The sequence below is a fragment of the Vicia villosa genome, unplaced genomic scaffold (assembly GCF_029867415.1).
Source record: "Vicia villosa cultivar HV-30 ecotype Madison, WI unplaced genomic scaffold, Vvil1.0 ctg.002484F_1_1, whole genome shotgun sequence".
Classification (NCBI taxonomy): Eukaryota; Viridiplantae; Streptophyta; class Magnoliopsida; order Fabales; family Fabaceae; genus Vicia; species Vicia villosa.
Window position 1 is genome coordinate 285,677 of NW_026705941.1, and position 72,089 is coordinate 357,765.

The 72,089-nt window shown below is 33.8% G+C and overlaps 3 protein-coding genes, 1 non-coding gene and 1 pseudogene across 5 annotated transcripts in view; 3 read left to right on the forward strand and 2 right to left on the reverse strand.

Moving 5' to 3' along the window:
- Positions 1-1,663, forward strand: part of LOC131638929 (hydroxyproline O-galactosyltransferase GALT5-like) — a 3,861-nt gene extending 2,198 nt beyond the window's left edge. Inside the window, exons 5-8 of the mRNA XM_058909459.1 lie at positions 1-56; positions 122-188; positions 817-1,038; positions 1,125-1,663. The exon at positions 1-56 is cut by the window's left edge and continues 9 nt beyond it. Coding sequence (XP_058765442.1) covers positions 1-56; positions 122-188; positions 817-1,038; positions 1,125-1,496 — 717 coding nt within the window. The 3' untranslated portion in view covers positions 1,497-1,663. The remainder of the gene's footprint in view (positions 57-121; positions 189-816; positions 1,039-1,124) is intronic.
- A 24,904-nt stretch (positions 1,664-26,567) lies between these two features.
- LOC131638932 (small nucleolar RNA R71) lies at positions 26,568-26,674 on the forward strand. The gene has a single exon (XR_009294809.1). It is a non-coding gene; the product is annotated as a small nucleolar RNA R71 (small nucleolar RNA).
- Positions 26,675-41,015: 14,341 nt separating this feature from the next.
- Positions 41,016-42,141, reverse strand: LOC131638930 (DNA-directed RNA polymerase subunit beta''-like; annotated as a pseudogene).
- Positions 42,142-45,287: 3,146 nt separating this feature from the next.
- Positions 45,288-53,096, forward strand: LOC131638927 (dolichyl-diphosphooligosaccharide--protein glycosyltransferase subunit 2-like). Of its 2 annotated transcripts, none has more exons than XM_058909455.1 (20): positions 45,288-45,446; positions 45,529-45,661; positions 45,931-46,123; positions 46,226-46,315; positions 46,859-46,921; positions 47,134-47,203; positions 47,635-47,699; positions 48,005-48,059; positions 48,726-48,853; positions 48,936-49,051; positions 49,190-49,259; positions 50,109-50,213; positions 50,341-50,430; positions 50,597-50,745; positions 50,957-51,068; positions 51,154-51,237; positions 51,430-51,510; positions 51,602-51,826; positions 52,453-52,575; positions 52,788-53,096. In XM_058909455.1, the coding sequence occupies exons 2-20, from the start codon at positions 45,531-45,533 to the stop codon at positions 52,902-52,904; spliced, it is 2,067 nt and encodes a 688-aa protein (XP_058765438.1). In that variant the 5' UTR covers positions 45,288-45,446; positions 45,529-45,530; the 3' UTR covers positions 52,905-53,096. The 2 variants fall into 2 exon arrangements, with proteins under 2 accessions (XP_058765438.1, XP_058765439.1); XM_058909456.1 differs by having other exon boundaries at positions 46,865-46,921.
- A 15,853-nt stretch (positions 53,097-68,949) lies between these two features.
- The window catches only part of LOC131638909 (probable methyltransferase PMT3), a 3,620-nt gene continuing 480 nt past the window's right edge, over positions 68,950-72,089 (reverse strand). Inside the window, exons 2-7 of the mRNA XM_058909439.1 lie at positions 72,060-72,089; positions 71,765-71,947; positions 71,059-71,653; positions 70,272-70,384; positions 69,763-69,983; positions 68,950-69,545 (exon numbers count right to left, since the gene is read on the reverse strand). The exon at positions 72,060-72,089 is cut by the window's right edge and continues 135 nt beyond it. Of these exons, the coding sequence (XP_058765422.1) occupies positions 69,221-69,545; positions 69,763-69,983; positions 70,272-70,384; positions 71,059-71,653; positions 71,765-71,947; positions 72,060-72,089 (1,467 nt within the window). The 3' untranslated portion in view covers positions 68,950-69,220. The remainder of the gene's footprint in view (positions 69,546-69,762; positions 69,984-70,271; positions 70,385-71,058; positions 71,654-71,764; positions 71,948-72,059) is intronic.

Here is a 72,089-nt window from a genome sequence, read left to right on the forward strand (position 1 = left end):
TCTGATACTGTTATTTACGTTGGCTGTGGAGAACGTGTAGAAATGAAATGGCTGAGGTATGCTTCCTTTTAAGTTATTTCTATGAAATATTTGTACTTGGTGATATTTGAAACAAATGGAGGATAGCAGCAGACCGAATTTCATCAGAGGGATTATGGTTAATTGGGTTAAGAAATTATTGGAGTGAGGTATTCTTCCTTTTAAGTTATTCTAATTTTAAGCTTAGAACTTTTTTTGTTGTTCTCATGGTTTTAGATTAAGTCTGCTTTGCAGTTGCAAGTGAGCGTGCAAGTAGATAAGCTCAAATAATTGATTTCAATGTTTCTCATTTTAAGCTTAGAAATTTTTTGTTGCTTCTGTTGTCATGGTTTTAGATTTAGTTTGCTTTGCGGTTACAAAAAGTGCATAAATTCACTGCAATTGTTGCCACAGTTGTAGTTGTAAGCTTGTGATGTGATTTTGGAAAATGTTGCTTTGCTAAATTGTAGAAAATTATTGCTATTGTGGCTAAGTTAAAGTTGTAATGTGATTGTGGAAACTTAAGAATCATGACATGGTGGTTGTATCTGTTATTTTGAACTTCTGTTTACTACCAGTGCATCTTTTATTTCTAATGGCATTGAACAAAATATAGTTATAAGGGTTTGCATAATATACACAAAGATGCGTTGTGCTCTCATTTGTGAATGTGTAATTGCTTATGAGCGATTTTTCTCTTCAACATGTTACTTCTAAGGAACATCTTCAACATGTTACTTCTAAGGAACGTCGCTCATCTTTTAGTTAAAAATTTTGCTTTGTGAAATTGATGGATAGGTAAAATGTGAAAAGTGGATTCGCGATGAAGATAGTCATTCAGAGGAGTCTAACGCAACATGGTGGTTACCTAGACTGATAGGGCAGGAACACAACATCACTTTAGATTGGACATACCCTTTCGCAGAAGGAAGATTATTTGTTCTCACTTTAACTGCTGGCTTGGAAGGTTACCATGTTATTGTGGACGGAAAGCACGAGACATCTTTTCCCTATCGCACGGTAGGTACAATCGACATTTTTCTACATTTATTTTTCAAATGCAGAAGAAGTCTCTAAATCGTTGTATGTTATATTCATATTCTCAGGGCTTCTCTCTTAAGGATGCTACCGGTCTATCTATTAAAAGGGATATCGATGTGCACTCTATATATGCTGCTTCTTTACCAACATCACATCCAGTTTCTGCACCACAGATGCATCTAGAATTACTTCCTCAATGGAAAGCTCCACCTATTCTCGATAAGAATGTTGAGCCCTTCATTGGAATACTTTCTGCCGGCAACCATTTTGCGGAACGAATGGTAGTAAGAAAATCATGGATGCAACATAAGCTAATCAAATCTTCACATGTTATAGCTCGATTCTTTGTTGCTCTGGTAAGAGAAGTCTTTAAGCATCTGCTGAGTGAAGTCTTTAAGTATCTACTGAGAGAAGTCTTTCCCTACAAAGATCCGTAACAATAAAGATAGTTTATAAAATCTTTCATCTATGATAGAAACTGCATGGATAATATGGGATTTGGAAATGACATCCCAATTTTTTATTGATATATCACATTCAATGCATGTTCTACTAAGATGTAATTGATACTTTTATAATAGAAACATATTTTTTTCAATTTAAAGATTAATTGTACTATCAAAGTTAAATTATCCTACAACTTTTGTATTCAAAAACTCACATCGATATCATTATGTTATGCCACTAACCGACTTATGGTACACTTAATTTTAAGACTTTTTTTGGTACAACTTAAGTTATCAAACTTTAGTCAATATATTTACCACTTTGATGGAATTGGTAAATATAGAATTCAGACATATCAAATAAAAGCCTGCGTAAATTCGCAACTTCAAGATAAAATAAAGCAAGTCAACAGATTTGGTACATCAAATTAACCAATGGATAATACCTTTAATTTAAGTTTTTAATATTGACATATTTGAGTGGATATGATATCAACTTCGTTTTGGATCATAACTCTATAATTAATATTTTAATTTTTTTTCAGCTTCATTTTAGATCTTAACTCTATAATTAATATTTTAATTTTTTTTTCAAGCAATGATATATTAACAGGAGAACTAAGGATTCTCCAACCTGATTACACGAAGAAAATGAGACAAAATCCGACAAAAAATAATTATAGCGCTTTCCGCGAAACCAGTTTCGAGAATTCTACACATTTGTCTAATAGATCCTCAAAATCGATGGTAGAATAGTACTATATATTATGGTTGTAATTGTGTTTTATATTATATTTAACTAAAATTATTATCACACGTTTTAAGTTATCATTAATTTTTATATATTATATTAATTTTTACAAAAAATTAATTCCACTAAATTGAGTATTAATATTTGTTTAAATACTCTATTTGTTTTCTATTTATAAAATTTAAACTTTTAATCGAATAAGTTCATCAATGATCAATATATATATTTATCTATATATAATATAAAATAATTGAAATATTAAAATTAAAATTTTAACGGATCAATTTCATCAAAATACAAAATAATATAGTACAGATACACACGGGTACTTATATGGTACGCGTATATGGTACTGATATTAACACATTTAATTAAATATTGAATAATAACAAGAATAAATTTACTATTGATTTAAATATTTTTATAGATATTAACGAAAACATGAAGTTACTTATCAAAATATTGTATATTAACAGGAACATGAAATTATTCATCAAACTATTAAAAATTAACGCGAACATGGAATTATTAATTAAAATATTAAATATTAACGGGAAGCGATGTTAATATGTTGAAAGTAAATGTGAGTAACTTTATTGCATTGGACAATCGACACTGTGTTGTGTATTCTTTATGCAAGAACATGAAGTTACTGATCAAAATATTAATATTAACGGGAACGTGAAATTACTGATCAAAATATTGAATAACAACGGGAATATGAAGTTACAGATCAAAATATTGAATATTAACGAAAACATGAAGTTACTGATCAAAATATTGAATATTAACGAAAACATATGGGAACATAAAGTTATTGATCAAACTATTAAATATTAACGGGAACATGGAGTTACTAATTAAAATATTCAATATTAACGGGAAGCGATGTTAGTATGTTGAAAGTAAATGTGACTAACTTTATTGCATTGGACAATCGATATTCTGTTGTCCATTCTTTATGCTGGCCACATTTTGTTATACCGTCGGTAAAACAAGTAATAATTTAAGTCGAATATATATTATTCAATCTAAAACAATATAAACTTTATTTTCTTAATTATTTTTTATTTTCAATATTCAATTTTTTTAATATTAGTATTTTTATAATTTTTTTCATTTTAACCAAAATCTAATCTTTTACTAATACCTTTTATTTTTCTCAATCTCAATGCGCGAAAACGACGGGTACCCGTGCGAACGCATGGGTAAGACACTAGTGTGTAATAAAAATTAATTAATAAACGTATTATCATAGTTATAGTTTTTTTAATAAAATTAATAGAATTTAATAGGGTTAAATATATTGATTTCATATTTTAAATCTTAAATGTAATAATGATACACCATCATTAATAAGTTTTTGAATACTAATGCAATAACAACCCTTATACTATATTCTTGGAATGTAAAAAATCGGATAGAGTTAAGTAATGAATAACAATTTCAAATAATAATTAAATTAGCAATGAAAAATATTAATAACAAATAGGTAATTAATAATGTTATTTTTATTATAGGGTTAAATAAGTTTTTGGTCCCTATAAATATTGCAGTTTTCATTTTTAGTCCCTCCTAGCCTTTAGGCAACGGTTTTCACAAAAAAAACGTTGCCAAAACTAGCTAAAACCGTTGCCAAAACCCAGGAGGGACTAAAAATGAAACTGTAATATTTATAGGGACCAAAAATTTACTTAACCCTTTATTATATAACTAATCACATCATAAATATCTACAATATAAGAAAACTCACTCTCCTATTCTAACATCCATCCACGTTGTTATTCCAAAATCATGCCACGTGTTTCTTCATTTCAATTTCTTTTTTCTTTTTTCAAAATCAAATCATTCTACACGGTTTACTGTTTTTGTTCTTCCATCTCCTTCTATAGTATTTTCCATAACCGTTTCTCTTCCGAATTCCATAACTGTTTCTCCGTCATTAATTTACAACCGTTATATCTCTCTTTATCGATTGCTTTGTTCTTCCTCTTCATCTTCCTTTTTCTTCTTCTTCCTTCTTCTGCTTCTTCATTTGAACCAATTTCATTCTACAAATGAAACCGTCAATTGGACTATTGTAAATAGTGTTGTAGATTAATGTCTGCACGATTGGGTAATTTTAATATAGACTTTTTATTAGAGTTTTATTCCTTGGTAGAAAAGGGGTTAATTTATTAGGGTTGTGTTGTGATGTTTGGAGTTTTTTATTTAGATTTGGTGGTCTTTTGCCTTGACAGTGATGTGGATTTGTTTGGTGAAGAGACTGAGGAAGAGAAGAAGGCAGCCGAGGAACAGGCGGCAACCGTCAAGGCATATGGAAAAAAGAAAGAAGGTAAGTTTCTCCTGTATCATATACACACACACACATCATTATTTTAAACCTGGTTGGACGTAAACATATGCTATTGGTTTTCTACTAATCACGTTTTCAGGTGGAAAATCATCTGTATTGTTGGATGTGAAGCCATGGGATGGTGAAACCGACATGAAAAAGCTTCAAGAAGCAGTGGGATCCATTATGTTGGACGGGTTGTTGTGGGGTGCATGTATGTTATTTTTCTTATCACAGTTTATATTTGTACATTTCATTTTTGTTGATTGTTCTCATTCCTATCCATTTCGTATATTAAAAGATAGGCTTAATACCCTTTTTGGTCCCGTACATATGCCTTTGGGTCCATTTTGGTCCTTTTCCTTTTAAAAGTTCCAAATTGGTCCCTTACGTTATTAAAATGGTGCCACGTTTGTCCTGACTGTTAGAAACGTTAATTTTTTACTTAAGACATGGCTGACGTGTTAACTTATTAGTGAGGTGTAATGAAAATCATTGCTTAGGTGTCATTTGAGTTAGCATTTTATTAGTTGGTTAATGTTATTATTTGACATATGCTGAGCCTGAGATAGAAAGCCCTAGCAGACACAATGAGAAGACGAAGAGAGAAGACAAAGAGAGGAGACAGATGATGCTGTGAGGAAGACGAAGACCCAACTTCTTAAAACGGTTAGTTTGCATGTCTCCGATATCTATGAATGTGTGTTAGGAATGTGTGTTTACCTTGTTGCGTTTTTCTGAAATGATTAGGTTTCTAGGTTTTTTGCCCCTTTTGAAATTTGCTATTATGACACGAATACTTGCTTGCATGTAATGTTGTATTTTATTGTTTCTAATGTTAGTTTTCTTGTCTTAGGTAGAAATGGCAGATATTATCACATTGACTTTGCATCATAGTGGTGAATTTGTGGATTATGAGAAAACTAATTATGTGGGGGGGGTAAATGTATTGAGTTAGATGTAGATGTGGACAGGTGGTCATACTTTGAACTGGTTGGTGTTTTGAAAGATTTAGGTTACATTGAGGTAGCCACTATTTATTACAAAGACCCTTCATTTGGGATGTGTGTTATTAAGGATGATAAGGGTATAAATGATGCATTTGACCTCTTTAGGGTACATTTGAAAGTTCACATTTTCGTAGAACATATCTTATCCCAACCAGAATATATTGAAGAACCTTTTAATGTAGAGGAAGAACCCATAGATGTAGAACCTTTAAATGTGGATGAAGAAGGGCTTTTTGATGATTCCATCATTGAAGATCTTTTTGAAGATGTCATAAAGGACTTAAATGTAGGTACTGATGTTGTGAACAATGATGGGAAGAATGATGTGAACAATGCTGATGAAGGGAACAATGTTGTTGTTGAGGGTCTGAATGGTGTGAACAATGCTAGTGTAGATACTACAAGCTTTGATGACAGTGAGGATGAGAGTTACAAGTATGACAGTGCTTTGGAGGTGGCATTTAGTGATTCTGATGTGAGTGAGGATTATTCCGATGAAAACTTACACAATCTTGTTGAATACGATGGAAACCATGAAGGAACAAGTAAAAGTAAGAAAAAGAAATGGGAAGAATACGAGAATGGAAGTTTATATGGTAGTGAGGAGTTAGATAGTGGATGTGATAGTGAGGAGAGTGATGCACCAAGAAAGAAGAAGTATCCCATTTTTAAGTTAATGAAAGATATGTCTCAATATAAATGGGAGTTGGGAACTTATTTTAACTCAAAAGGTGACTTTAAGGAAGCAATTCAAACCTATGCTATTCAATGTGGTAGAGCTCTTAAGTTTTTGAAAAATGACAATTAGAGAGTGAGGGTTGTGTGTAAGTCAACCAACAACTACACAAGCTACTGCAAGTCAGCCAAGGGCACGAGCAACAACTACTCACCAACACATACTCAACCAACACCTACTTAAGCAAGTTAGCCAAGGAGGACTGTTACAAGGCCACAGATGTTGCCTCATAAGAAGCCAAGTCAATCATCTGTTACAATGCCTCCTGCTTCAATGGGACCAACCACAAGATTGAGTGCATCACAAAATGCAGTTGGACCTACAACAAGGAGGACCACTCTAACAAAAAGGAACAACACAAAGAAGCCCTTTTATATTTATGTACTTTCTGTTTTAAGACTATGTTGTTTAGTTTATAATTGTCGTTTTGAACAAGGTTTAGACTTATGTTTTGGTGTCCGTAAGTTTTAAGTGCATCACATAAGTTTTAAGTGTCATTAACAAGTTATGTTTTGGTATGTAACAAATTTGAACAAGGAAATTTCTGTTATGTTAACAATGTTTGTTTCAATCATGTTTATCAAACTTAAACACTAAAACAATGAATACAACTTGGATATTCCATATAATATAGACAAAGAATACAATATTTTGATTACTAAAACAAAATAGAACAACAACTTGAGGTCTCCCACTGTCACAAAATAGAACATAAACTTAAAACAAAATAGAACAACAGCTTGAGGTCTCCCACTGTCATAACAACTTGAGATCTCTTACAACATTTTGATTACTAAGACAAATAACACAAAAAAAAACATAAACTTCCAAATCTTCTTCTAACTAATGGTGTTCTTCAAAGCATCCTCTAATTCCATAGTATTGAGCCTCAAAATTTCAACCTATTTTTTTTGGCTTCTTCCATCTCTTCACTAAGCATTTCAAACTTCCATTGATACTTCATCAAGGTTTGCTCAATTTCACCTTTAGCTTCTTTATAGAACCATTGAAAAAATCCACAACCAGCATTACTGTGTCCCTGTACATGTTGAGAACGAAAATTGGGATGCATTACATAAACATTTCAACAACAATAAACTTATCAGAACTGAAACTAAACCTTACCTTAAAATGTTGACAACCTAAAATAGCTTTCCATAGTTCTTGACAGTTCTTGCCTTACGAAGAACCACATTGTCTCCACAACGATATAGAGGCTTCCATGGAAGATTAGAGGTGTTAAATACCTGTGACTCACTTCGGTTTCTATTTGATGATGACGACCCACGCATAGAGCTCATGATTAGATAACAATTTAGGTCTCAATTTGGGATTTTGGGAACCAATTTCGTCTAGGGTTGATTTTGGGGAAAAACATGAACGAGCTTCAGCAACAATGGAAGAAGAAGACTGTGCTGACTAGACATTCCACTAGGCAACACCTTTATCCACGTCATCAACTTTAACGTTGTTAGCCATTATTAGACAGAAATTACCAACTTGTTTCTATTAAACAACGTAAGGGACCAATTTGGAACTTTTAAAAGAAAGAGGACCAAAATGGACCTAGAGGCATAGGTACGGGAGCAAAAAGGGTATTAAGCCTAAAAGATATCCATGGATGAGTTTCAGTCAGTTGGTTTTCAATAATTTCAAATGTTTGTATATTTATAACATATATGTCGTAATAAGCACCAACAACTTGATTGTGTGATGATAATAATAATTATTAATATGGTGTTTCAGGTGTCGTTGAATTGGTGGAGTTGGATGGATCATACATGAATATTAGCCTGAAGGGTAGATTCTGGCACAAGCTTTCACCCGAAACATATTTTCCAATCTTTCAACCGTCCCAATCATGCCTCTAATATTTATAACCCTCTATACTTTCACTTTCTGTATCATATTCGTCGCTCAAAATCCTTAAAATCCAATTTCTCTTCTTCTACTCATTCCCACATATAAGAAGACATAAACCATCTAATTCATATTCTTATTTGTTTTAATTTCATGTTTTGTGTAGAAACTCTGCAAATGGGAGACTCAGTTGTTGCTAAATGTGGTTTACACAGTCACAGGTTAATGAAAAAGCAGATAAGTTGTCTTCTCTGAAAGTGTTTCATACCCTAATATGTCTGGCAAACTTTAATCATATTCTTTGCCCTTCTGATAAGGAGAAGTGACATTTCCTGATTCGCTACATGAATTTTATGTATTGATCGAGACATGAAGAACAACTTTATCTTTTTGAAATTTGTCTTGAATCTTGTGATAAAACCATTATTATTATTTTTGATAGTTGTAAGATGTAATAATCCATGTGATAATTATCTTTTTAGGGATTGCTTCCATTGCAGTTGCAAAATTACAATTGCAGTTATGGCATTACAAGTATTGTGATTGCGGCATTACAATTGCAATTGTGGTAGTTGTGGTTGTAGTGTTTCTTTCTAAATGAGTAATGTAAAAAAAACTCAGTTGGTTTTGGTTGGTTCGTTCTTAGGTTTCTTTGTCTTGGCATGACTCTGCATTTTTTGTTGCTAACATGGGTATATGAGAACTTGAGAAAGATTTTAAGTTCGGATACTAACATAAATTTATTAGTATGAAGACATGTATATCTTAGTTAGAGCTGGCAAAACGGGCTACCCGGCCCGCAACGAGCTGGCCCATGACAGGCTCGAGCTTTATGCGGACTGAGCTAAAAAGCCCGGTTTACAAACGGGCTACAATTTGATTGACCAAGCCCGGCCCTTTAAGGGCCTTTATTTTTCGGGTCGGGCCGGTTTATATTTACTATTTATTTTTAAATTTAAAAAAGTGATTTTTTATATTATAAAACTTATAAAAAAAGTTAGGATATCACACACCATATTTTTTCACCTAACTGTGATATATGTGCAAAAATCAAACATAAAAATGCCTAAAAAAATCTTTAACAGCAAAAACCAACATGCTGCTGTTAGTGTAACTTGGATTATATCATACAGGCTCACTTTTTATTGTGATTATGTGACTGTAACTTTTTTACTCAATGTATTCTAAGTGTGTATTTTGAATCTAGTATCTAACTTATGATAGATAATTACACACTCAAGTTAATATCTAACTTATGTTAAACAATATGGTTGTAAAATTCTGCATAATTTAAAATTACAATATCACTAATTTGTATTTTCATTCAAAATGCTTGCAAAATTATATCACTAATTCAAAATTCTGCATAGTTCAAAAGTACAGTATGTTCATTTGAAATTCTTGCAATTTATATGGTTGTTTCAAATTTATGATAAATAATTACACCTTTGTATCAACTTCAATAAATTATGTCGTAAATGAATGAATATTAGAGTGGATAATGGATGTATTGATATTTAAGCATTTAATATATAATGTTTTTCTGGAGTTTATTAATTTATTATATGTATTAATTTTTTTAAAAAAACATGGACAACTTAACACATTTGTTTTTATAATTATTTTAAATTAATTTTATAAAATAAACGGGCTACCCGCAACCCGATCGGGCTAGCCCGATTAGAGTTCGGGCTTCAACGGGTCGGGCTAAAAAACCCTGATGTTAAAAGGGCCTTAATTTTCTTGTCCAAGCCCTTTATTTTTTCGGGCTTTTCGGCTCGGCCTGGTAGGCCGGCCCATTTTTCAGCTCTAATCTTAATGGTCTATGCAATTTATCTTGTGATAATTTTCAAATCTGCCTATTTAAATTATGCATTTTACATGAATTACATCTATGGATGTGTATTTTATATGACAGTGTGGTTGTATTTGGATTGATTTGGTCAAATTGCAATGTGAAGTAACATAATTAGAGTTTTTAATATAATTTATGCCACTTTTTTTATATATAGAAGAGCGCAATCAAATTCTCTACTTTATGAACATTGATTAAAAAAATTAATTTAAATATAATTTATGTTACTTTATGACATAACAGTACAAATAAATCCTCAACTTTATATTTTTAATACTATTAATTTATTCTTAAAACATAAAATATTTAATATATACATTTTAATAAACTAATTATATTTTAAAATATCAATAAATAATATAAATATAATAATTTTTTGATACTTACTTTTTAAAATTATGTAAAAAAAAGGAAATGATGCATTTAAAATAATAATTTTATTAGTAAAAAAAATACTAAAAGGAATAATTTATTTAATATAACAATATTAGAAAAGATTCAAATTTTCATATTTGAAGTCTCTAATTAAAGTTTAAAAATTAGTGTTACGTTACAATTTTGTTAACAAATAATGATCTTTATGTTAGTTTCTACACTATATATTAGTCGTACGTCATAACGTATATTAATTAAAATGTAAATAAAAAATATTAATTGCAAAAATATGTTAAATTGATTTTAATACAGGGTATATATATATATATATATATATATATATATATATATATATATATATATATATATATATATATATATATATATATATATATATATATATATATATATATATATATATATATATATATATATATATATATCATTAATTTAAATATGATAATATTTTATTTGACTTATAAATTGATAAACAATATTTTTTTTTACGATATAACGGGGGAAAATATTTTACTAATACTGCGAAAAAAAACTAAAACAGAAAAATATTACATGTCATTAGTTGAATCAATTACTTCAACAATATTTTCTTCTATTTAAAAATATAAATTTGTAATAAAAAAATATTTAAATAACATTAAATAATTCAATAAATCTTAATCAAATTATTAATTTATTTTAACTTTATAGAGATTATGATTTGGTTTAAATAAAGAAGATATTTTCACAATTATTCTATTATAAGCTTACAATATATAAAAACCTTATAAAAAGTTTAGTAATGTATTAAATAAAGGATAATTAAATATTAAATAAGATAACCAGGTAAAAAAATAATTATATATTTATCAACGGGAACAAGATAGTTTATTACTATACATAAAATAGTGTATAGAGTTTTCAATCTATAAGTTGATAGTAAAATTAAACATTTTATTAGCGTCAAAATTTTAAAATGTATATAGGCAGAATATAATCAATTTATAATTAAATTAATAATTATACAAATTTTTTTATGTAACACCCCACACATATATATCTAGAATAATATGCATAAAGTATTAAAATGGTTCATAAGACAACAATTACATAATGTTTGCAGCGGAAATAGAAGTACACAAATACATAAGCCGAATGTATCGTGGCCGAAATATAAGTACATCATATCAGTACATATCCAAAATACAATAGATAGTAAGCACGATAAGGAACTAAAAGGAACATCCAAGCATCGCCAAAATGATCTAATCCATCTTTCCCTTACCGCGATCTTGCCTCGAGCCACCTGAAAATAAATAATTGGAATGGGATGAGATTACTAAATCTCAGTGAGTCCGCCTATCCTATTAGTCCGCTCGGATCTAAAGGGAACATACAAAAAAGTGAACGAATCCACCATGGGTTCGGGGTTATTCTCACTTCCGGTACAATTACGGAGTAAACAAAGTGACTCGTCCACCATTGGACTTGTCTCAAGCAAATACACATTGTATAGCAAACAAGTATGCAAACCCGCATCCACACACGGGGAATCCAGAAGTGTAACAACCTCGGCTAGATTATGGAATAAATGCATCCTCGATGAGTAACCTCTTGCCTATATGTCAAGGGACTTGTACAAGCACACTGCAAGACGGTTAAACGGTTCGCACGAGCCTATATGACCGTGAGATGACTTTTGCCTAAATGACGTCATTGTTTCGTTAACCTTCTTCACGCTAGTGAGTTACGCCGAGTACAAACCGCCACCTTGACGCCCGAGCTCATCGGGCGAAAGCCTAGTATTAGTCTACGTGACTTTACTAGAGGTGAGTTACCTCATTATGCATTAACCTACATAGCCGCATAACCCCACCATACCGAGCACGCAAGTGTGTTAACGCCAAGTGAGTAAAACCCCGTACGGAAACTCACGAGCACACTGCAACGGTAGCTCAGATGCACACCATATCAAATAATACACATGAACGGGTTATTCCATTGGACTACACGGTCCGGGAGGGCTCATAGACTACATAGTCGGAGCAGCGTCCCAATCTAGCCTTCTGGCCACTTCGATTCAAGCATACAAAAATATGACATAAAGTCAAGGTCACAAACAATACAGTCAACCCAATCGTTTAACCCAAACGACGGTGTCCTCATATTTACAATATCGCACACAATAACATAACACAGTATTCAAGAATAATGAGGAAAATTCAATATAACAGCATAATATCCATATGTTATTCGTGTCGCTCTTTACTGAAGGTGCGTCAGATATATCGAAAAATAATATTTAGACACCAAGGCTAATTTTCCTAGACAGTACACTTAATTAGCTTTCTAACGGTATATTGTACGCGTCAAACGGATGCACGAAACGGAAGATACGAATTTCCCAAGATTGCTGAATTTTTCACCCTGTGCCCAGGGTAATCGGTTACTCTGGGACCAGTAACCGATTACTGACATCAAAATGCCCAGCCACGCCATTTTACACAGGGTAACCGGTTACCTAGGATCCAGTAACCGATTACTCTGATGCAGAATCAATTTTCTGCGTTTTAGGAGTTCTAAAACCAGTCCCAACATCCTATAGTTGATCCCCTATACTTGTATAACAGTCCAAACGAAATTGTAACACATAAACACATTTAGAAACATCAGTAGACAAGGATTATAGCAAAACAAACAGATTTGGTATCATTGATTCATAGGTTCATTCACAATCCCTAAACCCCAAATGAACCCTCACATGCAAACCCCATGGCTACTAACTAGGGACTCACCTTTAGAGATGAAGGAGATGATGAGGAAGCTGTAGCAAGATGAAGATGATGATAGAAGCAAGGTTTGGGACAGATTTCTGCTGCATGCAAAGATGGGGCTTGGACCAAGTTTGGAGACTTCCTTCTCTTCCTCTCCCTTTTCACGTTTTTCTTCCTCTCCTTCTTTGACCAGAATTCTGATTTTTAGAAAGAAAGGAATGAGCAACCAAACATGTCCCAAGTTCTATTTAAGGGTGAAAGTACCATTATGCCCCTCTTATTGTCACTAATAGGTTTAGTTAGCACCAAAGACCAATTAGTAGAAATATATATCATATTTATCCATCTTATTTTATACCAATTACATTAGTAAGTATAAAGATCGAATAAATATAATATCGGGTATTACATTTTAGGTACAAAATAAGCCTACAATATAAATGAATTAAATGAACTTCAATATAAATACGAATAAAACGAAACATAATAAGTAATTTATGAATAAATAGTATCAAAAATGATATTTTTTATTAATTATACAATTTTTTTGTCATTTATAAAATTTAAAATTTTGACGGGAACAACCTCATCAATTATAACGGGAACAACCACACAAGTACGCACGGGCAAACACAGCAGTACCGTCTGAATGCACGGGTAACCATACCAGAATTCGTGTGAATCCACGAGTTATTTTTTGTACAATTAAAGAAAATAAAAGTAAATAAATTTAAAATAATGTATGAATCCAAACAGGGGAAAATGTGTTATTTTTTAATTATCTATGTTACTAATAGCTTTGTTTTGACATTTTTTTTAAATTTAGGATACAATATTTTAAAAAATCGCGCGTAATACAACGGTACTGATCGCGACTTTACGTGTCTATAAATCTGATGACTGCAAGTGCACAGTCGTGTCGTGTAGTTTTAAAAGATATCGAATCCACAGGGACTATGAATCAATCTACCGTTATCTAAGGTTACTATGTAAAGCTAAGGCTACTGATATTTTGATTGTTCTTAAGGGAAAGTGATTGTGAATATTAAGAAATATAATAATAGACGGATATCAGTATGTATTTCGTTTAACTTAAGATGATCCGAAGGTCCATTGGCTAATGCATAATTCGATTAAAAATCTTTATTAATTCAATTGATTAAAAATCCTCCTCTCAAACTTTCGCTCTGTTGATTTAGATTACTATCCTAACTCGTAATGTACGCTTTCGCCATCCCATTAGATTTTAGAAAAGCTTTTTGGAAACAACGTAATTAATAAAATGCTTGTTTTATGAAGTCGTTATCTATTTAAATCCCCTAATCTCAAACTTTCGCTCTGTTGACTCGGAACATGCTAATATCCCTAACGTACGCTTTCGCCATCCCGCTCGGGTGTAAAAACATGTTTTGGAAATAAATAAGTTCTAATTAGTTTTAATACGCTTTCGCCATCCTTAAAACTAATGTCCTATGTCTACTATCCAGTTAAAGATCTCAAACTTTCGCTCTATTGATTTTAACCTTTGACCGTCTTAACCCCTCAAACTTTCGCTCTATTGGTTTTAAGACTTACTAATTAAATTAGACATACAAACCAAAAACAAGTGATATTTAATAAAATATAATTAAGCCAATTTATTTCGGATCCCACAGTTAACTTACTTTACATACCGATATCTTAGTTAATTAGCCAGACATATTAATACGGTTAAGCATGCATAAATCTATTTGGTTTATAATAAAAGGCATGTTAAATGGCATATAATATATCATGCAATAGTAATATAAATAAAGGCGGTAAATAATAAACCTGAATAAAATAAACTGCAATTGAATCTTGAAGTATCGAACTTCCACCACAGGTTGGCTGGATCGTTCTTCGGAATTAAACGGACAGAAATTAAAAACAAGGAATTAAAACGATAAATCTAACGTAAGGCTAGATTTATAAAAGGTTCACAACAATTTCCGGTGTAGAAATTGTTATGAGAAAATAAGACTGTTTAATTGAAAGCAGGAAGAAAATAGCAAATGCGGTACAATTTCGGCAGCACTTCGTTAGCAGGAAATCGGACAGTTTGAAGTGAAGTGGCTGCCTCTATTTATAGGAGAGCCTTTGCAGTTGGAATGCGTGAAATGAGGGAACTTCTCAGACTGGGGCTTGGAGACGTGCGTCTCCACTTTTTGAGGGGCTCCGTTGAATGACTTGAGACGTGCGTCTCAAGTGGAGAAAATTTAGGGAGAATTGGAGACGTGCGTCTCCACTTGGTGATGTGGCAGGAAGTTGCTGGAGACGTGCGTCTCCTCTTGCTTGTGTGATTTGGGCCATGCACAATTGATCATTCGTGGGTTGGGTCATTGCTTTGCACATTTGGGTCTCCTTTTGCACCTCCTTTTCACTTCAGCACCCATTTTTCATCTTTTAGGCACAAATAGTAGTCATTTTAGCTCCATTTCTTTTCCTTTTCACAAATAGTCTCAATAAGATGGTAAAACCTGAAACAAAGCAAATACTCGCATAATATCATAATAAAACAATATAATAAACAGAAAATGCTATAAATATCTACCGATTTCAAGCTAAATATACGATATAAAATCGTGTTATCAAATTCCCCCAGACTTGAACCTTTGCTTGTCCTCAAGCAAAATAATAAGATAAGGATAGGAGGACAGCGAAATGAAATACGCTTCCACCACGTCATTCGGTCATACTCAGCTACATAGTGTTCTTGTTTTGAACATAATGTTACAGATCCTAGCAATAAACTTATAATAGCGACACTAGACAACTCCCAGCGTGCATACCAATCCGAATCATGCCATTATAGCTTGACCTTGACTCGTCATCATGTTTTACCCTTTTCATTCGCGCGCAATCACATTAAGCCCATTATCTTGACACACACATAGCAGAGTAGCCGGTTAGTGACTATGATCCTTCTTATGGAGTTCTGGCACATTTATGTGGTATACTCCTTAGCGCTCATTTGTAGATTGTGGGGAATCGGACAATAGTCCTTCCTACCAAGTTCAGTACCAGATAACTTCTGAACCAATCAACAATGAGTTTTTAAATCCTTTATATTTGAGATTTGTGACCGTTAGGTTAAATGATCTTGTGAGAATCACCTTACTTAGTAGGCACATTTCTTATTAGCGGTTAAGCACATAATTATTATTATAAGGATCATACACTTATATTCATCGACTCTCTGCGTAGTTGGTATCTAAGACGGTGCCGACTGCTAGAATAAACTACTAAGGGTTACTTCAAAAATTAAAGTCGATGGTTTTGGTATAAAGGGTATTCAAATCGGTTACGCACACTTGGGGGTTTTAGAGTGTCGGGACAATAAGGGTATTGTCTTGAATCTTTATTGTGATTTCTATGTGTTAAGTATTTGAGTAGCTTCGTACTTCTCGAACGTGTGGGGTTATGCGTTTATCGTTTTGGAGTAAAATTTTTGTTATGGCTCAAGAAAATGGAAGAAATTGTAATAGCCACGGAATTATACATATAAGACTTGAAATTCCATAAATATGCTTTATTGAATTAGAAAAGGAACATTACAAGGAAGGGAAATACAAGGAAAGGAAATAAACTTAAAAGGAAATAATAAAGCGAGTACGACTCCCCCAGACTTAAATGATGCAGTGTCCTCAATGCATGTGAACTACTCCTCATTGTTGCGGTTGCGGGAACTGCTCGCGCCTCTTGTACGAACACGGCGACGTCTATCAGTAGGAGAGCCACTTACACGAATGTTAAGATCATGCAATTGTGTAGCAATTTCGGTGTATTGACCTTCATTCCTAATAGCGTAGTCACGGTGCTCTTGTTGCATCTCTTGAATGAGCCTTAGTGTTTCGTTTTGATTTGTCTGCATAGCTTGAAAGAGTTGGTCTTGGCGTTGAATAGCAGCATACATGGCATCAAGAGTAATAGGCGGAGGGTTGTTTGGAGGAGATTGGTTGACATCAGCTTGTTCTTGGTTGAATTCTTCTTCCATTGCATCCTCAGGCTCATTATGATGTTCAGGTTGGTTATCTTGAGGATTATCATTAATAAGTCTCCAACGCTGAACATAACGGATGTTGATTTGCTGTGGGCATGGCAGGATGACATAAGGAATTAGAACTTTGTTGACGACCAAAGTGTAGTGGCCATCATGGCGGGGTGAAACCAAGTGAGAGTCACGGCAGTAAGTGAGATCGAGGGATTGAGCAGGCATCATAAGATAAGAGAGGGAGATGAGGTCATCACCGAGACCTAAGGCACAGGCCAAGGAGGTAATAATTCCGCCAAACAGGAAGGGGTTTGTAGCGGGGGCGTTGATGCAGCCTTGGATGTGTTGGAGCATAAAAGGTGCGGCATTGAAACGGATATTGTTAAGCGCACAGTATAAGAAAAATAATTTATTTTGGTTTACCTTGTGGTTGTTGGATCTTGCAAAAATGGTGTGCCCTAGGGGTGATCAAAACCAAACCAACCCAATAGAAAACCGCAAACCAAACCAAACCGAAACCGCAAAAAACCGCATTTGGTTCGGATTAGTTTGGGTCAGTTTTTACAAAACCGCACGGTTCGGTTTGCGGTTTGTATTTTGTAAACCGAACCAAACCGAATCAAACCGCACTATGTTACAACCTAAATTTTACTAACTCACATCCAACCCAAACTTAAACTTATTATACATTAGCATTATGATTACGAACAATTTTCTCATCCTTACACATATAATTTCAGTCCCGGTCTTCTAAAATCTCTAATAACATTATCGCACCTTCTTTGCCACATACATCTTCCCTCTTCTTCTATAATCTCTACTCTCTTATATTCTTTCTTTTCCACCTTCTCATTTTTATGTAAATGTTCCATATTTCAGTTTCGTTTTTATCGCATATCTTCTCCTCTAAGCTCTCAACACTTTTTTTCTTTTTCACTTTCACTAATCTTTCGTCTCTTCTATTTTTTTGTTTCGTTATAATAATTTTTATATTGTTTTTTGCTATTATTTTATGTTTAGTATTCCACTATTGTCTAATTTAATTTTTACATATTAAATGGAAAATTGTTGACAAAATATGACGAGTTTTGTTGTTATTTGATAGTGTATGAATGTATAAATACAAAATTATGTTATCATCTGTATGTGTATGTATGGCTCAATAAAATATTTGCAAAAAACCGAACCAACCGAACTGAACCAAACCGCATTAGTTTGGTTTGGTTTGGTTCAGATTTTTTATAAAAGCCAACCGAACCAAACCAAACCGCACTATTTTTTCTCTTGCGGTTCGGATGATTTTTTTCGTCAAAACCGCCCAAACCGCACCGCGAGCACCCCTAGTGTGCCCCAAAACACGTTGAAAATAACGTATAGCGGGGTTTTGAATATGAGAAGCATGTAGAGCCCTCCAACCGGTAGGAATTTCGCCAGTAAGATTAAACCAAAATTCGAAAGAGAGTTCCTCCCAAGATCGACCATTGAGTTCTTGAAAGATTGTGCGGTGAGCATTTGGTGCATTATTAAAATGCAAGTATGTAGCGACCGCTTCTTGGTCCAGAGTAAATTCATGGTTAAACATCCGAAATTGGATGCTACCGGTTAAAAGTGGTTGATCAGAAGGAGTGTCGTAATTAAAAGAGCTCAAGAACTCTAAGACGAGCGGCTCATAAGTTGGTACGGGTTCGGTACAGAGATGATGTAGGCTAGATTTTGTGAGCAAACGGGTGACACCATCTATGAGACCCAGAGTTTCTAGACATTCGATGTTCACGAATTTCGTGGGAACAACCGAACGTTCATAGAATGCGAGGTATTTGGTTCTTTGAGCATCGTTGTCTTCCTCTCGAAAAATAGTATGTGAAAGGTTGGGAGGTGGCCTCTCAGGACGCATACTACGGATGATTGAACGTGGAGGCATGATGTGTTTTGAAGAAGATAGTGTGGAGAGTAGAAGAATGGAAAAATGGTGTGAAGAAAAAGAGTGGTGGTGGTGTGGTTATATAGTGAGGTTTGAAAATGGTGGAGTTAATATAGAATTAAAATGAAGTTATGGTGGTGTTTGAAGTTTGAATGGAGTGGAGAAATGGGAAATGATGTAGAGTTAAAGAGGTGAATGATGGAGGATGAATGAGGTTTATGGTGTTTAAATGGAAGAAATAATGGGGAAATGAAGAATATTGAATGATGAATTTTGAAATTCAAATTCAAAATTCAAAGAGGGAGTAAAGATGCTTCTGCATGGTCAAATGCAGTGCAGACTGCTGCCCTTGGGAGACGCGCGTCTCAGGAAGTCAGTCTGCTGGGGGACAGAGTATGGAGATGTGCGTCTCCTGTCCTTTGCATGTTGCGTTATGGTCCCACAGAGGTGGAGACGTGCGTCTCCTAGCTTAGGGAGGTGGTCTCCACGCATGCATTGGTCTAGACAGGTTCTGACAGATACCATTAAGTATAGAATAATAGTTCAGAACAGTGTCATTGTTTAATACTATTAACAGCAAAAAATAATGGTAAACAGGAATATATAGCAGTTAATAGCAATGCAGTATAACACAGTAGCAGTAATGAATAAAATAATGCATTTGGAATTAAAACTGGTACTGAGTGTTGATAGAAACAGAATGTAAAAGTGCAGAAAATGAAATTCTAAACTAGAAATTTGAAATTGCTAAAACTAGAAATAAAATCTAATAATCTAAGCGTTAACATCTAGCCACGTCTATTGTTGTGCACATTAGAGTAAATGTGTTTGAAAACTTCGTCGAATTGAGCATTGACGGTGTCGATGAAATCGAAGAAGTGCATTTGCAGAGTGTGTAACTCGTTGCGCACATGTTGTACTTCGTGTTGCAGTGCATCGATGGCTTGCCCATGTGTGTTCTGATTAGGAGCAGGCTCGATCCTTGGAGGAGCATTTCTTTGGTTCACCGATTCGGTGGATGCAGCAGGTTGTTGTGGTTCAAGCTCGACATCAGTCATATCTTCAGTATATTCTTCAGTAGGAGTCTCAGGCTCATACTCAGGATTGGGTTCGTCTTCAGGAAGAGGCTCATACTCAGGCATGGGTTCATCTTCAGGAAGAGGCTCATATTCAGGTTCAAAGTAATCTATGGGTATATTTCCATGCTCATAGTATCCAGGAGGAGTGCCAGGCTCAGATTCCGATGCGTGCATTTCATCATCAAAATGTTCATAAGCTTGTGGGGTTTCAGGTGAGGATTCTCTCTCAGGAATCTGACCATAGTAAAGCCAGTTAGCAGGGTTATGTACACTCGTCCTTGGACTTTGTAAGGTGAACTGATCCAGTACTTTGTTATCAATGAGTAAATCAAACTGATCAGGTCCAAGGTTACCAATGATACCTCGATTAAAGCAGAAGTGAATGTCCATAGAATTGTAGGAACCAAAAGGTGTCAATCTAAGTAGTGGTGTTCTCAGACCTATGGCATTTGCAATCATAGTGACAAATCCGCCGATCAGAATAGGTGAAACTTCGCCTTGCGTGATGCGCTCGAAGTTTGTTAGCATGAATGCGATGGCGTTGACCGGACGATTCTGAGAGGTGCAGAACATGATGAATAACTCTTCTCTAGAAACTTCAGTGATATTATCGGGTTTTCCGAAGATGTAGTGAGCGATGATCTTATGCAAGTATCTGAAAGCAGGGTTATGGATGTTCTCGGATTGAAACTCGTTCTCTTCAGGGTTATCGTTTCCAGTGATCTTGCCCCGAAATCTTTCCAACTCCCAGTATGCAAGACTGTCTTCAGCTACTGTGGTGTATGCATCTGATCCATGAGGTAGTTCTAACATTTCAGCAAAATCTCGGATGCAAAACTGATATTCTAAGCCAAAGAGTCGAAAGAGGATAACTCCTTTCCCCAGTCCTTGTCCACAGTTAGGAAGATAAGTCAAAGAGCTCAAGAATTCCAGAGTGAGCTTTCGGTAAGTACTAAACTTGCGGAACAGGTGAGAACCGGTCCAACCGATTTGGTTCAGCAAGTGCATGACGCTTTCTGCGATACCTAGCCTTTCCATAGTCGGGTGGTGAGGATAGCGAGTCAAATCCATTTGCCTCTCAGCCAGCTTAGCATTTCTCGCTTCTTGTCCTCTACCACGGAACACAACTTCCATATTGTCAACTTCTTGCATCTTGATGAGTTAGTAGTTAAGAAAGCCTATAAGTTGAAAATATTAAGATTAAGTTAGAACTAGGCTAGTGTTGTTTAAAAAGAGAAAAAATAAAAAGAAAGATAAAATAAATAGAGGTAACAAGTTATAATAATAATTATAATTATAAAAAGGAAAGATTTTCAAGATTTAAAAATAGCGGTTATAATTATAGTAATTATTATGAAATGTAGGAAAAATATAAAAATATAGAGAAATTAAAATACTTCAAAAATAGAATAGAATATAAAAATAAAAATTGAAATTAAAAATAAAAATAATTGTGGGTTGTCTCCCACCAAGCGCTTTGTTTTATGTCGTAAGCTCGACGGTTTGAAAATAGAAAATCATTTTTCTGAAGGAGCGGGCAGCTCGTCAAGTTTAAGAATTTGAATGTTTTCATCGTGTTCGAGATGGTGGTAATACTTAAGACGTTGCCCATTTACAACAAAAGGTTTGACGGTTTCTCCTTTGATTTCTATCGCTCCGCTCGGAAATATGTTAGTGATTTCGAAAGGACCAGACCACCTAGATCGTAACTTTCCAGGAAATAATTTTAATCTAGAATTAAATAGAAGTACTTTATCGCCTATGCTAAAATTTTTCCTAGATATACGCTTGTCATGCCATTTTTTCGTTCTCTCTTTATAAATTTTGGCGTTTTCGTAAGCGTCTTGTCTAAGTTCGTCTAATTCGTTTATGTCAAGAAGTCGTTTCTCACCAGCTGCAGTGTAATTTAAATTTAAATTTTTAATGGCCCAATAGGCTTTATGTTCTAACTCTACCGGAAGGTGGCATGATTTTCCATAAACGAGTTTGAATGGGGTGGTTCCAATTAGAGTTTTGAAAGCTGTTCTATAAGCCCATAAAGCTTCATTTAACTTGGATGACCAATCTTTTCTAGATATAGCAACAATTTTCTCCAATATTTGTTTTAGTTCGCGGTTAGATACTTCTACTTGTCCGCTTGTTTGTGGATGGTATGGTGTAGCTATTCGATGATTTACTCCATATTTTCGGAGGAGTTTTTCAAGGATTCTTGAAATGAAGTGAGACCCACCATCGCTAATTACCAGTCTTGGCACACCGAACCTAGGAAAGATGACGTTTTTGAAGAGTTTGATAACTACTCGTGTATCGTTTGTAGGAGAAGCGATAGCTTCTATCCATTTTGAAACGTAATCGATAGCTACGAGTATATATTGATTCCCGAATGATGATGGAAACGGACCCATAAAGTCTATTCCCCAGACGTCAAATATTTCTACTTCTAGAATGCCCTTTTGAGGCATTTCGTCACGTCTCGAAATATTTCCGGTTCGTTGGCATCTATCACAGTTTAATACAGCAAAATAAACGTCTTTCCACAGGTTGGGCCAGAAGAGTCCAGATTGAAGGATTTTAGCGCAGGTTCTAGATGTGCTATGGTGTCCTCCACACGGTGCAGAATGACAGTGTGTTATTATGCTTCTTATTTCTTCCTCGGGTACACAACGTCTAAAGATTCCATCGGGGCCTCTTTTGAAAAGGAGCGGGTCGTCCCAATAGTAATGTTTTAGGTCATGGAAAAATTTCTTCTTCTGTTGGTAACTCAGATAAGGAGGAAGTATACCAGCAGCTAGGTAGTTTACAAAGTCTGCATACCAAGGTGTGTCGGAGCGGGCTAAAGCTACTTCTGCGAAGTTATTGGTTTCAGTGATTGGATGGTATGGTTCTAATTCGTTAGCTTCCAACTGAGCGATGAGTCTTTCGTAAGGGAAATCATCGTCAATTGGTACTTGTTCGGGTTTCAGATTTTCCAGTCGAGAGAGGTGATCTGCTACGACATTTTCAGTCCCCTTTTTATCTTTAATTTCCAAGTCGAACTCTTGTAATAACAGGATCCATCTTAACAGTCTCGGTTTGGCGTCCTTCTTGGTTAAGAGGTACCTAATAGCGGCGTGGTCAGTGTATATGATTATTTTGGCTCCTACCAGGTAAGAACGGAACTTATCTAACGCGAATACGACAGCTAATAATTCTTTTTCTGTTGTGGCGTAATTCATTTGAGCTTCGTCTAGGGTTCTACTCGCATAGTATATGACATATAGTTTCTTATCTTTTCTTTGCCCTAGAACGGCTCCTACAGCATAATCGCTTGCGTCGCACATTATTTCGAAAGGCTCATTCCAGTCGGGAGGTTGCATAATCGGCGCAGAGATTAATGCTTGTTTAAGCGTACAGAATGCTTCAGTGCATTTATCGTTAAAAATGAATTCGGCGTCTTTCATCAGTAATTCGGTTAAGGGTTTGGTTATTTTAGAGAAATCCTTAATGAAACGTCGGTAAAAACCAGCGTGTCCCAGAAAACTCCTTATTTCTCTAACTGTTTTGGGAGGTTGAAGGTTTTCGATAATTTTGATTTTAGCTTTATCCACTTCGATCCCTCTATCGGATACGATGTGTCCAAGTACGATTCCTTGTCGAACCATGAAATGGCATTTTTCCCAATTAAGGACTAGGTTAACGCTTACGCATCGTTTAAGTACCAATTCAAGGTTTTCTAAACATGTTTCGAAACTTCCTCCATAGACAGAGAAGTCGTCCATAAAGACCTCCATTATTCCATCCAGGAAGTCGGCAAATATTGCCATCATGCATCTCTGGAAGGTTGTGGGTGCATTGCAAAGTCTGAAAGGCATTCGTCTGTAATTGAATGTACTATAAGGACAGGTAAACGTGGTCTTTTCTTGGTCGTCTGGGTGGATAGGAATTTGGAAAAATCCGGAGTATCCATCCAGATAACAGAAATGTGAGTGTTTAGCTAGGCGTTCGAGCATTTGATCTATGAATGGTAAAGGGAAATGGTCTTTTCGGGTGGCTTTGTTTAGCTTCCTATAGTCAATGCACATTCTCCATCCAGTTTGGGTACGTTGTGCTACAGATTCGCCTTTTGCGTTAGTGATTACAGTAACTCCTCCTTTCTTTGGTACGACATGAACAGGACTAACCCATTTACTATCGGATATTGGATATATGATTTTGGCTTCTAGCAGTTTTTGGATTTCCTTTTTAACCACATCGCTCATGATAGGATTTATTCGTCTCTGATGTTCCCTAGAGGTTTTACAATCTTCTTCTAGTATAATGCGGTGCATACAGATGGAAGGACTTATTCCTTTCAGATCTGATATGTTATATCCTAGAGCGGTTGGGTATTTTCTTAGGACAGTAAGTAGTTTTTCAGTCTCGGTTTGTCCTAAATTGGCGTTAACTATAACTGGTCGGTTATGTTCTTCGTCTAGGAATTCGTACCTAAGGTCGGTAGGTAGTGTTTTAAGTTCTATAGCAGGTTTCTTAGGCCCAGGTATAGGATCAGGAGTCAATGCTAAAAATTCACTCAGGTGGTTATCTTGATATTCCCCACGCCAGTTGTCATCTTCAAATATTGGCGGTATAGGAATTCTTAAGATCTCGGTTTCCTTATGTGGTTCGGATTTTATTTCATTTACACACTCATCGATTATGTCGGCAGAGCAGCATGTGTCAATTATAGAAGGTGCTTTTAGGAATTGGGAAAGAATAAATTCTATTTTCTCTTCTCCTACTTCAAAGGTAAGCTTTCCTCGCTTGACGTCTATAATTGCACCAGCGGTTGCTAAGAATGGTCTTCCTAATATGATCGAGATGTTAAAATCTTCTTGGATATCCATTATGATAAAGTCAGTTGGGATGTAGAATTGGCCTACACGCACAGGGATATTTTCTAACATTCCTACAGGGTATTTAACTGAACGATCAGCTAGTTGAAGAGACATTCTCGTTGCCTTAAGCTCACCCAGATTTAGCTTCTTACAGGTTGAAAGAGGCATCAAGCTAACACTGGCTCCTAAGTCGCACAAGGCTTTTTCTATAATAGTCTTTCCTATTACGCAGGGTATAGAAAAGCTACCAGGATCTTTCAGTTTGGGAGGCATGTTATTTTGGATGATAGCGCTACATTCGGCGGTAAGTGTTACAGTTTCGTTATCCTCGAGTTTCCTTTTGTTCGATAGAATTTCTTTCAAGAATTTAGCGTACGAAGGCATTTCAGTTATGGCTTCTGTGAACGGTATGGTTATGTTTAATTGTTTCAGAAGTTCTACAAATTTTGTAAATTTTGCTTCGGTTTTTGATTTGGCTAATCTCTGAGGGTAAGGAATTGGTGGCTTATAAGGTGGTGGTGGAACGTAAGGTTTTTCTTTTTCAGGTTCCACTTCGTTGTTGTTCTCATTGGTCTTAGCAGTTTGATCATCAGTTGATGTCTTTTTAGTTTCCTTTGGCTCTTGTTGTGACATGGGTGTGTTTTGAGTTCTAGGATCGATAGGTCCATCGTAATTCGTTCCACTTTGTAGTGTTATCGCGTTCGCATGTCCTTTAGGATTAGGTTGTGGTTGAGCAGGAAACGTGCCAGCAGGGGCAGCAGTAGGTGCTTGTTGTTGGGCTACTTGTGAAATTTGAGTTTCTAACATTTTGTTATGTGTAGCTAAGGCATCTACTTTGTTCGATAATTGTTTTAGTTACTCGCTATTGTGGATGTTTTGATTTAGGAAGTCCTTATTGGTTTGTTGTTGGGAAGCTATAAAGTTTTCCATCATGATTTCTAGATTCGACTTCCTAGGGGCGTTTTGAGCAGCTACAGGCGCTTTTTGATAGCCAGGTGGGACAGCAGGTGCTTGTCCAGGCGCGTACAACGCGTTGTTGTTCTTATACAAAAAGTTCGGATGGTTTTTCCATCCAGGGTTGTACGTGTTAGAATAAGGGTTTCCTTGAGCATAATTTACTTGATCAGATGGGATTCCAGTCAAGAGTTGACATTCGGCAACTGCGTGTCCAGTTAATCCACAAATCTCGCAGTTAGGTTCTACGGCAGCAGCGGTGGCTGAAGGAGTGATGGTTAAGTTTTCGATCTTTTGAGTTAAAGCGTCTACTTTAGCGTTGACGCGGTCTATACCACTTATTTCGTACATTCCTCCTTTGGTTTGGGTCTTCTCTAGAGCGGCTCGTTCTCTACCCCATTGGTAATGGTTTTGTGCCATGTTCTCTATGAGGTTGTATGCTTCATCATGGGGTTTGTCCATTAGTGCTCCGCCAGCAGCGGCATCTATAGTCATTTTTGTGTTATAAAGGAGACCACCATATAAGGTATGGATGATCAGCCATGGTTCGAGTCCATGATGAGGGCATAGTCTAAGCATGTCCTTGTATCGTTCCCAAGCTTCGAAGAGTGACTCGTTATCTTTCTGGGTAAATCCGTTGATTTGACCTCTTAGCATAGCGGTTTTGCTAGGCGGAAAGTATCTTGCTAAGAATACTCTTTTCAGTTCGTCCCATGTAGTTATGGAATTAGAGGGTAGGGATTGAAGCCACGCTCTAGCTCTATCTCTCAAGGAGAAAGGAAAGAGACGTAATCGAATAGCTTCGGAACTAACGTTATTAGCTTTGACAGTGTCGGCATATTGCACGAACACAGATAAATGGAGGTTGGGGTCGTCTGCAGGGCTTCCAGAGAATTGATTCTGTTGAACAGCTTGTACCAACGATGGTTTCAGTTCGAAATTGTTCGCCTCAATCGCAGGTGGTGCGATACTTGAGTGTGGTTCAGCGCGTGAAGGAGCGGCATAGTCTCTAAGAGGACGAATAACAGCCATCTCTAACTTCGGGGTAATTTGGTTTATTTGATCAGTAAAGATCAATTCCTGATTAATCGAAATTGGTGCTACTTCGGGAAGATTGCGAGCTCGACGTTTGACATTAATGAAACGTTCGATCTCGTTAATTCGTTGTATTAAATCTCCTCCTTGTGAACGAGTATTTGGCATACAATCGTTCAGAAAGAAAGGAAAGAATTGCCCTAGTCTCTACGGTGTAACAGTGAGTTACGATATCGACTTAAATAGTCCCCGACAACGGCGCCAAAAACTTGATCGCGACTTTACGTGTCTATAAATCTGATGATTGCAAGTGCACAGTCGTGTCGTGTAGTTTTAAAAGATATCGAATCCACAGGGACTATGAATCGATCTACCGTTATCTAAGGTTACTGTGTAAAGCTAAGGCTACTGATATTTTGATTGTTCCTAAGGGAAAGTGATTGTGAATATTAAGAAATATAATAATAGACGAATATCAGTATGTATTTCGTTTAACTTAAGATGATCTGAAGGTCCATTGGCTAATGCATAATTCGATTAAAAATCTTTATTAATTCAAGGGTTAATAAACTTTTTGGTCCCTCTAAATATTGCAGATTTCGTTTTTAGTCCCTCCAAAATTTTCCTTTAAGAAATCGTCCCTTCAAAATTTTTCTTCTAAACTATTGGTCCCTAACGTCAAATTTGCTAGAGATTATCTACGACTTTAGCCACTGATTAGCTACGAAATTTGAGGTTAGGGACGAATAGTTTGGAAGAAAAATTTTGAAGGGACGATTTCTTGAAGGAAAATTTTGGGGGGACTAAAAACGAAATTTCAAATATTTAAAGGGACGAAAAAGTTCATTAACCCTTAATTCAATTGATTAAAAATCCTCCTCTCAAACTTTCGCTCTGTTGATTTAGATTACTATCCTAACTCGTAATGTACGCTTTCGCCATCCCATTAGATTTTAGAAAAGCTTTTTGGAAACAACGTAATTAATAAAATGCTTGTTTTATGAAGTCGTTATCTATTTAAATCCCCTAATCTCAAACTTTCGCTCTATTGACTCGGAACATGCTAATATCCCTAACGTACGCTTTCGCCATCCCGCTCGGGTGTAAAAACATTTTTTGGAAATAAATAAGTTCTAATTAGTTTTAATACGCTTTCGCCATCCTTAAAACTAATGTCCTATGTCTACTATCCAGTTAAAGATCTCAAACTTTCGCTCTATTGATTTTAACCTTTGACCGTCTTAACCCCTCAAACTTTCGCTCTATTGGTTTTAAGACTTACTAATTAAATTAGACATACAAACCAAAAACAAGTGATATTTAATAAAATATAATTAAGCCAATTTATTTCGGATCCCACAGTTAACTCACTTTACATACTGATATCTTAGTTAATTAGCCAGACATATTAATACGGTTAAGCATGCATAAATCAATTTGGTTTATAATAAAAGGCATGTTAAATGGCATATAATATATCATGCAATAATAATATAAATAAAGGCGGTAAATAATAAACCTGAATAAAATAAACTGCAATTGAATCTTGAAGTATCGAACTTCCACCACAGGTTGGCTGGATCGTTCTTCGGAATTAAACGGACAGAAATTAAAAACAAGGAATTAAAACGATAAATCTAACGTAAGGCTAGATTTATAAAAGGTTCACGACAATTTCCGGTGTAGAAATTGTTATGAGAAAATAAGACTGTTTAATTGAAAGCAGGAAGAAAATAGCAAATGCGGTACAATTTCGGCAGCACTTCGTTAGCAGGAAATCGGACATTTTGAAGTGAAGTGGCTGCCTCTATTTATAGGCGAGCCTTTGCAGTTGAAATGCGTGAAATGAGGGAACTTCTCAGACTGGGGCTTGGAGACGTGCGTCTCCACTTTTTGAGGGGCTCCGTTGAATGACTTGAGACGTGCGTCTCAAGTGGAGAAAATTTAGGGAGAATTGGAGACGTGCGTCTCCACTTGGTGACGTGGCAGGAAGTTGTTGGAGACGTGCGTCTCCTCTTGCTTGTGTGATTTGGGCCACGCACAATTGATCCTTCATGGGTTGGGTCATTGCTTTGCACATTTGGGTCTCCTTTTGCACCTCCTTTTCACTTCAGCACCCACTTTTCATCTTTTAGGCACAAATAGTAGTCATTTTAGCTCCATTTCTTTTCCTTTTCACAAATAGTCTCAATAAGATGGTAAAACCTGAAACAAAGCAAATACACGCATAATATCATACTAAAACAATATAATAAACGGAAAATGCTATAAATATCTACGGATTTCAAGCTAAATATACGATATAAAATCGTGTTATCAGGTACCCGCGCAATTGTTTCACATAAAATTACTGATAAAAATATTGAATTTTAACGGAAACACGAAGTTATTGTTCAAACTACTGAATATTAACGGTAACATGAATTTACTAATTAAAATATTAAATATTAACAAGAACATGAAGTTATTGATCAAACTATTGAATATTAACGAAAACATGAAGTTACTGATAAAAATTTTGAATAATAATAGAACAATTTAACTATTGGTTTAAATATTTTTGACAATAACTTCAAAACAAAAACAATATTTATAATATATATATATATATATATATATATATATATATATATATATAATATTGATTCAAATATTTTAATATATTGAAAGAATTATAGGCACCGATTTATCATCTCTTTTTTAAAAAAAATCTTTTTATTTTATTTTAATTATATTTTGGGAACAATGCGTATATCAATCTTCCTTCATATCTTCATATTTATTTTTTATATAATTTTTATTTAACTATCCTATTTTGTTTTCTATACAAAATAAACCATCTAAAACAAATTAGCGTACCACATCGGTACGCGTGTGAACGCACGAGTATCCCACTAGTTATCTTAAAGAATATTATTTTGGAAACAACATTTTTGTAGCAATGAGACAAAAAAAGGAAACGTAAACAAGAACAAGAGACTTAAATCAAGACTTACAACATAATAATGACATAGTCTATTACCTAAAACTACATAATAGTACAAACAAATTACAAAGAGAAAATTAACTTGTGTTAATTGAGACAAAAAAGGACATGTAAACAAGAACAATAGACTTAAATCAAGACTTAAAATATAATAATGACATAGTCTATTACCTAAAAGTACATCAATAGTACAATACAAAGAGAAAACCAGCTTGTGTTAATTAATAGGAGAATGATCACCAAGATTTGGAGTTGATGCTGAAAATAAAAATAAAAAATAATAATAAGTTAAATAAAATTTAAAAACTAAGAATAATTATATAAATAATTAATAAAAATAAATTATACATAAAAATGAAACTCTAACACTTACTATGAAGGCAGTTTACGACCCTTGAAATGTCACTTAGTGTTAGTGTTGGGGATGAGGATTGATTTTTCTGTAGTCCTCTAACAACAACACCACCACCAACATCGAAAACAACATTGCTTCATCCAGGTATAAATTGTAAATAATGAGATAAAAAGCTCTATGACAAATACGAGTCCAATAACAATAGTAATTACAAATAACAAAAGGGATAAAAAAATGTGCTGAGATAATTGATATTGTACCGTTCATCACCATAGTAACAGGTATTTCAAGCATTCTATTTGTTGCATTTTTTTTAACCTCAAAGATAATTGTGGAAATATAATTCAAATTAAGCATCACAAACGTAAAACCTAGTGGTATTATATTATCAACAAAAAAATGTATCATGCTGATTTTTTAGGGCTACAAATGAACCCAGAACTACTGCATTTTGGAAAGACAGCAAATTGCAAAATAAGACTTTTCAAAAGTTTTTGTTTTCTAACATAATGATGGCCAGGAGCTTGAGTTGGTTTAGGGATGGCAATGGATACCCATGGGTACGGATACTAGTCTTCCGCTACCCATCCGTTTAATAAAAATGATATCCATATCCGCTCCATACCCGTGTGGATATCTGCCGAGTGGGTATCCGTGATATTTTAAATATCCGCGGGTATTTATGGATACCCATGGATACTTTTTTAATTGAAATTTATTAATATTTTATATATTGAATAGAAAATTTATCTTTTTATTAATAGAAAAGTATGTGTTATACATTTACTATATTAATTTCAAAAGCATCTTATAATGAATATTGATGTAGAATGTGAGAAAATGTTAAAAGAATATTTAAGTATACTAATTGATATTAAAAGATATTCAAGTATACTAATTTTAAAAGAATATTTAAGTAATTTTAATCACTATTAACGGATATGGATACCCGCGGATATGGATACCATCAAATCCGTATTCGTACCCGTAAGTAAACGGGTAACTAAATATCCGTTTATAATACCCGTGGATACCCGTTAAGCTATCCAACCCGTGCCCGTGACGGATTTTATCCGTGGATACCCGTGGGTATGGGTTTTTTTGCCATCCATAAGTTGGTTCATTTGATAGTACTATAAGTTATGCATATAGTCTATAGAAAATAAATAAACCAACAGTGCAAATTAATTAAATAGTCCATGCCAAATTCTTGGAAAGAAGACACATCATAGATAGTGTTATTAAAACAAAATTTCCCATAAAAACTGAAATATGAGTTGATGTTGTTTGAAGGTTAAACCTTCTAGGATAGCAACAAACATGTGAAAAACAAAAAAGAAACATAACACCCCCATGAAAACAAGTGTGTAGTTAAAGGTAAACATATTTGAAAGTAGTGTTAAAAGCAAAGATGGTAAAAGAACCTACCAAAATAAAATGCAAGTTTGTAGGAAAACTTAAATTTTTGAAAAACTCATGGGACCTAACCGAGGAATGCTTTAACATATGATATTCCATGATGAACTGAGACTGAGAAAAAAATAATGTTATTTGAGTGTGAGAAATGGAGAGAAATAAGAAGTATTTATAATGGATAAATTTATTTACTACAACCAGGGGGCGGAGATAGATACACTTGATTTTTATATTATATTCAACAACCCCTCAATATATTGTTCTGCACTCATAGCACCGCTTACTTTATACGACTGACATATTTATAAGTAAGTAATATAGCTCTTTCAGTCTATTGTTTTCTTTTCATCGTTCTTATAGTATTTTATAAAAAAACTATAAATTGTCAACAAAAAACATAATGATATTTTAGTCTTTTATGTTCATACTTTAATTTGTTCAGCAATTTTAAAATTCATATTTTTAATTCTTAATTTTATATATTATCATAATATAATTTTAGTTCTAATTTAAAAATGAGATTTTAGTCTTCCAATTTAAAAATTCACTTGTTTTAACAATTTTTAACATTAAAATCTTTTGTTCTCTAATTTATATACAGTTGTAATAAAGTTTTGATCCAAATTTAGATTTTCAAATCTAAAAAGTAAAAATATATATGATATATACTTTTCTAACGAATACATATTTAATAGAGTAAAAATATACTAAGAATTAATTATTTAATATAGTGAAAAAATAATAAAATATACTAAAAATTAATTATTTAAATAGTAAAAAGTTTTGATCCAATTTTAGTTCTTGAGTAGTAGCTGTCAACATATTCAATGTGGAGTCTATAACACAAATGATATCTTCAAATATTGGTTAACTCCAGTGTATGCTCATAATCAACTGGACCTCATAAGGAGATTATGGAAGACACCTGGTGTGTTATTGAATTCCACTGGCCTTGGTGAGATGGATAGTACTAGGGACTTTTTCACCTGGTCTAATAAACATAGTAGAAACCCCATCTACTATAGGATTTATAGATTTCTGGAAAATGTTGAATGGTTTCAAGATAACAATGATGCCACTTTGCATATTCTTCCACTAAATATTTTTGATCATGCACTTCTGCACTTATCTTCCCTTTATCTGAGTTTGATCAAGTCACCCAATAAACACCAATTGATTCATCGTCTCGCGTAACTCCTTTGCAAGAAACCACCATTCTTCAAAGCCTTCACTCTGTCGAATCCAAATTACGAGTTATTGTCTCCCAGGATTACCAATTGATTGACCGTCTCACGCTACTCCTTTTCAAGAACCGCCTGTTCTTCAAAGCTCTTTATTCGATCGAATCCAATTGCATAACCTTGTCGAAAACCCCTAAATCAACACCTTGATCTTGGAGTAAAAACCCTCACAGTTTTTCCGATGAAACCCCATATGATTCATAACCCAATCTTAGGTTACAACCAACCTAAATTGAACGTTATCAACCAAGTCTAGATGGCACCTAAATAATGAATGATTATGTATACTTTGTTTATGTGTATGCATAAACGTTGAAGATGATGAGCAGTCTTAGTATGTGCTTATTATTTCATCAAATTGAAAATTATGCATGCATGATGTATTTATAGTGGTGCAAGTTTGAGGCAAAAGGGAGACCTAAAAATATGAAAAAGCCATGTCCTTTAAAGCTAGGTACACTTGAGGGGATTCACCTGCACCCTGATTTTTTATATTATATTCAACTTTGAACCCATTAATATATCATAATATACCTTGCAGGGCCGTCTTTGAGGGCGTGCAAGGCGGGCTACCGCACAGGGCCTCAAAATTTTCACACTTAACATGCGGCTAAATAGGGCCTCATAAAATATTTATATTGGTTAAACTATGGTAAGATAATGCCTCTATTTGTTTTTTCATGATTAAACTACGACTAATCTACACAGGGCCTCCAAAAAAGTTGAGACGACCTTTACCTTGTGCACAACATACTTTATTCTAAATAAATTTGAATATATGAATTGTCAACAATAAAAAAAACCTAACGAGGGATCCATACGTTTACACTTTTTTTATAAGCAATACGTTTACACTTTTTATATGGCAGTAAACTAAACCACTTAACTAGCACTATTAAATGCAAGTGTTTATATAATTAATATTTTATAATTTTGTTTAATATTATTTAATAAATACACTATTGATTAATTGATTCTTCTATTTTATTTGATATGATATTTTAGTCTTTTATGTTTATACTTTAATTTATTCAGCAATTTTAAAATTCATACTTTTAATCCTTAATTTTATACTTTTAATTTATTTGAGTGGAGAAGAAGAGGGACCTGAGTTTTTGTTAGACTTATAGTTGTTCCTCTTAGATCTGGATTTTTGTTGTTGAGACATATTTTGTTATGTTAGATTTGTCATTATTTAAGTCATTTTTAACCTTTTTTCTTCATCTGTTGATGGTTGTGAATATTGCCTGCCAATTTTTTTTGTCCTCTTGATAGAGCATAATGTACTTTATGCTTCAAAATGCTTCTATAACTTTGATTTTAATATATTATAAAATATGCAAGTCATGAGTTATCTTAATGTAAGTGTGCATTTTTGGTTTAGTACTAATAAAGTAAGATTTAGACATGCCTCCCTATTAATATCATGACCTAAAGTGTACTATGGAAGATTTCTGGATCCCAATTTTTGTGGGATTACAACCTGTTGTTGATTATTTTAATTAACTTCAGTCTGTGATATACATAACATCTCTGCTTTACCTTGCATAAAATTGTTGTCCAATAACAAGTCTTTCAAATGAAACTGAAATTTGTTGACTTTTAGTTTTGCACTAACAATTACTTGGGAAGAACTTTCAATAAAATAATGAACAATTTTTATGAAACATGATGATTTTATATGTTAGTTTTTAAACAATGGTTTTATATGGATTTTTGTTTCAATTTTTCTTGTGATTTTGTGGTTTCAATTTTTTTTAGCATTTACTTTTTCACTGAATTTGTCTTTTGCGACTATCCACTAAACTTGAATTATTCGGAGAGATCAAAGAAAGCTTCCTAATATCATAGACTCTCCAAATTAGAGAGGTGGTTTTCTATTAAAAGAGATTTGAAGGTTGATGCATTGACTTACAAATGCTTAAGCAACCACCCTACTCCAAGGCTTAATATGAGTGATGTGGTAAAGATATTGGAATTACTTCAAGACTTTGATGATGTGATGTAATCATAAAACTATTTGTATATGTGGCATCTGCTTTGATCCTAAGCACATAAAAATTATATTATACCTACACCTAATGTAATATATTTGTCATTTTAGTTTGTAATAATTGGCTTCTTTTAATCATGAAGTTGAATGTTAATGATTACTAGGTGCATGATTCTAGTTAACATATCCAAAATTTGTTTAACACTTATAGAATGGATGTATAAGGTTTATAAAAATGTTCATAGTTTGATTAATAGTTAGTTTTTCTTTTCTTTAAATGTAGGATACTTTTAGTTTGTTATATTTTTTTTTATATCATAATTATAAGAGAGATACTTTAGATCATGCAAATGAGTTTAAAGTTAAAAAAGTGAATTTCATTCAAAACTTGGGCATAGCGAAATTTATCTTGTCTGGATTGTTGACATATATTGACCGTCGTTTATGTCATAATATTCCCAATCAGGTAATGCTGAGAGTTTTTAATGATAAAATATAATTCGTCCAACTAGCTATTAAATATGTTAACTTCATAAATATATGCAAAATGTTGCACATGTTAAGTGCAGCCCTAACTCCATTGTTATCCTGATCAGAATTTGGATGAACAACTATATACCCACTAATTCTCTTTTTAAAATTTTGCCTTATGTAGTTTTTGGTATAAAGTTAATAAAATAAACATGTTTTATGGTGCCACATGCAAGAGTAATAAGTATACTTAAATCATGACAATAATAAAATTAAAATCTGTTACAGGGTCTAAATACGTCCTCACATTTTACGATATTAAAAAACAAAAAATTATTAATGCTTTTATTTTATTTTATTCCAGTGTACTAATATTAATTATGGCAACTGTTGGAAAATAAGTTGAAAGTTGCATAGTTCTGTGTTGCTTTTTTGAATTTATAGATTTGCGTTCTAAATTATGATCCACTGGTTCCGTAGTACAAACTGTGGTGATGCTTTGTTATTGAAAATTGGGACAAAAAAGACATTGGATCCTTAGAGCATCCACATCCAACATACTCACTTAAGTTCTTTAAATGAGATCCATCCAATTTTTTATATTATATTATACTTTTAAAATTTTAAAACAACTTAATTATATTTTTTAAATATTCATATAGCTCATCGAAAACTCTAAAATGGACCCCATAAAATCTCCCGATATACCACACATTGCATTTAATATGTCATGCTGGCAAAAAAAAAGAGTTAAAGACAGTGTTTTAAAAACCGAACTGGACATCAAACCGGTGAGGGTATTGGGTCACTGGTTTATTGGTCGAACCACTGAGTCACTTGTCGAACCACATGTCTGAACCGGGTTAAACCGGATAACTCGGTTGAAGAGACCAGTCGTTATAACAAAATTATATAGGTATAAAACTTGTCGAACCGGATGATTCAATCTTTACAAAATATAACTAACACTTAAATTTTATGAAAATATCATATTAAAAATAAATTCTCAAGTTCATAATTTAAATTCAAATTTTAACCATAAGTATCACACATAATAAAATAGTACAAAATTACAAGGTATAATTACAAACAAAGTTTAATTGCAAGATAATCTAATTGAATAATTTATAACAAAATAATTTCATTGTTTACTAAATTTAATTTAAGAAAGGAAAAACTGTTTAAATATTTGGATCTTCTTCTTCAATATCAATCATCGGTAACAAAATCAACCGCATCTATAATTTTTTATTTTTTATTTTAATTTTTCATTAAAAATAATTAAAACGACGTCGCTTTAATTTTTTAAAATAAAAAAATAAAAAAATGCATTTAAACCGCCGGTTTTCCTGGTTTTAGCGGTTTAAATTGGTTTTGACCGGTTCACGCCGGTTCTATGACATTCCCGATTCAGCTATTGAACCAGACCGGTTACCTGTCTGGTTCCCGGTTCAACCGATCCGACCGGCCGATCCGGTTCGGTTTTTAAAACACTGGTTAAAGAGCGTTCTCAAATGTGAGAATGTCTTCGTATATAAACACACTTGCCTTTTGTAAATATCCAAATATTCTGACACAATGGCTTTGTTTCATGTGTAGAGACGCTGAATTGGCATCCGATGTTTATGCTCTTAACATGGCTCCACTAAGCACAACCCATGTGCACTTATAGGAACAGTTGCAATAAACATAATTTAATACAATACTCATACTAGGCCTCAATCTTAGGTCGATTTAAAAATTTTATTAAATATTGATTATTAACGGCACCATAAAGTTACTGATCAAAATATTGGATATTAACAGGAACATGATATTAATGATCAAATTATTGAATATTAACGGAAATATGAAGTTATTGACCAAAATATTGAATATTAACGAAAACATAAAGTTACTAATCAAAATATTAAATATTAACGGGAACAAGAAATTACTAATCAAATTATTGAATATTAACGGGAACATTAAGTTACTGATCAAAATATTTAATTTTAACAAAAGCATGAAGTTACTTATCAAAATATTGAATATAACGGGAACATGAAGTTACTGACCACAATATTGAATATTAACGGAAATACGAAGTTACTGATCAAAATATTTTTCCATTAATTATTATGCATTCAATTAACTTTTTTTTCATTAACCATAAAAAATGGTGACATTACAACGTATCACACCTAGGGCCCAAACGAGCATGTTCGCCCTGCAAAAACCCGCGAAAAAACAGGACAGACATATTTGAGAATGCAGGTCTAAAACCTTGCACCGCCCCGTAAAAAGTGAGGGTGTGGCAAGGAAGCCCCGCTGACATTGAACTTTTTAGGCCTAAAAATAATAAAATTGTATGAAAAAGCTCATGCCCGCAAAAATTGAAATTATTTTGAAATTATTTTTAATTTAAGATACAAACTTATTTAAAATAATATATGAAAAATTGAAATATATATTAGTATTGTAAACAATTTTGGTAAAATCATTATGTTTTTATTTTAAAAATTATAATTTATTTTGGTAAAATAATTTTATTCTTTTATTAATATTTTAATTATATTTTGAAAATAAAGCGAATGTGATATAGTGTCAACTATCTATGTGATTTAATAAAAATATGTAGTAATACCATTTTTAAAATATAAAACTCATAAAATTCTTTATTATTTTATTTAAATTCAAAAAATAAAAAATGTTTGATAAATTTCATTTTAATAATTATTTAAATGTTATATTTATATAAAATCTTTATATTTACATTTTATTTTAAAAATTTCATTTTAAATATTATTTAAATGTTTAATAAAATGTAGTATTTTTATATGGGCAATGCTAACGAGTGCCCCGGGGGCACTCGTTAAGGATCATTAATTAGCTTTTGATTCATTAATAATCTTTAAAAAAAAGAGTTTATTAATTGTATTATTTAAGACAAAAGATTTAAATTTTCTAAACCATAAAAAAAAAAGTTGATACGTTATAATTATTATATTCAATTTTTATTTATTGCTACTTATTGTTTCTGCACATTTTATTTTCAATGCCTAGTAATTTTTATTTTCAAATAACACTACTATTTGTTTTCATATTTAGTTTAAAAAATATACAGTGGATAAAGTTTTCTTTATATTTTTTTTAAAAAAATTTATCAAAATATTTGAATATTTAAATTGAATATAAATTTTTGTGTGTTTTTTAGTTACTATTTTTTGTTTTTGCATTATTTTATTGTTAATTTTTTATGAGTTTTAATTTCGCTTATTTTGTTTTTAGTAAATGAAATTCTCATTGAAATATTTGAACCCCAAATTCATTAATTTTCACGTGTATAAATTATGTTGCATATAAAAGAGAAATTGAATGAATAAATTAATTTGAGTCAACATAATAATTAGATATATTTAATTATCATTTTTTTCATAGGGATAAAAATATAATTAATGATCATTTAATACTCCTTATCCAGTGTACCGGGACACTGGTTAGCATGACCCTTTTTATATTTATAAAATCTTGGATGCATAATGATACTCAACATAATTTTTTAAGAACTAATGTGTAATAACAAATAATTAATAAACGTATTACCGTAATTATAGTTTTCTTTTAAGTCAATAGCATTTAATAGGATTAAATATATCGGTTTTATATTTTAAATCTTAAATGCAATAATGATACACAATCATTAATAAATTTTTGAATGTACGCTTTCACACAATTTTTCCTATAAAAGCATCAAACTATTATTCACAATTTGTGATTCAAAAGCATCATTCACATTAGTGCAATTTGTTATGGCTCCCAAATACACAGAAGTGGCTGGAATTGTTGATGGAAATATTGAGTTCCAATTGAGGTTTCGTGTGATTTATTTTTGGACACTCCGAGATCATAATAATTCTGCAGAAGAAGGAAGTCTTCATATGCTTTTGCTAGACGAAAAGGTAGTGACATTATTCCATAAATATAATTGAGTTAATGAAAAGAGAGACTACATTTCTGGACAATACCATGTCTTAAATAATCAATTTTTAATTGCTTTATATTTATTTTCATCTAATCATCTATTAAATATTTGTTTGTTAAGCTTGGAAAAGTTTGGGCTACTATAATAAAGAATTTGATTAATGCTTTTAAGAATCAAATAGAAGAGTGATCATCTTATGTGTTCAAATTTTTTATGGTGGGTAACAATGATCCTTCGTATAAGGCTACCCAATATAAGTACAAGCTTAGTTTTATAACAAAAACCAAAGTTTTCAAAGTAGTTGCTCCTAAGATACCACGATATCATTTTGATTTCATGCCTTTCTCTAATATTTTGGCTGCTACTAAAGAAGAAAGGCTACTTGGTAAGTTTATTTGATAATTTTGGATCAAACACTTTCATTCTCTTTGATAGAGTTATTTCACAATTTTTGGGCAGGAATGCACAAAATTTGATTGATATTATGAATCAGGTAATAAGTCTTTTTGAAGTTAATTTTAATTATAAGATTTTTATCCAATCATTGAATTATTAACAATATTTATACATGTTATTATTTATATCAAAGGATGTAGCTTATCCATTAGAACTCGACACTTTTGTGGACAAAAGGATATTATTTAAAGTTGAAGTTAGTGATGTGAATTTATTTCGCAATTGGTGCAGTTGCACAATTAAAAAGCTAACTGATGATGGAGATACTATCAACCAGTTTATATCTACTCATAATCTCAATGTATGAATATAATTTCTATTTCTTTTATATTATTTTTCATTTATTATTCATTCAAAACTTATCATATTATAAATTTATAACAATTGTGCAATGAAGATATTGAAACATGTATTGTTCAAATGGGGAGTCGAAATGCTGAGAATAGTGTCATTGTATCTAAATTTTTCCTTTATATTTGGTCTTATTATTGCTGATAGCGGTGATTCATTTGCTACTAAAGAACCTAAAATTTCGCGTGAAGATGAAAAAAATTGATTGAAGGGATTGATGCAAGTTTGGATTAAATTCTTCATCTTACAATTTATTTTGCCTCAATTTTTATTTGCTATGTCACTTTATGTTTAGTTATTTATGTTGAAAAAGTCTTGCTGAAAAATGTGTTAGCCAAATACCTCGGCTTTTTGTTTACTGTTTAAGATGTTGTATGTTTGTAGAACTCTATTTTTATATGCTATATTGTTGTCCTTTTTGTTACCAAAAATGATTGACATGTATTATTAAGAAAAAATTATTTAATTTGATCTATATTTATATATTGTTTAAGTTGTTACCAAATGTGACTTGAAATATTTTGTTTTATGCAAATCTAAATTTTTTATACATTATATTGATTTATATATATATATATATATATATATATATATATATATATATATATATATATATATATATATATATATATATATATATATATATATATATATATATATATATATATATATATATATATATATATATATATAATGTTCTAATATACATGTGCATTGCACGGGTTAATGTCTAGCTACATATAAAAGTAGGATATCCATGACGTGTCCGTGTAAGGTTAACTAAATCCTCATTAAATTTTAGTTTTCCATTCGAGGGGGCTCGCACATATTCAGCAGTACCCCCTATGAATACTCCACCAGTATGAAAAATTCTTAATGTTAGTTGAGTTCCCGGTTCTCCAATAGATTGACCATCAATAATCCCTACAGCTTCTCCCAATTCTACAAGGTCCCCGTGAATAGGACTCCGCCCATAACGCAATCGGCAGATCCAAGACACATTCCTACAAGTAAAGGGGGTTTGAATAAATATTGGTTGTGTTTGAAAAGTTATGAATCGATTGATAAGTCCAATTCCAATATCTTGATTTCTAACTACACGACCAATTAATGTTTGTATCAAAATTCTTTCTGGCATCATTCCATTTTGGGTGTTTACAGAAATCCCACAGATGGTACCGCAATCTGTTTACCTACAACAATGTGTTGAACCACTTCAACAAGCTGACCTGTAAGATATCCAACATCAGATGTTCGTACATCAGTATCTACAACCCATTTATGGGCTCCGTAGCAAGAAATTATGTATTCTATTAAAGACAGTACTTCACGCAAATTGCTTTGAATAGGTAAATCAATCATTTGTCCTTGTGGATCTGACATTAATCCTCTCGTTTTGACTAATTGGTGCACTTGAGATGCATTTCCTCTAGCTCTTGAAAAAGACATGATATGGACTGGATTAAAGGGGTCAGTCATCCTAATATTCATTTGAGATTCATTTGTTGTCGCAAATCTTCGCTTGTAGCATACCATATTTCAATGGATTGGCGTAATTTTTCTACCGCATGGACATTCCCATAATGATTATGTTTTTCCAAAACGGAACTTTCTTATTCAGCATTTTGGACTAGCCATCCTTTAGAAGGTATTGTTAAAAGATCATCAATTTCTAATGAAATAGATGTAGCAGTAGCTTGATGGAATTCTCGAGTCTTTACTTGATCTAGGATGTGTGATGTATATGCCATTCTGAAATGATCTATTAATACGCTAATAAGTCGTTTAACGGCGGTTCCATCTATCATGCTATTGAGAAAGACTAAATTGACTCGTTCTGCCATAAGTACCTCCATATTCCACTAAGTGGTATTCAGTTCGACAATGGATTTAAGTGAGTGATTGGAAAAATTCCTTTTCTTAATGTTTATTCACGTATAAAATTGAAAAGATGTTAGTAGACCTGAATTTACACCAGTATCATAAATTTACTTAGCGTGGATACAAACACTAACCATTTATATGATTAGATACCAAATGAATAAGCTATAGAAAAACCTTGTATAACTTCTTCGATTTCTCGATAACAAGAAATATGATCAATAGTGGTTCAAATGTGTATCCAACGAATTTCTTTTTTTATACTTCTTATTAGTAAATAATCCCCATAAATCTCATAATAGGTACCAAAAGATTCATAGTGAAGTTCGATAGGAACTTCTCTTGAAGACACAATACATTGATCTATTCGCCTCCGGAGCCAAAAAGGACTATCGAAGTTTTTTCTGTCTATAAGCTCCAATTGTATCATAGGAATTGCAAAATAAGGTTTTTTTCATATACTTCAAGTTAATATTGCTAATTTTTTCATTTTTAGAATTTATGCAATTAAACGAATTATACCTGCTTGCACAAATACCTCGACGATTTCCGCTAGTTAATAGGTAAAGTCCAATAAGCATATCTTTCTTTGGTATAGAAATGGGATCCCCTATAGCCGGAGACAAGAGATTCGTATGAGAAAACATTAGTAAACGAGCTTCTGGTTGAACCTCCAAAGATAAAGGCAGATGAGCAGCCATTTGATCCCCATCAAAGTCCGCATTGAATCCCTTACACACCAATGGATGTAAACAAATAACACACCCTTCTACTAAAAGGGGTTGAAATTCATGTATTCCGAATCTATGCAAAGTAGGCGCTCTATTCAACAATACTGGATGCCCCCGTATAACTTCTTGAAGTATTTCCCATACAATGGATTCTTTTTCCCGGATTTTACTCTTAGCAACTCCTATGTTCGAAGCAAAATGGTTTCAAATTAAACCACGAACTAGAAAAGTCTGAAATAGCTCTCTTGCTATTTCACGAGGCAATCCACATCAATGTAATGAAAGTGATAGACCTACGACAATAATAGAACGCCCCAAATAATCAACTCATTTTCCAAGAAGAGTCTATTGAAATCTTCCATCTTTGCCCTCAGTTATATCAGAAAACGATTTGTAAACTTTATTATGATCGTCCCTCATTGGTTCTCTGCAGATTCCATTATCAAAAATTATATCCACGACTTATTGTACCAATTTTTCTTGACACATTACTAAATCCCCTAGTGTAGATATACTTGTTATTAATATATCAATAAGAGTATTGTTCCGATAGATAACTCTTCTATAGAGTTCATTAATATCCGAACTCATTAGTTTACCGCCATCTATTTGAATAATTGGTCTCAATTCGGGATGAATAACTAGTAAGAGACACAAAACCATCCATTATGGTTCTATATCTGTTCGGATAAAATGCTTAGCTAATTCCATGCGTCGAACCAAAAAGTTCTTTCTTCTTCCAACTTTTTGATCTTTCCATTCATTTTCATTGTCAGTGGACCCCTCTTCTCCTAATTCTATCCATTCTAGCAACGAAGAATCCATAATAATTCTTAAATCCAAATCAACTAATTGTTCTCGTATAGCACTTGCTCCATTAGAAATTTCTCTATTTCGAAATGTATCAAAACCTTGAGTAGCAAAAAAGATTGGGATACCGTATTTCCAGGATTGGATTTCATATTCCAATAAACCTCGTAATCGTAAGAAATTTGGATTTTTAACTATGGGCCTAGCAAAAGAAAATTTTGGATAGGATCCAATAAGATGGATCCCCCTTTTGAAATAGTTATTTGTTATTTGTTAACCATAGGTATTTGTTACTGAATTAACCATAGACCAACTCCAATAAGGTACATATAATATAAATAAATAGTTATTTGTTACTGAATTAACCATAGACCAACTCCCTTATTTATTTGGGAGTATTCAATACACCTGTGAGTTATGAGCTTCATGTTATTCATCACAAGAGACATGCCACATATAGGACATTCTAATTGAATTGAATGGAATGACAGTTTATCATTCAAAATCTGTACAATAAGAATTTTTATCAAATTACACATCGCAGTATACTAGACACTCTAATTCTTTAAGAGGTTTATTTAAAAGGTTCGTGATATAACTAAGAAGACGTTTCAAATACCACACATGGGTTACTCGACATGCTAATTTTATACACCCCATTTGATATCTACGTATCCAAAAATTAACAAATTCTACTCCGCATTATTCACAAAATTTTGTTTGATCTTTTTTATCTCAGATTACTTGATAATTTCCACAAGCACAAATCCCACTTTTTATAGGCCCAAAAATTCTTTCACAAAATAATCCATCTTTTTCAGGCTTATTGGTTTTATAATGAAGAGTATAAGATTTTGTTACCTCCCCAATATTTTCTCCATTAGATATGATTTTTTTGTCTAAACACTTATTTGTTCAAGAGAAACTGATCCAGTTCGAAGGCGTTGATGTTTATACTGATCAATCATAAAATAAAATTTTCGATTCAATCCAATTAAACTTCCTTTCTTTGAATATGAAAGTCTTTCTCAGATACTAGGAAATGATTCAGTTCCAGAGCCAAAGATCATAGTTCTTGAACGAGTAATCAAAAAGATTTGGAGCATCCAGAGGTTTCAGTATTGTTCCTCCAATAATTATAGTCCAAAGTACTTCTTGACGAGCTTTAATATGATCATATTTAGATAACTCTAGTCATGTGCCATCATGATAACAACTTCTGACAAAAACCCTAATATATTATTTACTATTCTAACAGAATTCAAATCTGATTCCTTGAGAGGAACATACTCTCAAAACTCAACCGTTTCACCGTTAGACCACACACGCACACCAGAATAGTAAATAATAATAATAATAATAATAATAATAATAATATTTTATATGATTCTATATTCACCTTTTAATTTATTTTAATATTTTATACACTTCTATATTAAATAGATAATTCTCTTTTAAATTAATAAATAGATTAAACTAAATCACGAAAATTCCCATGTGTGTTTGGACAAGATTAATTTTCTTTATTGTATACATCAAAACGATTAAACTTAGACCCAGAAAAAAAAGTTAATTATCTCTAACTCAACACGATTGTCCTTTTAAAAAAAAAAAAAAAAACGAAAATCAACAATCAACAATCAACGCCAGTATAATTAACTAGCTACATTACACATCAGTAGAAGTCGTCGCCTGCGAGCTGAACCAAAACCACTCTCTCCGATCTCCTCTCATCCAACGTAATCCAGCCTTCTTCTTCCTCTTCTCAATGCATTTCACATAATTCATCTCTCTCTGAATCATCGCTTTCGTATTCTGCAGGAATGGCCACAACCGCAGTAGGTGCAGCATTTCTCCTGCTGCTACTTCTCCCCTTCTGCATCTCTATCTCCCAACCGATCTCCGATTCTCACCGATCCGCCGCTTCTAACATCTTCAACGAAATCTCTCCGAGGTCGTTACAAAACCCTAATTAAACCTTCGTTTCTCAATTCAATCGCATTCCGATTTCCGATCCATTGTATTGCATTATTTTCTTTAGATTCCGTCAAATCGTTTTGATTTTTCATCGCAAAAATAGTTCGATAATGAAGCGATTGTTTCTGATCTATGCATATAAAACTGGAAATGTGTTCAGATTCATAATATCGATTTGTTTGTAGTGATTTTATTTAAATGCGTAATTGATGTGTTGTTGTTGTTGTTGTTGTTGCATTTTATCAGTTTAGAAGATGCGTATGAGGCACTGAGAGTTTTTGAGATTCTTACAATTGAGAAGAAGCCTGTTGTTACCAAAGACACTTGTAAAACAGTGTTGGAAAATCTAGGCTTATCTTCTTCACCTCTTAAGGACGTGTTCTACGCGTTGAAAGTTAATGGCATATTAAAATGCAAAGTTGATGGTGCGGTTTTCAAGGTATTCAATTGTGTATTATTGTTATTATTTTTGTTTCGTTGTGGCTTTGATGTTGCTTACGATTTGATGAAAACTGATCTAGTGTTATCTATTTTTGTAAAGGATACTGCCTCAAGACTTAAAGCCACTGTCCATGATGCAAGTACTTTGCTTGACATATACTACTCAGTAGGAAGTTTGGCTCTTATAAAGGTAATTATTTGGTCTCTACTTTACTCTTTGAGCTTAGAGAGCTATGTCAGGCACTCACACTGGTTTTTATTTGAATCCTTTGGAAATACTATTGCATTAATGAAGGTTATTTCCTATTCACCCCGAATGTATCATTGATATGATATTCCTAATTCATTAAATGTACAAAAAATATTGTCATGTCATTTTCTAGATATTTGGCACATTGCTTTTTTTAGGGATTGTTTGGATTGGAGGAACTTATTTGGACTTATCTTTATGACATAGCACTTTTGTAAGTGTTCGTAAGAGCTCATGTAAATGGCTTATGATATGTTTATAAGCTATTTTCAAGTTATTTTCATAAACTCCTCTAGATGATTATTGTTGTATAGAGTGCATCCTAATTTTTTCCTTGATAGAAACAATCTGTATACAAGTTCTTATATGGAAAATACTTGTTGAATAAACGTTTAATTAAGTTTTATATCAGTGTGATTTTTGGATTGCTATGTGGCATGATGTTCCGTTATTGTCCCCATTCCTTACCTTCTTTGTATGCAGGATCAGGCTTCCAATGTTGACGTTCTTCTAACTGATGCTAATGGTGTTTTTCAATCAATCAAGGTTCGTACTTATTGTGTTTTCTATTAAATAAGATTAAACTAGGGTTGCTTTTTGGTGACTGCTCTTTGGCCTCATTAAGGTTGATGATAAGAAATTCAGCATAAAATCTGCACCCAACTTTTATTAGTTTCCCCCATATTCCTCAACCATTCTGCAATTTCAATTGAAACTGTCTTGTGCACATTTGATTCCCCGTCCTTCAATTTTGGCAGGCTCTAAGCCAAACTGATGGAAGATGGCGCTACAGCTCTGATAATCCAGAGTCTAGTACCTATGCTGCTGGTAATATTTTGCATGGATATTTGTTGATATTCAGAGCTTGTTTGTTTTTTGTTGGAGAAATAATCACTTTTGAAGATTTTCAACGTAAAAATGAGAAATCTGATATACAGAAAAGCTGCTTTGAGTAGATTCTGAGAAATAATGAGTGTGGTGGATGAGAGAGAATTTAAAAGAAGTTATGTTTATGATTTTATAATTATAATTAAAACATAGAGATTAGTGTCTACCTACATGACATAAAAAATCTTGAAAATAATCAACTTTTATTAAATGTAAAATTAAATTTTTTGATCTTAAAATAAACAGTCTGGTAATTTTTCTCAATACATGTAAATTTTGTTGCTGAAGCTAGCATTTCGTGGTTCCTTCGAAAGATTTCAATCCTTATCATTTGTCTGTCCTGACATTAGAATCATCTATTGTGTTCACAGGATTAGCTCTCGAAGCTCTTGGTGGAGTGATTACACTTGCATCTTCTGAAATCGATCAGAGTAAGGTAAAGTTCTGGATCTCTGTAATAGTTGCTTCACTACTTCCCTATTATAAAGGTCATATAGTTGAGTAATAATTTCATACACTGACCAGAAATTCATGCATAGAATTGTGTTATACGCTGTATGTTATGGGACAAATTATGAAATGTGAATTTGTAGTTAAACTCACTGGTGCTTTTGCTGCAATTAGCTGAATATCTATTTTAGCCTCTGCTTCACATACTTATCTAGCTTTTAAATACTTCTTACCAACATACCTTTATATAGGAAATTATATCAATATCTTATATTTGCCCCATATTGGCAGGTCAATATAGTAAAAAATGGTATAGTGAAGCTATTTGACAGCATCGAGAAATATGGTATGTGGAGCTTTTTGCTTTTAACTCATTCTAAGTGATAGATATTAATGACTGTTTATAAACTTTGAATTATCTTGCATGGATTTAGTAGCAATAATGTCATGTTTGTTGCATTTTATTTCATTCCATCTTGTTTCTTATTTGGTTTACTTTGGGAGGAGGGGGGATTAAAAGTTAATTATGTTGCAGTCACCTCCTTAAGATCTAAGGTGATAATGTGTTACTGCAAGTGCAATAGGACCTTATAGTGTGTGACTGCAAGTGTACTAGAATTGATGGTTTCTCTTGGATTAACTGCCTCTGCCAGTTGCATGTAACAGGACCTTATTATTATTATTGATAAACTTAGGCCCTGCTTTAAGAACTAAGTATCCCGAGGAGACACCACTTCGAATTGCTTAAATCTTAAAAGTCCTACAATTAAATTCTACTTGTCTTGTAGGGTTGAGATTTTTGCATGTTTTCAATTCTGTAGCACTGTTTGGTCCTGCAGAGTGCCAATTGACATCAAGTGACACAATTTTCTTGAAGCTCTTGTGCATTATGAACACTCTTTGCCCTGTTCCACCTGATGAAATTTGTTTCCCTAAAACTTATGTCTTGCGTAGACTATCCTGCCATTATTTACTTATCTTATCAGACTTATCTGAACATGTCATATTTCAGATGATGGAGCATTTTATTTTGATGAGAAATCTGTTAGAGGTTCTGAGCATCAAGGTTCACTTTCCACAACTTCTTCAGTTGTCCGAGGGGTTGCTGCATTTGCTACAGTAACTTCTGGGAAAATAAATGTGAGTAGCAAGCAAGGAATTTCTATTTAATTTATTAATATGTTAGAATTTAATGTTAATATTTTGGCTTTGCATTTCCCAGCTTCCAGGGGATATAATTCTGGGTTTATCTAAGTTTTTCCTCGGCATTGGAATCCCAGGAGATGCCAAGGATTTATTCAATCAAGTTGAATCATTATCCTTTTTCGAGAGCAACAGGTAAGTGTTTTCCAAGCAACAATTTGTTATTTGAAGTTGTAGCTTCATGGAGATATTCCCCTTTTCGTATGTGCTGATATATTGGCGCCTCTAGCATTCAGCAATAATATTTAACTTTGATTTCTTATTTTGGTGTAGAATTTCCATTCCATTGATATTGTCACTTCCTGAAACAGTCCATTCATTGACCAAAAAAAGCCAGCTTAAGGTATGTAACTAAGTCAATGAATATAGAATCCTTAGTTCTCTAGTATTATAATGGTTTTTTCTAAGAGCATGGAATGTGATGAGATGTTGACAGCATACATTGGGCCTTTTGTCCCAATCATGGTTATTGAATCGAGATTCCAATCGTGAATTGAAAAATCTATTTTCTAAATTGTGAATCTAATCTCTATGAATCGTAAGACGCATAATAAACAAATCTGATATTTATTAGTAAAACCAAGTGTCATAAGAAAAAAAAAACAGCATAACAACAACTAGTTAGCGAGCAAGTGGGGATCAGAGAGAGGGAGAGAGAGAGCATTATCTTTTGAACAAGACAAGGGGACCAAAAACAGAGGAGAATGAAGTAGAAAGGGTGCAAAATGCTATGTAGGCTGGAAGAGTTAAAAAACACATTGTGGGAGTGGGGACCAAAACTGCAGTGTGCAAGGGTTATTTGAAAAAGAAATAAATTTAAAAGAATTAGCCTAGCAGGCCTTTTTGAAATTGGGTTGTGCAACATGTGTTGTTTCAAGGTTGCACCCGTAGTGAAAAGTGAACGAACGGGCAATTCAGGGATAAGTGACAATTCATAAGATCCACCACAATGAATTGATATTCCCGCTGAGATTCATTTACAAAATAGATACACATATTAATTTGTATAAAGTGAATTTAGTTTTTAAAATCCATATACCAGTCAATGTATTGTGAGATTATGATAATTAACGGTCAAACAATTTTAATCTTCTGTTGTAGTATCTCACATTATTAGATGTGCGATTGTGCAGCATTTCTTTTAGTTTTTACTGTTGAAAATATATCATATAACCGTAAAAAAATCAATCAGGTCAAGGTCAACACAGTTCTTGGTTCAGATGCGCCACCTCTGACAGTTAAGCTTGTCCGAGCTTTTAGCACTGGTGCAAAAAATTCAGCTATTATTGAAAGCAAGGTGAGTGATGATGATTCACTGGCTTTTTAGAGGGTTGTGAGTTGAGAATATTTTCTCTATAATACAATTGTTAAGTATACTGGGAATCTTTCTTATTTCTGGCACCTTTTATTTTTACATGCTGCAGGAGCTTCAGTATGACCAAAAAAGTGGATTTCATTTCTTGGATACCCTCCCAGAAAATGTTGATGTGGGAACATATGTTTTTGTTTTGGAGGTATTCCTGCCTGTAATTTAGTTTTATATTTTCCACTAGTCGGAGACCCGTGCTGTCGCACGGGTGCATTTATTTGTGGTGTAGTATAATATCAACGATAAGAAAAAATGCGTCCAAGTATACTTGTTTCAACCTATTGGTTTTAATATTTTACCCTACTTTGTAGATTGTGCTACATGAGTCTGAAAGTGACAAAGTTTATGCTACTGGAGGCCAAATTCATGTGCCAATATATGTCACCGGCGTTATTAAAGTAGGCAGTGCAGAAATTGCAGTTTTGGACAGTGATGTAGGAAATGTTGAAACACATAAGACGTATGTTTCTATTTTTGTTTAGCATTCTATTTGTAAATTTTCTGCAGTGATATTTACTGTTTAGGATACTTTTGGTTTTTAATTAGTATGTCATATTGTCTTGATTTTCTTCATTATATTATATGTGTCATACAAACTTATATCTTAATGCTGTATTCCTGGTTGTAACTGCTTCACATATGTTTCAAATTTGTTCATTTACAACTTTCAGGCTAGATTTGGCTGGAAATGATGTTGCTTCACTCTCAGCTAACCACCTTCAGAAGTTGAGGCTTTCTTTCCAATTGGAAACTCCTTATGGTCGTGTTTTCAAGCCTCATCAGGTTTGCAGTTGTTTCTTAATAACTTACGAATGAATGTCATTTCAATGCTCTATTTTTTTAAAAGCTTTTTTTTTTTGTTGGGCAGGCAATTTTAAAGTTGAAACATGAATCTAAGATTGAACACATTTTTTTGGTTGGAAATACTGGCAAGAAATTTGAGATCACATTTGTAAGTATCTCTTATTACATATCTCATTGTCTAGCTGTTAAAGTGGTTACATTGTGTAATAAATCACTGTTTTTGAGTTTGGTTGCCATAGTTGCTTATCATATTTTTCCCCTTACATATCTGGGAAGGCTGTATATTATTCTGATTCTCATCTTCCTCCGATTTTCCTTTTTTTTTTTTCCTGGCTCTTAGGATTTTCTTGGCTTGGTGGAAAAACTTTTTTATCTTTCTGGCAAGTATGACATTGAGCTGACTGTTGGTGATGCTGTGATGGTATTATGCACAACTTCCTACTTTAAAGTTACCCCCAACCCTCTTCCCCTAGTAATGTACAGGCAATCTGAAAAAAGATATGTTATTTCAGGAGAACTCCTTTTCACGACTACTTGGTCATGTCGAATTAGATCTTCCAGAAGCTCCTGAGAAAGCAGCCCGTCCTCCTCCACCACCTGTTGATCCTTACTCAAGATATGGGCCCAAAGCAGAAATTAACCATATATTCAGGGTTCCTGAAAAGCGACCACCCCAGAAACTTTCTCTTGTATTTTTGGGTTTGATCCTTTTGCCATTCATTGGCTTTTTGGTTGGGGTAAGTCTTACTATTATTCTCACTAGAGAACAGCACAGATGTACTGTGCCTATTTTCTTGTATTGTGCCTATTTAAGAAAAGGGGGTGGGGATAAAAATGGGAAAAATAAGAGAAGTGAAATGGAAAACATGGTTTGGTTATTTAGACATGAAATTTGATTTAATGGTAAAGTTACTTCTATTAATATAATCTTGTGTTAGTTTAGTCAACAAAATCTTTAATAAGACAGTAGTATATATTAGTTTTGGAAATTTTGGGATAAAACTAAATAGTTACTAGTTAGGGCCTAGGGGAAAAAAGAACCCCTGGTGAACCTGAGTTGGGTAATGGAGACCCAAGTTGAATGGTCTATCTCTTATATTACCTTTTCAATAAGATATATTTCTATTTGGGAAATGCATGTGATTTTCGAAGGAAAAATGGTCTTTCCTTCTTTAGAACTGTTTTCAAGTTTAGAGCTGTGTTCCATGATATACCAGGATAATATTTCAAAATTTGGCCAGAGAAGTGAAGGGAATTTTTGGCTCCTGCATTTAATGTTGTTATGCTGATTTATTTTCTTTTTATTTGATCTATCGTAGTTTTTGGTAGTTAACGTTATATGCTCTTTTTGTATCATTTACAGTTGTTACGATTGGGGGTGAACCTGAAGAATTTCCCTGGTTCAACAGTACCCGCTACATTTGCCACCCTTTTCCATCTTGGTCTTGCTGCAGTTCTGTTGCTTTATGTACTTTTCTGGTTGAAGGTATGTCCACTTTAAATTGATTTAAGATTATTACATGTTCTAATTAAACTTGGTTAAGTCATGTTCTTCTATTTGGTTTTATTTGTGTAATATATACTCCATTATCAGAGCTGTTAACATCCATGGCGGTTTTCATTGGAACATGTTATGCTGTCAGTTTCAGCCATTTTTCCACTGAAGTACTTAACCTTGTCATTTTTTTTCATGTGCAGCTGGACCTATTTACCACACTCAAAATTCTTGGCCTTTTGGGAGCTTTTACGATGTTTTTCGGACACAGGATTCTTTCCTATCTTGCTTTAACATCGTCCAAGTTGAAGTCTGCATGAGTGAAACAGATAATGTCTAAAGAGATAGGAGTATTTAAGTTTTTTCTTTAGAGAAATGGTACTAATCAAATTTTGTAGGACATTTGTTGTATTATGTGATCTGACAAATTTAGAGATCATTATATTTCACGAGGAGAGCTTTAACTTTATTTATTCTGATGAAGCTATGGACACATACAACCTATTTAATCATATGCTACCCCCTTAGATGTTATGTAGTATACGTTCGGCTCATTTCTTATGTGGATCTTAACTCCAACCGTAAAGGTAATGTCCAGTTTCAATCGAATATTTGACCCAAATGAACGTTAAAATTAGATTTTGAATATAATACTACCCTGCTATTTTTACTACCCTGCTATTTGCAGATGGTAATGGGCGATCAATGCTACTTGTAAAAGCTTGCATGATTCTTATTTCCATGTCAGTTGTCATCAAGTTTTCAAGCCAAACAATCACATTACATTTTTCCCGCAATCAAATAGCCTTAACTAAAAAAATGTTAAACTTCTAAACAGAACACCCATGTCATTTAATTTGAGAACTTTATATTGGCAAATATAGATATAGAACTTGTGACACCCATGTCATTTAATTTGAGAACTTTATATTGGCAAATATAGCTATAGAACTTGGGTGTCAATTACCAACAGTTTATGCTTATTAGTCCAAAACATCACTCTCAGAAATAATTGAAGCTTCTATACATGTCCAGTAACTTCTTCAAATCAATTTCAACTGAGATTAATCTCTATAGGCTGATAATATAAAACTATTGCTATCTCAGATTCATCTAATTTCCCTAACCATAACAACAAGATGGCAAAGTGTGTTCAAAATCAAATAAGTTCAAAAATGATGATTCATGATGAGCTTTCATTGTATAACTCATGCATGTATTATAGAGTTCTGAAACCGGGAAGCTCTCGGTCGTTAGCCACATCTTCTAAATTATAGACACTGCATTGTCCTTCACCTTGATCTGAATCTTGCTCCACATTAGATTTTGTCATTGCATCCCAGTCTAATGCTGGCAAGAACTTTCTTATAGACAACACTACTGATTGCTTATCACAAATAATTATGAAATCTTTTGGTCTCAGTATTTTATCCATCTCAATTAACAAATCTTCTAAACTACTAGTACATTCTTTTGGTATCGAGTAGATCATAAGTACGATGGTACTTTAATGCTTCACAACTGTCGTCACATTGATGTACCGTAAGATTTTTTTTTTTTTTTTAATTATGTATCCTCTATCCTGTATTTAGAGTTGATTTGGGTCCCTCAACTAATTCAAATTAATCATGTTGTTCTTTCCGTCTACTTTGTCAATCGAAGTCAATAAAGTGCAAGGTGAATGCCACATAGAATCCAAATCATCAATTAATTAAATAAAACACACATTGGCCGAGGATATAATCGGTTTAACCTTTGAAGAACCTATGTACTCCACTACATGTGATTCCCATATTTCGCTCTATTATATTTTAGGGTTTTTTGTTTTGGGGATTTTTGAAAGTTAGGTATCTGCTTCCATTTCATTTGAAAGTACAATTTCTAAATGTACAATTGCTAAATGTACGATTAATGAATCTAAGATTTATTTTGAGGATTTTTTAATGTATGATTTCTAGGGTTTGTAGAATGTAGGATTCAAATACGAGATTTAGAGTTGTTAATAAGTATTTGAATCAATCATGATCTTGTTGTCTTCGAGACATAACTGGTGGGAATTATTCTTATTTTTATTCATTCCAGAGAGTCGTTTGTAGGCAAAGAAATGTCTAAGTATGAATGGGAAATATCAGAGTTAAAATGTGATGCTGATACATGATTTTTTTATTATTGAGATGGTAGGTATTGTTAAAGAATTCGAATATAAGGAAGTTGGAACCATATGATACAAGGATCCTACATTTGGTATGTATATATTGGATGATGACAAAGGTACCCAAGGAATTGTCGATTTATCTAAGGTTCACTTGAGTGTTGAATAATTTGTACATCATCCACTGCCACAACCTGAATTTTTTGATGGACTAATAGTGGAAAAACCAGTGGATGTTGTAAACCTTGAAGATGTTGTAAAAACGGGCATATTGTGGACAATTGCTACAAAAAGCATGGTTATCCTCCTAATCTTGGTAGAGGATCTTCAGCACAAGTCAATCAATTTGAAGCAAATGTGGCAGTTGGATCTTCCAATGATGATGCAAACATGACCTTGACAAAGGAGAAATACAACAATCTGATGATGTTGTTCGAGAAGCACACATCTTCAGCATCAGTGAACATGGCAAAGGGAGGTAAACCTTATATTGCTAGTTTCAATATTAGTAGTGGTGTTAAATGGATATTAGACACAGGTGCTACACACCATATATGCAATGATTTAGACTGGTTCCTAAAGCATGATAAGATTGATCCAATTGTGGTGAATTTGCCAAATGGAGATTCTATAACCACTTCTATATGTGGAGATGTTAGAATATTTAAAGACTTTGTCATTTATGGTGTATTATATCTGCCAAAGTTTGAAGTGAATCTGATTTCTGTTTCAAAGTTGTGTAAAGAGCAAGATTGCAATCTTGTTTTTGAAACTAATAGATGCATTATACAGGCAAGGAAGAATTTGAAGAGGATTGGTTCAACTAGTGAACTGGATGGACTGTATTACTTGAGTCTAAAGAAAGACATATTTGCTAACACTAGCAATGCAGGTTTTGTATCAAGCACATTCACAAGTAAGAGGCATGAAGAAACTGCTCCTGCTATCCTTTGGCATTTAAGATTAGGGCATCTATCACACGATAGGATGCAATGTATTAGCACTAAGTACAACTACATTCCATCTAGTATACATAAAGCTTGTGATGTGTGTCAACAAGCTAGACAAAAGCGTTTGCTTTTTCCTATTAGCAATAATAATTCTTGTAATCCTTTTGATTTGATACATATTGACATATGAGGTCCTTTTAACACAACTTCTGTTCATGGCTTTAAGTATTTCCTTACTATCTTAGATGATCATAGTCGACATGTTTGGGTTGTCATGTTAAAATCTAAGATGGAGGTTGGAGAAAAGATAATAGAGTTTGTCTACATGGTTGAAACTCAATTCAGCAAAAAGGTCAAAGTCATTCATAGTGACAATGGCACTGAATTGTTAATGCCCAAATTTTATGCTTCAAAGGGCATTTTATATCAAAGAAGATGTGTGTATACACCTCAACAAAATGGGAGAGTTGAAAGGCGCCATCAACACATACTCAACATCAGTCGTGCCCTTATGTTTCAATCAAACTTGCCAAAGTAACTCTGGTCCTATGCTGTGACTCATGCAGTGTATCTGGTGAATATAATTCCTACAAAGCTACTAAGCAACAAATCCTCTTTTGAAGTCATGTATGGCACTTTACCTGATTTAAGTTCCTTGAAAGTGTTTGGTTACTTAGGTTATGCTTCTACACTTCCTACTAATAGACGCAAGTTTGATTCAAGAGCTAGAAAATGTTCTTTCTTGGGATACAAGGCAGGTATGAAAGGTTTCATACTCTTAGATATTTCCACTCATGACATATTTGTGTCCAGAAATGTCAAATTATTTGATATGACATTTCCCTTTTCTGAATCATCTGACACAAACATCCACACAGAAATCTATATAGATAATTCCAAAACCAACAATGTTGAAAAAGAGTCTGTACATACTCATTTGTTTCCTAACACTGAAGTTTCACATGAATTAGATGATGAATCTATCTCTGATATTGATTCTTCAAGTGTTGAATTTGTGCCAAATCCTGTGTCCACATCTAGTGCCTTGCCCGATATTCCCTCTTCCTCCATTCATTGTGACACTACAAATTCTGCTTCTCTTGAGCCAACTAGAAAATCCAATAGAGTATCATAAACTCCTGTCCATCTCAAAGATTACATTTGTGAATATAACTCTGTGTCTTGTCAATATCCTATTGAACAATGTATGTCTCTTTCCAAACTCTCACCTAGCCATCAAGCATACATTTTGTCACTCTCATCTGAAAGTGAACCAAGAAACTACATGACTGTTTCTAAAGATCCCCGATGGGTTCAAGCAATGCAATTTGAAATAGAGGCTCTTAAAAATAACCAAACCTGGGACTTTGTTGCACTTCCTCCTGATGCACCCACTATAGGAAGTAAATGGGTCTGCAAGGTTAAAAGACATGCTGATGGCACTATTGAAAGCAAGGTAATCAAAACCGGACCGGACCCTTACTAACCATTCGTTAGCCGTGAATGTACAATGCCTACATAATAATTATTATAAATAAGGTAATAATGGTTATCATCCTATAACTATTTATTAAATAAATTAGTAAAAAAATTAACGTTTCTCGAGGCAAATTAGATATGTTTGCTAATTCCGGTTAGTCATATCTAATTCCGGTTATCCGGTTATTTTGGGTTTTGACTGGTTCTTTGGTATTTCCACCGGTTCCTGGGTAGTGCGGTTTTCATAGCCATTTGGGCCGGACGTGGCTCCGGTTCATGGTTAGACTGGTTGAACCGTCCGGTTCGGTCCGGTTTTCATTACGTTGATTGGGAGGTTTAAAGCCCGTCTGGTTGCTTAGGGTTTCAACCAAACTGAAGGTTTGGATTATCTTGAAACCTTCTCTCCAGTTTCTAAGCTAACTACAGTGCATGTCCTTCTTGCTTTGGCTGCCATTCATGGCTGGCATTTACACCAATTAGATGTCAATAACGCATTCTTTAAATGAAGCAGTGTATATGCGTGTTCCTCAAGGAATAACTGCTCCTAATCCTGGCCAAGTATGCAAACTCAACAAATCCCTATATGGATTAAAGCAGGCCAGCAGGCAGTGGTTTGAAAAGCTCACTACATTCCTTGTGGCACAAGGTTTCAAACATACTGCTGCTGATCACACACTCTTCATCAAGTCCAATTCTACCTCTTTCACAGCTTTATTGGTGTATGTTGATGACATCATCTTAGCTGGCACCTCTCTCAATGTGTTTGAAGAATTAAAACAAGCTTTGCATCGTGCATTTTGCATCAAGGACCTGGGAAAATTGAAGTTTTTTAAGGGCTCGAGGTGGCTCGATCCTCTAAAGGCATTACAATTTGCCAACGAAAGTATTGTCTTGAACTTCTTCAAGATGCTGGTCTCAAGCCAGCCTCCACTCCCTTGGGTGCATCCATTCGTCTCCATCAAGACAAAGGCAATACGTTCTCAGATATCACTGCATATCGAAGAGTTGTTGGAAGATTAATATATCTTACCACAACTCGCCCTGACATTGCATTTGCCACGCAACAACTAAGTCAATTCATGAGTGTTCCCACTGAAGCACACCGAGCTGCTTTGCGTGTCTTAAGGTACCTTAAACGATCTCCTGCACGTGGTATCTTCTTATCATCTTCTCCTGCATTACAAATTCTGGGTTTCAATGATGCTGATTGGGGTGGCTGCATTGAAACCAGACGTTCAATCTCAGGATATTGTTTTTTCATTGGAGAGTCGTTAGTGTCCTAGAAATCTAAGAAACAGCCTACGGTTAGCTGCTCCACCACAGAGGCTGAATATAGAGCCTTGGCATCCGCAACATGTGAACTTCAGTGGATGTGTTTCCTTTTGCATGATCTTCAACAACATCCATCTAGGCTGCCTGTCTTGTACTGCGATAATCAAAGTGCAATCCAAATCTCCTCCAATCCGGTGTTTCACGAAAGGACAAAACACCTTGATATCGATTGCCATTTAGTTCGCGAGAAGCTTCAAACTGGTGTGATGCGTCTGCTTCCTGTCCGTTCTCATGATCAAGCTGCTGATGTGTTTACGAAAGCTCTTGGTCCACGCTCATTTTCTGCTTGTTTGGGCAAGCTTGGCTTGGTAGATATTTACCAACCTCAAGCTTGTAAGAGGGTATTGGCAATAGAAGAGCCACGTAACAAGCTGCATGAAAATGACTCAATCACATAGCTTATAGTTAGTGAATGTTTACCATGATACCATGCATCCTCATGCATTGGATTAGATACCCTTCAATTCTGTTTTAGTTAGTTACACGTGAGTTGATATATATTTGGAGATTGTAACTAACTTTACTAATCAATGAATCAAGCTCTTCTTCTTTCTCTCTCTTCCCTTCACATTCATGTGTTGATTCTTCTCCTTCAATGGAGATGTATACCTTCTTAGAAACATTGATGAAGATGATCTTGTTTCCAAACTCTATGAAGAAGTCGTAATGAAAGATAACCTAGTTAATATGGATGAACCAGAAGTAGAAGTGAATGATGAGGGAGACATTTGTTGAAGAAATTGTTGAAGTGAATGAAGAAGTTATTGAATCACAGGTTTAAAGTGAACAAAACATGGAGATAAACACAAATGAATTAGAAGGTGAGGTGAATGGTGAAGAGGTGGTTGTTTTTACTCAAAGGGACAATGATAATGATGCTGTAAATTTTAATTATGTCAGTATAATGAATGTAGCTTTTGAAGACTCTAATGAGCAGGGCCGGCTCTGGGCCAGGGCAACCAGGCCCACAGCCCAGGGCCTAAAAAAAAATAGGGCCTCAAATTTTTGATTATGGGTTTTATAAATAAAACATTATATTTTATATAAAGAATTTGGATTGAACCATAAACAATATTGTGATTGTAGCCTAGCGGAAGAGTACGTGTGTCTTTGTTAGAAGGGACTTGAGATCGAATCTTGGTGAGTGCATTTGTTTTGTTTGTATTTTTTTCTCTCTTTTTTGAATGTACTCAAGCGCTGTTGGATGAGTGCCAAATTTACAACAATTTTCCATCTTTATTGCCATTAAATTTGTTACAGGATACACTTTTTCTTTTTGTTTATTTTGTTTTCTTTTTCAAAAACTAATAAAACTTAATATTAACATATAGCTAAATATTACCATCTTTATTGCCATTAAATTTGTTACAGGATACACTTTTTCTTTTTGTTTATTTTGTTTTCTTTTTCAAAAACTAATAAATCTTAATATTAATATATAGATAAATATTACCATCTTTATTGCCATTAAATTTGTTACAGGATACACTTTTTCTTTTTGTTTATTTTGTTTTCTTTTTTAAAAACTAATAAATCTTAATATTAATATATAGATAAATATTAATCTAATAAAAATTCACCTCTTTCTCTCTTCTTCTTTGATAATATTGATTAAAATATGAACTTTTTAAAGAAAATTATATTATATATTAGGGGCCATTTCAATTATTTGCCCAGGGCCTCCAAAAAGCCGGGACCGGCCCTGCTAATGAGTGTAATTAATGATATGGAAGATGATATTGCAAATATGTTAGATTTTGGTCAAGATTCAAAGAGACGCAATAAAAAGCACAAGTCCGAGAGGGATTTAAATGAGAATGAGGCTGAAAGTAAGGAATTGGACCGTGGCTGTGAAACTAGTGAGGAATCTGGACCAAAGAAGAATAAATTCTCAGTTTTTAATTTGCAGAAAACATGACAAATTATAAGGGATAATTAGGAATATATTTTGTTACGAAGTCTGATTTTAAGGAAGAAATCAAAACATATGTAGTGAAATCTGGAAGAAATATCAAGTTAACAAAAATGACAATAAAAGAGTGAGGGTATTGCCTGATTTGGATGGGCTTCTACCGGATGTTGAGAAAAGATTTTGTGTAAGGCATATCTACAATAACTTTAAAAAGAAGTGCTTCGGAAATAAAATAAAGGAAATACTTTGGAAGACAACAAAGTCAACTTAACCAAGAGCTCGGGAACTCGAGATGAAAGAAATGAGGCATGTCAATAAAGATCCATTAAAGCATACATTAAATACTTTACATATTATGGACTTAATTTCAATTCAAAATGTGATACATTTATAAGGTGTCACTATTGATGCTAGAGGTAAGGCAATATTTACTATGCTTAAGGAAATCCGAACATACATAATGAAAAAGTGGGCATCAAATCAAATAAGATTTTAAACTATGGTGATTAGGATATTTTACCAAACATTAAAAAGAGGTAATTTATATTATTTTTTATCCAACATATGTTTGTTAAAAAAGAGGTAATAATGCTAATTGGTTCATATTGTGTTGTTTATTTAGAATCAACAACTACACCAACTTGTGGATTGCAAGGTATTGAATGGTCATTATGTTGTTCCCTAATATGCTTTTTGTATATTGATTTAGTGCTCATTATGTTGTTCACTGTTTTTTATATATGGTAGGTGATTCAGTGCTCATCATGTTGTAAAATGTATAATGAGTATATATTTTTTATGCTTGACACTTGAAAAACTCAGGAGACGAGTTTTGTGTCAACTTTCAAACACATGACTCCTCATGCAAAAAATGGAAACTTATATGGTTTCCTTGCATTCATGTCGTTTCTTCCCTAAAGAGAATGAACAATAAAGTAGAGACTATATTCTTGTGATTTACAAAAAGGCCTAATATCAAATAGTTTACAATCCTGTAACTTTTTATATTAATGGTTCTAATCTATGTGGCTCAAATCAAGTTATCATGAAGATTCCAGAAAGATAAAAAAAGAATCATCAAGGGGAAATGGATGAAACTAATCGTAAAATGAGGGGGACAAAATTACATGTTAGATGCAGTAGGTGGAAAAAGGGTGACAACAAGTCAACATGCAAAGTTCGACCACCAGCTCAGCCAATTGGTAACATAGAATCTCAAAGTACAACTCGGCCTATTGATGGAGCACTGACGTAAGGCGAGTCTCAGGCTACATAGTCTACAAATGGTACAATTTCACAAGTAAAGTCTCAGAGTCATACTCCTACTACAAAGATAAAAAAATTAACAGCAGGACCCTCAGGACCTATAACACTTAAATGTTACACCAAAAAGTAGGCAAAATGCAGAACCTATAACAAGACTAAATGCATAACAGTCATCTCAACAAAACAAACATCAACCAATAAGCAAACACAGACCAAAAGGAAAACTCTAACTAAGAAGAATAATCCACACAAGAATCCACACAAGAAGAACACTTAAGTTGAATAATTTTTAGTGTTGATGAATGAATGTTGCAAATAATTTTTTTTTAATCATTTTGAATGTTGTCTATGAATTTTACAAATGAATAATTTTTTAATTAGTGTATAAAATTTGTCAAATATGATACCTAAAGTGTGTCAGTAAACAAAGTTGACTAAATGACTTGAAACACAAAAAAGGGAAGGGTGAATTATGATTAAAAAAGTTTTTCAAAAAACATACAAATTTAAACGTATTTTTTATTTATGTTTTAAGAAAATAGTAGAAGAAGAAGATAACAAATAAATACAAAGTAAGTAAAAGAGTTTAGAGAATAAGGAAAAAAAAAACACACACACACACACACCAGATTTATCGTGGTACAACCAAAAATCAGAAGGCACACATTTAATTTCCATGGGTAGCACCTCGAGATTTTTCGGTATCAACAAATTTACACAAGTTCAACTTGCAACATTTACATCAAACTTTTATCACGATTTCAACTTGAAACCTTTTACACCAAGCTTTTATCACAAGTTTAACTTGCAATTTCAATACTTTATTAGTCCAAAACGATATCTCTCTTGGTTTTTATACTGGTCAAAAAGTACATATGTGCGTGTTGCCCTTACAAAGGGCATAGACATTTAAAGGCCTTAGTATATATATTACATTGCATGGTCGTTAGGGCTTGCCCACAGCGGTGACAAGCCTTGTGTGGCGGTATTTTACAACGGTTTAGAGGTCGTACTCACATCAGGTGAGAGGCTCTGCTATTAAGTGGTGCGTATAGGTTTAAGCATATGTAAGATGTGATTTGTATGACTTAAAACATTTCCCTTTCTCCATATGAGATATTGGTATTTATAGAGGCCCCTTAGGCCTATGGTTTTAAGTAACCCTTAGGGGCATCAACTGCCTCCTTATGATTAAGGGAAGTTGTTGATTGCCTAATATTTAGGGAATAGTGGTGGACTTTCTCTCCTTTGAATAATGATATTACACGTTATAAATCCCAGGGCGAGCTCTAAAGATATCGCCTAGATGGCACCGCTCTTGGACAAGGGCGCCCCTGTTTGGGACACTTACGAATATAACATTACATAGTCCCTCAAGCATGTTAGAACAAGATTTGTTCTGATCAATATTCTTGTTTTGATGATAACAATATATATGAATTTTGTATAAGACAATGTGGTACTCTAATCCTTTGCATTTTCCATTTCAGGAAATATATAAAGAGTATGCATAATTCAACGCTCAGAAGCACTGACTCAGAAGGTTCTGGATGGCTACATTAGAACATGCTCTGGTAAGACATCAAAAGATGGTCAAGCAGAATCAGAACATGGACTATGAAGCATCAGAAGAACATGAAGTCAGAAGCAGAAGCACTGATGTTCTGAACGGTATCACGCTCAAGCTCTTCAAAGTCAGAAGACAAGAAGATGCTCTGCACCAAGCTGATTGACTCTGATATTCAAACGTTGTATTCACAAATCCGAGTTCAGAAGCAAGTACAAGATGACAGGCTATTAAGTCTAATCTCTGACTGACAAAAGGAATGTTAGAAGCTACAAAAGGCAAAGTCAGTAAAAGCAGCAAAAGCATGGCTTGAGGTAGTTGACAAAAGTGTGAAACATTAAATGCAACATGGTACTATTCACGCAATGCATTAAATGCAACCCAACGGTCATCTTCTCAAACGCCTATAAATATGGAAGTTCTGATCAGAAGCAGCTAACCAACTCTTTCAAAAATACTGAAACGCTGTCAAATTCAAAGCTCATGAACTTCATCTTCAACCTCACAAACTCTTGTAATATTTAGTGAGTGTTAAGCTTAGAACTTAAGAGAAATATCACTGTTGTGATTATAGCTTTCTAAGAAGCAGTTCAAACTCTTGTAAACTTTATTTTACATTGATTGTAAAAGGTTCCTAGAGTGATCAGTAGATTCTAGAAGACTTAGAGGTTATCTAAATGGTGATTTCCTAGAGTGATCAGGTTGTGATCAGAATACTCTAGAAGACTTAGAGGTTATCTAAGTGGAAAACCATTGTAATCAGATTGATTAGTGGATTAAATCCTCAATTGAGGTAAATCATTCTAAGGAGGTGGACTGGAGTGGTTTCGTTAACAACGAACCAGGATAAAAATAATTGTGTTCATTGTTTTTATCTTAAGAGTTTTTAAAGTCACACTTATTCAAACCCCTCTTTCTAAGTGTTTTTCTATCCTTCAAAGCACGAGGGCTTCGTTAAGGGGAAAATGTCTTCAAAGCATTGTCCACTTGTGAGAGACGCCCCGCGTCCTTCGGGGAGTCCCTTAGTTGATGTCGACTATTTTTAAATAGAGTCCCTTAGCTAGGGATGAGTCCCTCAGTTGAAGGCAATAACTTATAAAAGGCAAGTCCCTCAGATGAAGAGGGCTATTTATAAAAGGCGAGTCCCTCACCTAGGGCAAGTCCCTTATTTAATTGTGTAAACCCTTAATAAAGGGACGAGTTATCTGTTACATGTCTCGTGATTAGCTAAGGATTTTAGATGGAAATACAAATAAATCATTCAACTGATCATGTTTACTTTCATTTAATGTAAGTAATGATGATCTATTTTTCGAGACTGTAATTGCTAATGACACGTGTTAGAAACGTTCTGAGTTTTTCAAAATGGGGAAATCTAAAGACTCACTTATGGAACCCCTATAAAGCTTTTGTCTTTCATTTCACTTGTTCCATTTATCTCTTTACTCTTGCAAGCTTATATAAACTGTTCAACTCCTAAAGTGTCATGCTTCTTCATTTACAACCTTCTTTCAGGTATGAATTTTCCTTTCTATTGCCTTATACTGCAAGTAGATTTTATGAAGATACATTCGAGCCGAGGTTTAGGGTGAACGTAGTGCTCTAGGTTAGATGCCCTGGCCTTTTTGACGATTATGACGATGATGGTGATTTCTTTTTGTTCTACTATTTTCTCATGAACAAAAGGGATAATGTCTACCTCCTCCATAGTGTCCAAAGATGTCAGAGATATCATATTCAGTTATGATTTGACAAATAGATCCTCCTTTCTCGATCAAGAGTGAAGGTTTCTTCTTAAGAGGATGAAAATCAGGTCATTCTAGAGGCTTGATTACTGTCAAATAAGGTGACCACGTCTGTCTCCTTCGAGATCCTCCTTCCCCATACTTTTAATTCTACATCTACCCCTATTTCATAAAGGATATGAGAGTTTTTCCTTATTTCCCCCTTTTCTATGGAGGTTGTAGGGTCCTTAATGTTGCACCTTCCTAACTATTTCATAATAGTTGTAGTTATATCAGGTCTTTCGAGATGGTCTATGAAGACTTGGTCATTACTCTGACTGTGGGAGTCTTTTTCTCCTTCTATACCATCAAATTGACAAAGGGTAGTTGGGTATCTTTGAGTAGTCAGCCTGGGAGATCCCTTTTTGTGTCACTACAAACATTGAAAACACAAGTTTGCTTGTGTGAGGGGGTGAGATAATTCCCTCGGGTGTTGGGAGTCGACAATGCCCCCCTCTTTCCTCTATCCTGGACGGAATATCCTATCGTGATCACAAGATATTCCCAAATGTTCCTTAGAAGAGAATTGTTTAGCTTTTGTAGCAGCGAGATTATGGAATGTCACAAAGTGATTAGGCTTTGGCTGGGAGGCGACAAACTTCTTGCCGCCTATTTAAGTAAGTCGTATACTAATTTATCTTTGTAGGCATTTTTAGATAGTATCTTTGATCTTTGCGTATTGTTTTGCAGATCAAATGGCGAGGAAATCTATTGAGGAGAGGAGACAGATGTGGGAGAAACTCAAGGTTGTTAGTTCGGGAACAAAAAATCCCCAGAGTCATCCCTAGGGTTTCAATGTCAAGGTCAAAAGAGGCTAGCCGAGGATCCAGCTCCAGACTCGTCCAACGCAAAGGCTCAAAGGCTAGAGAAAGGTTATTCTTTTGTTGCTGGACAGGAAAACACTCAGGCGAACTCTATAGGAATGTCTCCCTCGCCTCTTGCAATTTTATGGAGAGATGTCGATTTCTACACCCTCCAATTTAAGAGTTCTTACCTCCATTTCTCCAAGGAATTTCTTGTTGATTACCAGACCTTTCGTTGATAGCCTTGGTTAAATTGATGTACGTTTTCTGGTCCATATTCAAAGTATAGAGTACACCATTCTGCTTAGATGTGTCAATCGTCTTTCTAGAGATCAATTCCTGAAACACGCAGTCAGTATCAAATAAATGAGCTTAACAAATTTTATTTTGTATTAGCGTCCTAAGAGATAGCAATCAGCAAGACAAATTTGGAACATGAAGTATATCTTGAATGGTTATTAAAGGCGACAAATAATAGAATTTTTTTCTTCCACAACCGAATGAGAGCCATGGAAAACTTTAACTTTGAAATTCCATGCAAAGGATTTAAATAAGGAAAATAAACTAGACTCTATGGTCACATAATCAATGACTCCAAAATTAATAATCGAATTATGATTAGGAAGTAAAGTGACATGGTTACGAAAAATCACCTTTTTGAACTACAAAGAAGGAAGAAGTATGAGACTCAAGAAGTCTGTACTCCCTCTGTTCCTTTATAATTGTCACTTTTGTGAAAAAAATTTATTTCTTTTTAAGTGTCACATTTCAAAGTTCAAGAAAGTATTTTTGTTGTTTTGTCAAAATTACCCCTAATCATTATGATAGAGAGAGAATAAGTTAAATAAAATATTAAAAAGTTTAGGGTATTATTGGAAAAAGAATAATCATTACTTAAAAAGTAACAATAATCATTGGTTGTCTTGATATGTGGAAAAACTTAAAAAGTGACAATTATAAAGGAACAGAGGGAGTACAATTGATCTAATTAATCTTTTGTGAGTGGAAATGCAGTTGAAGAAGATTAATGTTCTTGATAAGAAGTGGTTTAAAAAGCGCAACCTTCTTATTCCTACTTTTCTCTAGGAGGCTTTTCATGAAGTTTCTGGCAAGTCTCACGCATGCACCTAGTACGTTTGCATTGTTCACATCACTGTTTGTCAGACTTCTTACTTTGTTGTCCTTGACTAGGTTTTCTTAATGATAATTGTTGATACTTCTGTGGTTGATTTTTCCAACATCATTTCTTGTCATACCTTTTCTATTTTGATCTTTGAAAATTTCCTCGAAGGATGGTAATGGACTTTTTCCTAGAATTCGAACTCTAACCTCATTAAGCTCCTTATTCAAACTTGCAAAAAAAATAAAAATATGGTTCCTTTTTTGCCTCTTGATTAATTGAGCAATATCTTCAATAAAATTTCAGTTGTCGTCGTTGTACAAATCTAATTATTTCTAGAGGTTCATAAGATAATTATAGTTGAATGTTACACTTTTCACTATACTTTAAACTCCAAAGCTTTGATTTTAGACCATATATTTCAGAAGGATTCATAACATCAGCGGAAGTATCTTTTACATCATCCCAAACATGTTTTGTTGTAGATAATAACCTAATTTAATTTTGAAATTCATGATTCCTTCAAACTAATCAACCAAAAAAAAATGAGACAAAATGGTAGAATAATAAGATTTCCGTAACCTGTTATTAGGGTTTCTTGTTGCATGTTTAGGAACACCAATTTGGATTTAATGAGTATAGTTTAAGTTATCCAATTTCTAAACATTAATTTGGAGAGTTATTTTGACCTCCACCTCCTAAGTTGAATGATCCAACTATGTCGTAACTACGACCATAGACATAACCATAATATTTTTTGGGAACACCTTTATCGTAACTGAATCCTAATAAAAGTTATTATGCACTAATAACTCAGGTGGAACAAATCTTCATCTAACACTTAGGCCAACCTTTGTTGAAATCTCGGTTGACTTCCTAGGTCAAACTTTGGTGGAACAGATCCCCTTCCACTACCACAACCAACAACTTGAACATCTAGAATTCTGCGGCCATTTCTTCCTTAACCATTAATGCTACAAACAACGCCACTTTTGTCTGCACTATCATATTGCAATGAGAACTACCTTTGTCCAGGGTTCCGCGTCCGTTATCGGTATCACTAACGTAATTCCCCGAATAAGATACGTCTAGAATTACTATATTCCGAATGTTACACTTTGGTACTAATTCATACAATAGTGTCTAAGTGACATAAATAAATAAAATGTACAAATTCTACAATATAGTGCATACATATATAACATGTCGAATACAAATACTAAAATCAGAAATACACAATGGAAAATCAACATAACAATAAGGTCTTCAATGCTCCTCAAACCATTTTGTCTTTTCATATATGCCTGATACTTACTCATACAACAATAATGGGGTGAGATATTAGTATCACAGTAGAGCCCTACTAAACCATTCGTCCACTTAGTCAAGGGGTACTAATACTATTCTAATTCTAATGGCATTACACTTGTGTATTCGATAAAACAACAGAAAAGGGATCGAGACCTAATCGGTATCATATCAATACACTCGCTCATTTGATTTATGTTTAGGAGACAGATAGCTACGTGGAATGTCTTTCCCCGACCACCACCACTCACATAAGTCTGGACTCGGTAATTAACTAATACGACCAGCCCGTAGCGGGCACTACGACCCATAGACATGCCCAACCCCTTTCTCAACTTATGGAGAGTATTAGAATAATAGTCTATTATGGTTGTTATTAATTTTTTAAGTTTGCTATGTTAGTTGAGATGGTATTCATTTTTTTTAGTATAGGTAGGAATCAAGGTGTATAAATACACTTGATTCCCATTCTTTGCATCTTAGATTGAAAAATAATCTCAACATGTACATATTCAGTTTACTATTTTGTCTTAGTAGAATATTACAATGAATTACACATTGTAATGTTCTAATACCATATTCTCTTATTTGTGCGAAACATTTTTCTCAGAATTAATTGAAGCATCTATATATATCCAGTAGCTTCTTCAAATCAATTTTTGACAGAAATTAATCTCTATGCATCGACAATGTAAAACTACTGCTGTCTCAGATTTCTCATTTTCCTAATCACGATAACAGAGTGACAGAGTGTGTTCAAAATCAAATAAGTTCAAAAAGATGATTCAGGATGAGCTTTCATTGTAACTCACACCTGTAGTGTAGAGAAGAGGAACAACATATAGGGAACACCTAGAACACATGAAATCAAATTTTCACAATGATGTGCTCCATTATCACTCTGTTGCTGGTGCTTTAATCTTCACGTGAAATGGCTAAGACTGTATCCATAGTGTGAGTATATCATTTTTCTGAAACCCGGACGCTCTCGGTTGTCAGCCACATCTTCTTCTGAATTATTAACACTGCATCATCCTCACCTTGATCTGAATCTTGCTCCACATTAGATTTGGTCACTGCCTCCCAGTGCAATGCTGGCAAGAACTTCCTTATAGACAACACTACTGATGGCTTATCACGAATAATTACGAAACCTTTTGGCCTCAGTATTCTATCCATCTCAATCAATAAATCCTCGACACTGCATTCTTTCTCAATGATATCAGAAAATATAGTCCATGCATGGAGTAGATCATACGTACGAGGGTATGTTGAAAATGCTTCACACCTGTCATTCACATTGATGCACTAAACAAGGTCATAAAACGTTACCAACAATCATCAGCTTGAAACTTAACTAACATAGCATTAAATATATTTTCAGTCCCAAACATCTGTGTTTCATCATTTGCCTCAAAGGAGTATTTTTGAAAAATGAAGCAATCAATTAGACAGGAGGAGTTGTTAATATATAAACCAATGAAGATCATTTGTAAGAGCCATACCAGTTGTGAACTGTTCCCAAAAGCCCTCTGTCATATACGATCTTGAGTGTGTTTGGCCCATTTTCAGGCACTACATTCATAACCCAAACATCTTTGTCATTCAAAGCAGCTGCAAAAGAACCCAAATTCGCCTTCATGTCCATCACATTACGAATTGTGTCAGGCTTTATTCTATTGCCTAGCAGTTTCCAGTAATCACTAACTCGTTGTTGCCAAACATCCTGCACAAAATTAATCAGGTCATGTATCCCATAATCAGACGTGTTTGCCACGAATTATCATGCTTACGACTCAATTCTAATTTCTTGAATAATCACTTATTTTTAGTTTATTTGTTTTATATCACCATCATCGAATCTTCCTTCTGACATCATCTCCACGCCAGAAGGAAGATGCGATGTTTTCCACAAATACAACTAATGAAAAAGAAGTACTCATGTGGTGTCTGTCACATTTAGATAGTGTTAACTAAAAGCAAATGCTGGAAAACAGGATGTAATACAAATTACCATGTCTTTTTCAAACATTTCATTAGAATGGTTAAAGTCAGCAAGACGCGGAGGTGGAGTAGTCAATCGAGCTGGCCAAGGAGACAAATCACTTCCTCTTGCTTTATGCACCTCTGTACAGACAAGCAGACTATGTGAGTTATTGACTGTTCGACTTTTAATACCATACTCATGAACTAATTCCAGACATTGCTGGTGTAACAGAAGAACATGCAACATTAATATATGCAAACATTCAGTAGTGTAAATTGTGTGAAATATAATGCAATCAGAAAGAACATGGAGCTATCGAGAACGATAAAAGTTATCTGACTCACAAAGTCAACTCTTGTATACAGCTGCATATCACGAGATAGTTGTTTTCACACTATGTTGTTTCATCATTTACTCTTGAAGCCATATTATATAGAACAATTGATGAACTAGGAACATTCTTATTATACATTTATCTTAATTGAGATTAAATAAAATATAAGGTGTCCTATTTGAATAAACAACTTAGTTAAGCGCTTATAGCATAAGCATTTATCATATCAGTGTTCATGCATAAACAATTTCTATAACAAGATATAAAATAAAGTCAATCTGTTTTCATATAAACTATTTTCAAAAGCTATCTTGGAGAGCATATGCAAATAAGCTGAAAACAACTTATAGACATGTCATAAGTTGTTTCCATGAGCTCTCTCAAACAATTTCATAAGTGTTTATGCAAGTAGATAAACTAAAACAAATCAATCTAACTAGGCCCTAAATCATTGTATGAAATAGGAAAAGTATCACTCACGGTCAGAGTAACGTGAGATGCAGGCTTTCATTTTAACTCCCCAAACAATATCAGGATCGTCATCAGAACTGCAGAGTGGAGGCTGTGTATCAGTTGCTCTTTTTAAGTAACAATCATTTGTTAGAGGCTTGACCCATATGACAGACTGGTTCTTCTTAGCGGCTATTTTCCAACACATCCGCTCTACAAGAGCACTCATTTCTCTCCATATTCTCCGGTCCTCTTCATCCTGAGCATATGCTTCTGGAGACGAGTAAACAAAGTAGCCTCCTGGCCTTAGTATCCTATCCAGTTCAAGAAGAAGTATGCCATCTCTTTGAAGCCAATCAATTCTACAGCGCGAACAATGAGCAAGTTCAAAAGACCTACTAGGGTAAGGGAGTCTAAATGTTCCTAGGACACCAAGATATGCCGGAATTCCTCTCTCTAATGCAAACTGGATTTGGTTTTCATGAACATCATTTGGTGCTAACGACATTGTTATTACGTCAGAAGCAAGAAGATATCCTCCAAAGCTTGCAACACCACAACCAACATCAAAAACATTACGGAGTTTTCCACGGTTGTTTATTTTATTGTTTGGAAAGTTGAGCATCTGCAATACCAATCATGAATATCAAGTCATTCCATTTTCCAGTTATATACCAGTGGGAGTTTTTTTGTTTGTGATTAGTTCAACTCAAATAAGAGTAAGTAACTAGCTTACACTGGCAATTGATGCAATATATTTATCTGCGCCGCGATGGAAGTGGGTACCTCCACCGGGAAAAACTATCTTTTCACCTTTAACAACCATCCAGTTTTGGTCAGATTTCTCAGTTGCAAGATGTGTATGAGGTATATTTGCTCTCCATACTTGATCTCTGCTTTTTGGCCACTTGATTGGAATCTATTGTTATAAAAAACGAGACAAGACATTAAAAGCTTTAAGCATGGAAAGTTTCAAAATATAATGGACTTCTTTAATGCCATGTAAGAAGCAGTGTCTACGAGAAACCCACCTTATACCCCGGAGGAGGAGGAATCAAGCA

Excerpts from the sequence above, each read along its gene's own strand:
- LOC131638927 (XM_058909455.1), top strand. The coding sequence starts at position 45,531 with ATGGCCACAACCGCAGTAGGTGCAGCATTTCTCCTGCTGCTACTTCTC. Across the intron at positions 46,316-46,858 it reads GAAGTTTGGCTCTTATAAAG|GATCAGGCTTCCAATGTTGA; the intron begins GTAATTATTTGG and ends CTTTGTATGCAG. Across the intron at positions 51,827-52,452 it reads TCATTGGCTTTTTGGTTGGG|TTGTTACGATTGGGGGTGAA; the intron begins GTAAGTCTTACT and ends TATCATTTACAG.